General features: G+C 44.0%; 19 non-coding genes and 2 pseudogenes across 19 annotated transcripts in view; 9 read left to right on the plus strand and 12 right to left on the minus strand.

Annotated features, from left to right (window-relative positions):
- Positions 1 to 129, plus strand: part of LOC132897076 (U2 spliceosomal RNA) — a 191-nt gene extending 62 nt beyond the window's left edge. Inside the window, exon 1 of the small nuclear RNA XR_009656232.1 lies at positions 1 to 129. This exon is cut by the window's left edge and continues 62 nt beyond it. This is a non-coding gene — a small nuclear RNA (U2 spliceosomal RNA).
- Positions 130 to 3,007: 2,878 nt separating this feature from the next.
- On the minus strand, positions 3,008 to 3,180 carry LOC132898194 (U2 spliceosomal RNA; annotated as a pseudogene).
- A 188-nt stretch (positions 3,181 to 3,368) lies between these two features.
- LOC132896044 (U5 spliceosomal RNA) lies at positions 3,369 to 3,483 on the minus strand. The gene has a single exon (XR_009655916.1). It is a non-coding gene; the product is annotated as a U5 spliceosomal RNA (small nuclear RNA).
- A 375-nt stretch (positions 3,484 to 3,858) lies between these two features.
- trnad-guc (transfer RNA aspartic acid (anticodon GUC)) lies at positions 3,859 to 3,930 on the plus strand. Its single transcript has one exon. It is a non-coding gene; the product is annotated as a tRNA-Asp (tRNA).
- A 10,748-nt stretch (positions 3,931 to 14,678) lies between these two features.
- On the plus strand, positions 14,679 to 14,842 carry LOC132896701 (U1 spliceosomal RNA). Its single transcript, XR_009656140.1, has one exon. It is a non-coding gene; the product is annotated as a U1 spliceosomal RNA (small nuclear RNA).
- A 5,352-nt stretch (positions 14,843 to 20,194) lies between these two features.
- trnar-ucu (transfer RNA arginine (anticodon UCU)) lies at positions 20,195 to 20,264 on the minus strand. Its single transcript has one exon. It is a non-coding gene; the product is annotated as a tRNA-Arg (tRNA).
- Positions 20,265 to 25,510: 5,246 nt separating this feature from the next.
- On the minus strand, positions 25,511 to 25,582 carry trnag-ucc (transfer RNA glycine (anticodon UCC)). Its single transcript has one exon. It is a non-coding gene; the product is annotated as a tRNA-Gly (tRNA).
- An 87-nt stretch (positions 25,583 to 25,669) lies between these two features.
- On the plus strand, positions 25,670 to 25,742 carry trnav-aac (transfer RNA valine (anticodon AAC)). The gene has a single exon. It is a non-coding gene; the product is annotated as a tRNA-Val (tRNA).
- A 1,554-nt stretch (positions 25,743 to 27,296) lies between these two features.
- Positions 27,297 to 27,368, minus strand: trnag-ucc (transfer RNA glycine (anticodon UCC)). The gene has a single exon. It is a non-coding gene; the product is annotated as a tRNA-Gly (tRNA).
- An 87-nt stretch (positions 27,369 to 27,455) lies between these two features.
- trnav-aac (transfer RNA valine (anticodon AAC)) lies at positions 27,456 to 27,528 on the plus strand. Its single transcript has one exon. It is a non-coding gene; the product is annotated as a tRNA-Val (tRNA).
- A 1,554-nt stretch (positions 27,529 to 29,082) lies between these two features.
- On the minus strand, positions 29,083 to 29,154 carry trnag-ucc (transfer RNA glycine (anticodon UCC)). The gene has a single exon. It is a non-coding gene; the product is annotated as a tRNA-Gly (tRNA).
- Positions 29,155 to 29,241: 87 nt separating this feature from the next.
- trnav-aac (transfer RNA valine (anticodon AAC)) lies at positions 29,242 to 29,314 on the plus strand. The gene has a single exon. It is a non-coding gene; the product is annotated as a tRNA-Val (tRNA).
- A 1,550-nt stretch (positions 29,315 to 30,864) lies between these two features.
- Positions 30,865 to 30,936, minus strand: trnag-ucc (transfer RNA glycine (anticodon UCC)). The gene has a single exon. It is a non-coding gene; the product is annotated as a tRNA-Gly (tRNA).
- An 87-nt stretch (positions 30,937 to 31,023) lies between these two features.
- Positions 31,024 to 31,096, plus strand: trnav-aac (transfer RNA valine (anticodon AAC)). The gene has a single exon. It is a non-coding gene; the product is annotated as a tRNA-Val (tRNA).
- Positions 31,097 to 32,650: 1,554 nt separating this feature from the next.
- trnag-ucc (transfer RNA glycine (anticodon UCC)) lies at positions 32,651 to 32,722 on the minus strand. The gene has a single exon. It is a non-coding gene; the product is annotated as a tRNA-Gly (tRNA).
- Positions 32,723 to 32,809: 87 nt separating this feature from the next.
- On the plus strand, positions 32,810 to 32,882 carry trnav-aac (transfer RNA valine (anticodon AAC)). Its single transcript has one exon. It is a non-coding gene; the product is annotated as a tRNA-Val (tRNA).
- A 995-nt stretch (positions 32,883 to 33,877) lies between these two features.
- On the minus strand, positions 33,878 to 33,949 carry trnaq-uug (transfer RNA glutamine (anticodon UUG)). The gene has a single exon. It is a non-coding gene; the product is annotated as a tRNA-Gln (tRNA).
- Positions 33,950 to 35,071: 1,122 nt separating this feature from the next.
- Positions 35,072 to 35,224, minus strand: LOC132898624 (U2 spliceosomal RNA; annotated as a pseudogene).
- An 11,788-nt stretch (positions 35,225 to 47,012) lies between these two features.
- LOC132898561 (U2 spliceosomal RNA) lies at positions 47,013 to 47,194 on the minus strand. The gene has a single exon (XR_009656554.1). It is a non-coding gene; the product is annotated as a U2 spliceosomal RNA (small nuclear RNA).
- Positions 47,195 to 47,371: 177 nt separating this feature from the next.
- LOC132896320 (U5 spliceosomal RNA) lies at positions 47,372 to 47,485 on the minus strand. The gene has a single exon (XR_009655999.1). It is a non-coding gene; the product is annotated as a U5 spliceosomal RNA (small nuclear RNA).
- A 414-nt stretch (positions 47,486 to 47,899) lies between these two features.
- On the plus strand, positions 47,900 to 47,971 carry trnad-guc (transfer RNA aspartic acid (anticodon GUC)). Its single transcript has one exon. It is a non-coding gene; the product is annotated as a tRNA-Asp (tRNA).
- The last annotated feature ends 22,925 nt before the right edge of the window (positions 47,972 to 70,896 follow it).

Raw genomic sequence — 70,896 nt, forward strand, 5'->3', positions numbered from 1 at the left:
GATATGTTCTCTAAATGAGAATGTTATATTAAACAGATTTTTAGAACAGGGAGTTGGAATAAGAGCTTGCTCCTTCTGCTCCATGTATCAGCCTGGTATTGCAGTATCTCCAGGAATGGTGCCCTTGTTTAAAAACTAAAAAAAAAAATGAGCTTTTTTTTTTTTCTGGTAAATCAATTTAATTTTATGTTTTCTAAATAGTAATGAATAGGTGTTTAAAAATATACAGCTAGAATTGTGGTTTGTTTCTTTTATTCTATGTGTCCGTATGACATTATAGTAGCTCTAGAAATAGTTACTTTGTTTAAAAGGGAAAGATATATATATATTTTTTTGCTTGATCTGGGCCCTGTACTACGAAGCGGGTTTTCTGGCTTACCAGGATAACTTCGAGAGTAACTTGATCACGTGCAGCGTAACTTCCCGATTAACCCATACTACGAAAGTTGGCTATGTTCAAACCGAGGTATGCTGCCATGGCAACTACGCTGCATCTCAAACCTGCTCGTCTCAGGTTATGTTCTTGGTTAACCCGAGGTTTCCGATTAACCACACCCTTTTTAAACACCACCTCTCCACCGACATTTCCTCTAGAGACAATGCCAGCGTACCTGGATGACCCGTGCGATATCGGAGCGCAGATTAGAGATGGGATTTATGGCTCTTTGATGGGATCCGCATCTTTGTTATCCGTTCTTTGAAAAGAGCCGTTCAAAAGACTGGCTCATTTGGCTCTTTTTAAATATTTATTCAGTTTTAAGAAGACAGCGTCTAAAGAAGCCAGATCCCTCTGCTTAGACAGTGACATCAATATTTCTGGACATACCTTTTATATAAAGCAACCTAGACTTACATTATTGTAACCCCTAAACGCTCATAAATAACCATTAAAAAACAATGAGGGCTTCAATGAATGTCCATGCAGAACGGCTTTTCTGTAAAAAAAAAAAAAAAAAGAACCCACTCAAGAACATAGTTATCAAGAACGCAAGAATATTTTATAGAAAAACACTTGTTTTACAAAAATATTTAAGTCTGAGATATAAAATAGATACAACTACAATAAATATAACAAGAACATTTTAATAGAAAAAAACTTATATTAAAAATATTGAAATTGTAACAAAAATAGATACAACTAAACAGTCAGATAAATAGATAAAGCTATAACAAGAACACAAGATTATTTTAATAGGAAAAAACAATTAATGCAAAAAATATATTAGAAAAATAGATACAACTAGACAAACAGATAAATAAATAAAATACACAAAAATAGAACAAACAAAATGACGATAGAATAAGTTAAATGAACGTCCGTGCAAAGTAGTTTTTCCACAATATTATCATTAATATCACACAACTACATTATAAACTATATACAAAACAATTTGAACTATTAGGCAAACAGATAAAACTTGAATAAATAAAAGGCAAATGCTGTTTAGCCTACTTCTTGTCCTTGGGCAAAAGCTTTTTCATCTGAAACACAGTACAGAAAAAGAACGACACACACACACACACACACACTTACCATTATGAATGATGTTTTTATATTTCATTTTCACCTGTTGCCAGGTGCGTTTGGCACTGCTGTTGCCTCTGAAATGTTCACAGGACATACACCAACTTAGTCAAAGGGACTGAACAGTCAGTCATCCTAATTCATGTGACTCTGTGCACATATCAGCTTAAGTAGGCTACTCCATGAATTTACCATACCAAATTTTATTCAGGATTTTTCGGACATTAAACAAGCTATATATGACTGGGGCCACGTCGAAGGACCATTTTCTGTGACTTGTGATTGATCATGAAGCTTTCTCTCATCCTATACTTCTGGAACATGTAGAAGGGAGAATGTACTTGCGCATTTACCCGATCGGCAATTCGTTGCCAACATGCTTGCCGCTCCTTATTGGCAGCCGCTGTGTTAGATTTTGCTCTTAATGTTGTTTTGAACTCCTCGTAGCTTTGCATTATGACAGCAGATTCTTCCTCCGTGAAGTGCGGCGGCCGTGCCATTGTGAACAGTGGGGATTTGCGCTGATAACCTTCCCTTTAACGTGAACGCGCATTAACCCTGATTAGGTTAACACAGGTTCAACAAATCAACTTCATAACTGGCGTCGTAGTACCGTTTAACCCCAAACAAGATAACCAGGTTTTGTCAACCCCGGTTTAGCGGGGGAACCCTGGGTTACTTCTGGGTAGGTTAACCTCCGTTCGTAGTACAGGGCCCAGCAACACTAACGACTCCATGTCCTCCATGTTTATTGTTTACTATCCGGGTCGTGAGACTACCGCTTAAAAGGTCACTGATGTCACTGTTTGCGCCGCCTAACGACATCACGTGACGTCCACCCACTTTCGCTAACTCCACCCAATGTGTCCACCCACTTCCAGCCAGCACGGTTCAGCGCGGTTGTAGTCGAAATGCAACTCCAACAGCCCCACTCAGCTCGACTCAGCACCGCACGGCTCAGCCCAACTCAGCCGCGTTGGTAGTGGAAAAGCCCCATTTGTTTACATGTTTGAAATAAACTATCATCATCATCATCATCACTGCAACCGCACTTGCTAATTGACACGGTAGCCAAAAGTGCTTGCTGTTTTCGCGACCACGCCCCCAGAGTGAATATTCATGAGCGAATTGGGCGTGGTGTTTCGCCCAGTGGAAACCTACAGTAACCCTTTGTGTACCGCGCACGGGGCGGGATTTTTTCTCTTCAATCACAAATATTGGTAGGGACACGCCCATACCGCCCACACCCAATTCTACACCTATGTTGTTGAGCATGGAGAAAACCAGAAAATAGGGAAAAAGTTAGGGCAGGCAAAATATTTTTTTCTTTCTTTTTTTAAAATAAGGCAACTATTCCTAAATCTACTATAATACCATATGAGAGTATAGAATAAAAGAACCAAATTCCTATCTTTATTCTTTACTCTAAAAAAAAACCCATTCACCAGCTTCACTTAAAAAGAAAAAAAATTCCTAGAACAAAGAAATACTACCACATCAGATTGGTGTATGGAGCCGAAAGAGCAAACTCCTATCACAGCTCCTTGCTTTAAAAAAATCTGCTTGATATAACGCTCTCATTTAGAGAACAAATCAATGTTAAATTGATTAGAATAAATACTACACTTAATCCTGGTCAAAATGCGGAAAATGATAATTTACTATAACTAATGGCTTTAAATATACCACTTCCATATATTAAACTCCAGAAAGGTAAACACAGCTAGACTCCGCCCCCAACAGCTGGATCCTTTTGAAGAGAGACATCGCTTTGTGGGGCGTGTGGGAGATGCTTTAATACAAAAAGATCAATAGGTTTAACATTTGTTGACTAAAAACGTTCAGCTCTGCCAGAGCAAAGCCTGCAAAAATATACTGAACTTATTAATATTTCTCTCCACAGAACTCTTTAGTAAAAGGCGAAAAATTTATGCGTCAATGAAGAGAAACCTGAGCTGCACTTAACACTGGATCAGGTTAGTGACACTGGATTGGAGGTGCAGAAAGCTGGTATAGGGTAAGGTGGCCTGGGCCAATCTCTTACACCTTTACAGCTTTATTAGCCATTGCACACAGGCAGAGAAAATGTCTGACCAATGAGCTTTTTTGAATGAATGAAAGAAAGAAAGATAAGTAAGCGGGGTGGGGGGTGTTGAATTTTGAAAAGGAACAGTTGAGTGTTGTGTGATCTGTCCAATATCACGGATGTAGGCCTATAAATTAAATATGAAAACATCAGCTGGAGTTTGATTATTGACAGGAACGCTGTTGACCCCAGCAGTAAGTGCTTTCCATACCACATTTTTTATTGATAAATGAGGGCTATTGCGTCATCCTCGTTAGTATAGTGGACAGTATCTCCGCCTGTCACGCGGAAGACCGGGGTTCGATTCCCCGACGGGGAGACTTTAAAAATGTATCAACTTGTGCAGCAGGGGTATGGAGTGGTTCGCACTGTCGCCTCGCAGCAAGAAGGTTCTGGGTTTGAGCCCAGTGGCTGGTGGGGGCCTTTCTGTGTGGAGTTTGCGTGTTCTCCCTGTGTCAGCTCTGGTTAACCCCACGATTCAAAGACATGTAGTTCGGTTAACATGGGGTGGTGTTGGGCTGAAGTGCCCTTTAGCATATGTATATAAAGTGTGTGTATGAATAACCACATATTATGTCAATTAAATCTTATTAATAGTAACAGATCTAGATAAATCCAGTGACTATAGACCATACTTTAATATGCCTAAAGTCAATGTTAATGTCAATATTATGAATTGCCAATGGTAGACCCTCTGATGATGTTCTTCTAATAATATTCTATTTCTAAGTCTAATAAAAGTCAGACAAAAAAAAGTTTTCTGTGTTTTTAGCTTATAGGTAAATATCAGAAAATTAAGTTAGCTAATTTAATGGATGCCCACTAACCTATCTTTGCGCATGGAGCATTAGCAAACCTCCCGTGTGATAGTGAGAACTGGCAGCCTGGATTTTTCCATTGGCTTGCGCGCTTGACCCCCTATCCAATGTTGCTTTGGTTGGCCAAAGTTATGAGGTTGCTGTGGGGTACTAAGACTAGACTAAATAACAAAATTAAACAATTCAGACATCCCTAGTCTCCCGGACGATCTGGGAGTCTCCCCAGGAGCATGTAGACAGAGACTGGAAAGGCAGGAGAAACTTGATCTAAGTCTTATTTGGAAAGTTGTAAATTAAATTGTAATGACTGGCTATTGCTGATATGTGGTTTGATGTTGTGACATGTAAGTAAGGTGGGGTTTACACTAGACCGTATCAGCAGATCATCAGATTAACGTTTTTAAAACGATTAGTGTGCACACAGCAACGCCAATACACGATTCGCGTGCACACAGCAACACCAATACACGGATACGCTCGGCTCCGCAGGCATCCTGCGCTCCAAATCACTCTGCCCTGAACAGCGAGTGCCCTCTGGAGGGTGCGCACTCCGGCCCTGCGCAGCTCACAGAGCGCGGGAGTATAGCGCACGAGCAGTGATTCGGGACTGAGCCACTGTGTGTGTGATCTCAGTGCATGTCGGGCATGTGCGTCACTTACCACTTGCAAGTGGAAGGATGGCAAGCCTAAAGACAATCATAACTACATGTAACACATCTGAAAATTAGGTTAAGCCTAATTTATGTTAATGTATTGTATATTGTGTACTAGTATGTGTTATTAACAGGAGAGTTCAATATGTAATGTAATCTTTTAATGTACTGTATATTGGGGTTATGTGAATATCCTCTTGTCCGTGGTTTCACGGACATTAGTGATTTTTATTAATAGTAACACTGGGTGAAAGTTACGGACTTTGAGACCAGTGATCCACGGTTGTATTTTTTCCACTTGAGTCGGTTCAGCGGGACGGGGTGGAGTCACAGCTGTTTTCAATTACTGCTGTTGCTATGAGCTGTTGAGTCTCGCTAGCAGGGTTTTTTTTTTGGACTGGGGATTAAACACGGAAAAGGAGGACTACTTCGAGGTGCTCGAGGGAGGTTCGTGGTACAGAGTCTTCTCAGCTGCTGCGGATGGTAGTGGGTCGTATGGACGACGGTCAATGTTGGTATTTGAAGTCAACGTCCTAGAGTGACTACAGTTAGCTTGGGGAAGCTAACTCACAGCTGTTCGTGAGTAAACAGTGATTCTTTTCCCTTGGATGTTTAGAGCTCCAACGCGCGCCAACTTGGGTACCCATACGTTACTGTTTTAACTCCGGCTGGGTATTTTCTTTCTTTTCCCCTTTCTATCTTGAATGTGTGGTTTGTTCAGTGTTGCTGTTATTTAATATTATTAACGACTTTTGAAGAAGGTTAAGCACGGTAATGGGTTTATAATAAATGTTTATTATTTATTTTCTGATATAATCTGCTGTATGCCTGATCTTACTTTCTTATGTCGTGGTAATTAATGGTCTCCAATAGGTATAGTGTAAATATGTTAAATTGTCATTCTCTGAGGGTAATCAGAGTGGGGGCTCAGAGTATAGCTGTATAGAAGCACAGCAGTCAACTGTAAACATTTCCATAGTTTACCCCAGGCCTCTGTATAAGTGAGCATCATCCCTAGAGTGTAAAGAACTTGTAGTGTAATCTATTGCTGATGAGCCGGGTGCGTTACATGTGGGGGCTCGTCCGGGAGCTGAAGTTGATTGCTGTGTTTTTAATGGTTAATTTGAGAATATAATCTAGTGTGTATTTATTATTGGTAATACTGAATATTTTAATGGTGCTATTTTTGTGTATTATTACTAATTTTATTAATTATATTGTGTACTTATATACTGTGGATATACTGGTATTAACTTGTGTGTAGAACTATGGATGCTGAACAGGTTATTAGCTGGTGTAAAGACACAGGTGTTGATTTCAACAGAGCAAGAGTGATAGGTAATGTACCCGTAGATGTTACTGATGAGGTTGTGTACAGTACACTAGATAATGTAGCGGTCTTTGGTAGGTCCAAAATCAGAGGTCGTTGCCTAGCTTCTTGTGGGAGAAGCCAGTTAATTCTCCTTGAGATATCACAGGATGTTAATGTAGTTCAAATGCCTGAGCAGGTAGCTTTTAGTACTGAGGTGGCTCCCTGGGTGGTCAGTGTTGCTGGCGAAGCCCGGTCTGTGAAGGTTGTCCCAGAGGAACATTTTCAAGCCAAATTGAAAGCCTTCTTGGCTCATGAGGGAAAAACTGTTGCTGATATACAAGGCCTCTTAACTTCTTCCATACCAACTCCTGTCAGGCTAACTCCATCTTCTACCATGCTACCACCAGTACCAATAGACCTGAACATGCAGCTTGTCAATGCCATCAACTCTTTAGTAGATAGATGTCAGACAGCCCCTGTGGAAAGTGCAGTCTATCGTAAGCTTCGTGTATTCTCTGGCATAAAGCCAACACCTCCAGGAGAAGAGGAATATGATGCATGGGCAGAACAGATGATGCACCTGCTAGAGGAATGGAAGTGTCCGGACACCATGAAAAAACAGAAAATAGCAGAAAGTTTGAAAGGGCCTGCTGCGGACATTGTCCGATGTTTGAGAGTAAGTAACCCCAGTGCAACAGCTAATGACTATTTTACTGCACTTGAAACAGCATTCGGAACCACTGAGAGTGCCCTCGATCTCATGTTTAAGTTTCGTAACACCTTTCAGCTGCATGGTGAAAAACTCTCAGCATACGTCCTCAGAATTGACAAGCTGCTACACTCTGTTTTCCGCAAAGGAGGAATCCTGCTATCAGAGATGGACAGAACTCGCATTGAACAGATAGCCCGGGGCACATTGCCAAATGACCTGGTTGCCCTCCGTATCAAATTGACATACAAATTCAAGCCTCCACCCAGTTTCACTGAACTTTTGCGTGAAGTGAGAGAAGAGGAGGCTATGACACTGGACAGGCCGCCTGTTGGTCATGTTGCGGTCTCTGCCATGGTAGCTCCTGTTCAGTATAGTACCAGCCCTGCTGTGTTTTCTGACTACAATTCAGTGCCTGTAACTGTTCCTTCAGTTGAGAGGCTGAGTAAAGAGGTGCAAGATTTGAAAAATGAGATTACACGCCTGCTCTCATTGTCTGTTGCACTGCCCTCAGAAGCCACAGTGACTCCTTCACAGAGAGGTAGTCAAAGAGTAGAGGGAAGACCTGCAAATACACACAGAGCACGGCAGGACAGAGCTGATGTTTTCTGTTACAAGTGTGGGGAAGATGGTCATTTTCAACGTGAGTGTCAGAATGCCGAGAACCTCAGGAAAGTCAATCAACGCCTCATAAAGCTCAGATGGCCAAAGGGAAACTCCCCAGGGACCCAGTAAGGGAACGAACTGGTGTCCCGGTGATGATACGTTCCACAAAGTGTAAACCGCAACAAGGACAGAAAGCTGCACTCCCAGCAGGCCTCGTTGGCCCTAGCTCTGTTGTCTCAGTACGAATTGAGGACATATATGCAAAAGCTTTACTTGACAGTGGATCTCAAGTTACCCTCCTTTATCGCTCATTTTACAACAAGTACTTGAAGCACATGCCACTGACTCCAATTCATTGCTTGGAGTTATGGGGACTTAGTGTGGAAGAATATCCCTATGATGGCTACATATGCTTAAGGCTTGAGTTCAACAGTGACGTAGTGGGAGTGACTGAGACAGTTGAAACACTTGTGCTTGTGTGTCCAGACCCGGTAGTTAAAGGGGAGGCCTCAATAATAGTTGGAACAAACACATCAGTAGTGAGACGTCTGTTTAATACCTGCAAATCAATCGGAGGAGAGGATTTTTTAATGACTATGACCGTGCACCCGGAGATTAAAGAGGCATACAAGAGGTTCCAGAAAGTACCCGATGAAGCAGCAGACATGAAGATGGGCACTGTCTGGCTCGCTGAGGCGAAGCATAAGATTATACCCCCAGGGGCAATAGTGAACGTAAGCGGTATTCCAAAGTTCCCTCATCCTTTGAATACTCAAACTGTGCTGGTGGAGCAGGCTGAAGAATCAACTTTGCCTGATGAACTTATGGTTCTGCCCATCATCAAGAGTGCTGAGGAGATTCAGAATCGTCGCATTACAGTTGCTGTGAGAAATATGTCCACTCGGGAGGTCAGGCTCTCTAGAAGAATGTCTATTGCTCAGCTGTTCCCTGTGGATATTGTGGATAAAGGTCCCACACAGCCTAATGACAACCTTGGCCTGTATGAGCTGACACCCTCTACATTCAATTTTGCAGACTCACCAGTGCCAAAGGAATGGAAAGAGAGACTGTGCCAGAAGATGCTGCAAAGGAAAGAAGTTTTCTCTCAAGGAGAGTTTGATGTGGGTTGTGCAAAGACCACCGAGCACACCATACGAGTGACGGAGGGGAAGCCTTTCCGAGAGCGCTCCAGACGTTTGCCTCCAGGGGATGTGGCTGATGTGAGACAACATCTTGATCAACTGCTTAAAGCTGGCATTATTTCAGAGTCCCGAAGTCCATATGCCTCTCCCATTGTGGTGGTGCGGAAGAAAAATGGCACCATCCGTATGTGTGTGGACTACAGGACATTAAACAGACGGACTGTTCCTGACCAATACACTGTGCCAAGGATCGAAGATGCACTGGCTTGCCTGAGTGGAAGCCAGTGGTTCAGTGTGCTTGATCTGAGGAGTGGATACTACCAGATACCCCTAGGTGAAGCTGACAAAGAGAAGACCGCTTTCATCTGTCCCGCTGGATTTTTCCAGTTTGAGCGGATGCCGCAGGGAATCTCGGGTGCTCCGGCTACATTTCAGCGTGCAATGGAAAGAACAGTGGGAGATATGAACCTGTTGGAGGTGCTTGTGTACCTTGATGATCTCATTGTGTTTGGGAAGACGCTAGAAGAACATGAGCAACGGCTGTTGAAAGTTTTAGATAGGTTAAAAGAGGAGGGCCTCAAGTTGTCGTTGGATAAATGCCAGTTTTGCTGCACATCTGTGAACTACTTAGGGCACATTGTGTCGAGGGAGGGTGTCTCCACAGATCCTGCTAAAGTGGAGGCTGTGAAGTCTTGGCCGCGTCCGAATAATATATCTGCCCTCCGCTCTTTCCTGGGTTTTAGTGGGTATTACAGGCGTTTTGTGAAAGACTATTCACGAATCTGCTACCCACTTAACCAGCTGCTGAAGGGTTGCATGCCCACTAGTTCACACAGATCAAAGATCCGAGAAGACAAAAGTGCACCACTGGCCAAGATCCACCAAGAGCCAAAGCAATTGTTTTCTGCGTCAGAGGCATTTGGATCCAGATGGACCCCAGAATGTGACGCAGCCTTCGAGATGTTGAAGCAGAGCCTGTCCAAAGCACCTGTCCTAGCCTTTGCTGACCCACAGTATCCTTACACCCTGCATGTGGATGCCAGTAGAGAAGGCTTGGGAGGTGTGCTATATCAGGATCAAGGAGGTGGACTACGTCCAGTTGCCTTTGTGAGCAGGAGTCTGTCTGCATCTGAAAAGAACTACCCCACACACAAACTGGAGTTTTTGGCCCTCAAATGGGCTGTTACAGAGAAGTTGCATGACTATCTGTATGGAGTGAAGTTTGAGGTCCATACAGACAATAACCCACTCACATATGTCCTTACAACAGCCAAGTTAGATGCCGCTGGACACCGCTGGCTAGCAGCACTGGCAACCTATGACTTCAGCTTGAAGTACCGACCTGGAAAGCAGAATATGGATGCAGATGCTTTGTCACGCCGTCCCCACTCAGATCCTCTTGGTGTCTTTGGCCCGTTTGATGATGGGTGGGAGCAGATTCCACCAGCTGGTGTCAAAGCCATGTGCCAAGTGTCCCAGGTCTGCTGTTCGAAACATTTCCAGCCTCATAGAATCATTGACTTGCTCGGAGCTTCCAAACAAGCTGTACCTCGAGCCTTTTGCAATGTCTCAGCTGTGACCATGCACTATCTCCCCCGGTTGAGCTTAGTCGAGATTGCACAGTCCCAGCTTGCAGACCCATGCATTGGTGAAGTGCTGAAAGCTGTTTCCCAAAAAGATTGCTGCTGTGCTGACAGAACAAGGCATCCAGACATCTCGCTGTTGCTGAAAGAGTGGGATAAGTTACAGTTAAAGAACTCTGTTCTCTACCGAGTGTCAAAGCCACCTAATACACCACTTCGCCAGCAGTTATTACTCCCAGAAGAGTTTAGAGAGACTGTGTTACAGTCTCTTCATAATCATTCTGGTCACTTGGGATTTGAAAAGACTTATGGGCTTGTGCGAGAGAGATTCTACTGGCCCCGGATGAAAGCAGAGATTGATAAGTACTGTAAGAATTGTGCTAGATGCATTCAACGGAAGACCTTGCCTACCAGAGCTGCTGAACTTTACCATCTCAGTAGTAATGGACCGATGGATCTCATCTGCATTGACTTCCTGTCCCTTGAGCCAGACTCCAAGAACATTTGTAATGTGCTGGTTGTCACCGATCACTACACCCGGTATGCACAAGCTTTTCCCACAAAAGATCAGAAGTCATTTACGGTTGCTAAAGTGTTGTGGGAGAAGTACTTCGTTCATTATGGCCTACCAAACAGAGTGCATTCAGATCAAGGTAGAGACTTTGAGAGTCGTCTCATCCATGAACTACTGGGCATGCTGGGAGTGAGGAAGTCAAGAACAACCCCATACCACCCACAGGGAGATCCACAGCCTGAACGTTTTAATAGAACGCTGCTTAATATGCTTGGCACACTGTCACCTGAGGAAAAGGGAAAATGGAGCCAGCATATCAGTTATCTTGTCCATGCCTACAATTGCACAAAGAATGACAGCACTGGTTATAGTCCCTACTTTTTGATGTTTGGACGTGAAGCTCGGCTGCCAGTTGATGTGTGTTTTGGCGTGTCCAGTGACAGTTCATCTGAAAAGTCGTATGCAAGATATGTTGCAAACATGAGACGAGATCTTCAAGTTGCTTATCAGGCTGCTGAAAGCATGTGTGGGAAGAGGAATGAGGGGAATAAGCACAGATATGACCAGAGGGTCCGATATTGCCCACTTGCTCCGGGTGACAGAGTATTACTTAAAAACATTGGTTTACAGGGGAAACATAAGATAGCAGACCGGTGGTGTGCAGATCCCTTCATTGTGCATAGTCAACTGCCTGGCTTACCTGTGTACAAGTTAAGACCAGAGAATGGAGAAGGTCCTGACAAGGTTCTACATCGTAACCTGTTGTTACCCCTAGGAGAAGATGTACAACTAGGGCCACAAGACATTTCAGAGAGGAAGGAGCACAAGAGAAGGTCAAGCCGACGGATTAGAAGGAAACAAGCCCCAGTGCCTGAGGAAGTGAAGAGCATCTGTGGCAGTGGAGCATCTACCTCTGAGTCAGAAGGAGAGGAGCTGGGTGTATATGCCCCTCACTATCCATCGATGGTCCAGCAGATGGATGTAGATGATCCAGATGTGCCTCTTGGGTTGGTCTTTGAAAGGGATTGGCCTGTTGTACCCAATGGCTCTGACTCTCTGCTAAGGCAGTCCGGTTCACATTCTTCTGTCTTGACCTATGGGGCTGCCTCCCCAGATCTTCTTAGTTTAGAAATACACAAGCATTCTCCTGATCAGTCACCTGGTCATTCTTGTACAAATATGTCTCTGCCTTACCCTGACAATCCACCCAGTCTTTCTTGTCTCAGCCCACTTTCTGTTGAGGACAGGTCCACCGCTGACTCAAGTGAATCCTTACCTCTATCTGGTGTCGAAGATGATCAGAGACAGCATGAAATGTCCTCCTGTGACTTAAGGACGGAGAGCCATCCTGCACCTGAAGCCCCAAGACCCCAGAGGGTGAGAAGGGCACCGGCAAGACTGACATATGACTCCCTGGGGCAGCCCACCTTAGTAACCACACTATCCCTCTCTCCAATAGCTAATAGGTCAGACACCACCCCAAACATGGGTCCTTGATATGTTAGTAACCTGTTTACATGGATAGGTCCTAGCCTCAGGCACGAGAAAAGTTAAAATAGTACATATGACGAACTTTGGTGTGTGTGTGTGTGATATGGTAGTCGCATCTTCATTTTCCTTTGTCATGAGGACATGACCCTGTTTTAGTAGGGGGAGAGTGTAACACATCTGAAAATTAGGTTAAGCCTAATTTATGTTAATGTATTGTATATTGTGTACTAGTATGTGTTATTAACAGGAGAGTTCAATATGTAATGTAATCTTTTAATGTACTGTATATTGGGGTTATGTGAATATCCTCTTGTCCGTGGTTTCACGGACATTAGTGATTTTTATTAATAGTAACACTGGGTGAAAGTTACGGACTTTGAGACCAGTGATCCACGGTTGTATTTTTTCCACTTGAGTCGGTTCAGCGGGACGGGGTGGAGTCACAGCTGTTTTCAATTACTGCTGTTGCTATGAGCTGTTGAGTCTCGCTAGCAGGGTTTTTTTTTTGGACTGGGGATTAAACACGGAAAAGGAGGACTACTTCGAGGTGCTCGAGGGAGGTTCGTGGTACAGAGTCTTCTCAGCTGCTGCGGATGGTAGTGGGTCGTATGGACGACGGTCAATGTTGGTATTTGAAGTCAACGTCCTAGAGTGACTACAGTTAGCTTGGGGAAGCTAACTCACAGCTGTTCGTGAGTAAACAGTGATTCTTTTCCCTTGGATGTTTAGAGCTCCAACGCGCGCCAACTTGGGTACCCATACGTTACTGTTTTAACTCCGGCTGGGTATTTTCTTTCTTTTCCCCTTTCTATCTTGAATGTGTGGTTTGTTCAGTGTTGCTGTTATTTAATATTATTAACGACTTTTGAAGAAGGTTAAGCACGGTAATGGGTTTATAATAAATGTTTATTATTTATTTTCTGATATAATCTGCTGTATGCCTGATCTTACTTTCTTATGTCGTGGTAATTAATGGTCTCCAATAGGTATAGTGTAAATATGTTAAATTGTCATTCTCTGAGGGTAATCAGAGTGGGGGCTCAGAGTATAGCTGTATAGAAGCACAGCAGTCAACTGTAAACATTTCCATAGTTTACCCCAGGCCTCTGTATAAGTGAGCATCATCCCTAGAGTGTAAAGAACTTGTAGTGTAATCTATTGCTGATGAGCCGGGTGCGTTACATACACAATGGGCAGTATTTGCATCAGTATTTGCAGTATTTTCATACTTTTATACTATTTAATGAAAGGTGATACAAGGCGGAAGTCCGCGCCGTTTTTCAGCAGTCGCGTCACATGACCAACGCCAGCGAATCAGGAAGGTGGATGTCACAGTGACGTTGTCCAATGACGACGCCAGCTAGAGCTCAGCACAGCGTATCCGCGTATTCTCAATGTTTACACAGCACCGGACCAGACACGATCTAGATTGAATACGTGGACCCTGGCGGATTCCCGTTTCCCGGCGTTTCCAGGCGTTTTAATGTAAACGGACAGTGCATCCGCAAAGAAAACGAGACAGATACGGTCTAATGTAAACATGGCCTAAGTGTAGCAAACAATTGATTTGATTGATGTAGATTTATGGTGTGAGATGTAAAGAACTATTGTTAATATGTGAATTGATGGTGTGAGATGTAAACAAGTAATGCAAATAATACGGTAGATTGATGAGATGTAAATAACTATTGCTAATATGTGAATTGGTGGTGTATATTGTGAATAGGTTTTACAAATTACAGTGTAGATTGATGGTGAAACATAGGCTTAATAAGTTACCAATATGTGCATTGATGTGAGATATAAATAACTAGGCCATAAGCTGATAAAATATGTATTAAACTGATGGTGCGATAAATAAAAATGTTTTGAGAGATATTGACCACTGTGAGTGAAGAAGAGCTCCCCCTCCTTACAAAAGCCAATTTAACCACTGTCCGAACCAATGGATTTTTGACCAAAATGCTCTGAACGGATCAAACTTTGGTGCGCGAACCAGAACGGAACCCGTTCCCTGTTGGTGGAAAAGGGCTACGTGCCGGTCAGTGCAAAGTCTTGTCGGGTCCATATCTTGTCTGACCAGTAGAGGGAGCGCACATGAAATCACCACCAGTGTCTTGTGCTGAATTGGAAGAGGAGGGGCCAAAAATTATGCAAAACCCTGTTCAGACGCTTTGCCCACCCTCATGGAGCAGCCTACACCCTTGCAGGGTTACATCTCAGCCAGGCAAGAAAACTCATACTTACCTGGCAGGGGCAACACCATGATCAAGAAGGTGGTTTGCTCAAAGTGAGGCCCAGCTGTTGCGCTCAGGTTGTGCTGACCTTTGTGAATTCCTTAAATGCAGTAATCTCAACTGCATAATTTCTGGTAGTGGGGGACTGTGTTCGCGCTCTCCCCTTTTGGCTAATTCTGTGGGAGTCAAAGATAGAGCTGTTTGTTTTTCTTTTCTTTGTGTTCAGATGTTTTACATCAAGAGCTACTAACTGCTTTAAATCTTTGAAAAGCTAGAAGGATTATGCTCTTAAGGGTAACATGTGGAAAAAAATTCTCTAGTTGTTGCGTTCTGAGCAGTAGGAAATAGGTTTTGTTCAGGCTTCTTTTATTTTTCACATCCGGCTAGGGTTTATGAGTTTTGAGCAGAAAATGGTTGTTGAGGATGCACCGTGGATGGAGAGAATTTCACCGGGGTCATGCAGACCTTTGCGAATTCCTCAAATGCGGGAATATCAACTGCATCATTTCTGAAAGTGGGGGAATGCGTTCCTGCTCTCTCCTCTTTCCCATAACCCTGACAGAGTCAAAAATAGAGCTGGTGGCTATCTATCTATCTATCTATCTATCTATCTATCTATCTATCTCCTTCCTTCTTTCCCCTCCCCTGATGTTGTGCGCTGGAGTGCAAGTTGCACGATGTGTTTGAAGTCTTATGAAGACAAGTGGGACCAAAGCGCAGCATGTGGAGAAAATGTAGCTGGCTCTGCATGTTGCTGTTATTTTCGCTCTGCTCGCACGGCTTTCCGACCACCAGGGAACGTGTTCTTGAACGGGTTTAGGTCAGGCTTCTGGGAACCTTGGCACGAGCAAGGGTCTCGATCAGGGGCATCACTAGGAATTAAGCTTTACTGGGGCACTGCACCCCACCCGCACAATGCACCTTAACGTTCCTGGACAACCTATGCAAAGTGGATAATTCTTATGCTCTCGTGGATTAAGTTATGCAAGGAATAGGCCAACTAGACGGAAAACACATCCCAGTCCCCAAAAAAATTATTGTTGGCATTTGGGCTTTTAACGCATGCTGATGCTAAATGTGTCACCTCAACTCTCACGATTCACGAACTTAGCTGGTTAGTTATGACTGACTAGCACATAGCCTACAACCTTAATCTTACCTCTCTCACCCTCCTCCTCATCTGTCACTGTTTCCCTGCCCCTGTCTCTGCTTCGTGAGAAGAATTGTCTGATATCCATCTGGAAAAGTAATTTAATATCGTTTAATTCGATGTAGTTTAATGGGTTTGTTAGAATATGGTTTGCTTAGTTTTGTTGCAAAGACTTTGTGCTACCTTAACTCATCCAGAGCCCGTTCTCTGACTCATCCAAAGAGTAGACTCATCTCTCCAGTAGGCTAAATGGACTCATGGCACGCCGCACGCATGCTATGTTTACAGTGAGAATCTCCCAGACCAATCAGAAAATTAGTTAGAAAGAAGAGGCGATAGAAGTTTGAAACACACTCTGTCCTACAACTTACAGTAGATAAATGATCTGCCAAAGAAACTAGTTTGTTACAAAAATCTTTCAACATTTTCTTACTGGGGCACAGCTGATTTTTACTGGGGCACGTGCCCCAGTAAAAAAGGCCTAGTGATGCCCTTGGTCTCCATGAGTTTTCAACAGAAATTTGTCATCAAGAATGCGTCATCGACAGAAGGCATTGCACAGTGCACAACAGAAGTAAACAGTAGTCTGGAGATGGTGGATCGCATCGCTTGCCCGCAAGCTTTGTTCTGTTATTTCTTCCCTGGTGGTCAGAAAGCCGTGCGAGCAGAACGAAAACACCAGCAACATGCGGAGCCAGCTACATTTTCTCCACACGCTGCGCTTTGGTGCCTGAGCCTCCTTGTCTTCATAAGACTTGCAGACATAGCAGATATTTGTTTTCTTCCAAAATACGAGCACAGACCAACTAGTAATCATAAGAAGATGTAGAAACTTATCCTAAACTAAAAACACGCCCTCTGATGTCGTCACGGTTCGCACCAGGAAAAAAAACAAAAAACAAAACTTCTATCCGGAAGGGGACCGACTTTTCAGGTTCCGAACCCAGAGATTAAATTGGGCGGAGTTCTCCAGAGCTCAGCTCCGCCTCCTCGCCTCGGCAGTACAGCCAGCAGGAGCTGAGCTCCCTCTGCTTCAGTGTTTATTATAATATAATAATTTTATTCATTTTCATCTATTCTAAAAACACCATCAATATGAGAGTTCATCAATAATGATTTAGACAACAAAAAATAAGCTAAAGTGAATTACACCCATCAATTAAAAAAAAAAACATTTTCATTGGAATTATCATTGAATGCGCATGCGCTGTGAGAATGCGTGACATCACACAGCATCATCATATGTTTAATCTCATCTCATTATCTCTAGCCGCTTTATCCTGTTCTACAGGGTCACAGGTAAGCTGGAGCCTATCCCAGCTGACTACGGGCGAAAGGCGGGGTACACCCTGGACAAGTCGCCAGGTCATCACAGGGCTGACACATAGACACAGACAACCATTCACACTCACACCTACGGTCAATTTAGAGTCACCAGTTAACCTAACCTGCATGTCTTTGGACTGTGGGGGAAACCAGAGCACCTGGAGGAAACCCACGCAGACACAGGGAAAACATGCAAACTCTGCACAGAAAGGCCCTCGCCGGCCACGGGGCTCAAACCCGGACCTTCTTGCTGTGAGGCGACAGCGCTAACCACTACACCACTGTGCCGTCCGTACGTTTACTACAAAATACTTTATATTTTATGAGGATTTGTGTTGTACAAAGTTGTAACTATCTGCTAAACATGATGCCTTAGCAAATTAGACAGAGGTAAGTCATGGTTCTTTTGTTTATTTTGTCTTTAGTTGAGAAACTTTCTCAGGCAAAATATACTAGTGCAGCAGATGACATAAGTAACATTAGCTAACACTGACAGACAGGATGCTCGTCGAAAAATTCACGCATCCATTTGCTAAAGTTCAGATTTTTTTGTCTGTAGTTCTGTCATATTTTATCTTTATTTACTAAGTTGTAGCTGTTTTCTGTGTTTTTAGCTTTTAGGTAAATATCAGAAAATTGATTTAATTTAATGGATGCCTTAAATGGTCGACCTGAACTGCTGGCGACATGAATTTCTCTTGGCTGCATCGTTCTGAAAGTGCTTGTTTCATGAAAGGTGCATCAGAAAATACCTCGTTTTCTGTGTGTGATGTGCTCAAATACACTGTAAAGTTGGCAGATAAATAAAAAAATGCTTCTTTGCATCTGAATTCTGTTCCAAAAATTACTAAAAGCCTGTCCACCATTATTAGATCGCAGCAACTGACGGGTAGGCGGATTTCACTCAGCTGCATTGTTCTTAAAGTGCTAGTCTAATGAAAGTTACGTCAGAAAACCCCCAGTTTTCTGTGTGTGCTGTGCTCAATTACACTGTAAAGTTGGCGAATAAATAAAAAACTGTTTCGAAAAATGCTTTTTTGCATCTGAATCCTGTTCCAAAAATCACTAAAAGCTTGCCCGCCATTATTAGATCGCAGCGATTTACAGCTTGGCGGCGCTGCACGCTTGACGTTATTTGCACCAGTACCTTCTTTTGTTTCCACACGGACTCTATAATATTCTCCTCAGTGGCGTGAATTCTTGTTACCGATTATTTTGAAAAAGACACGAAAGCTCTTCAAATTCGTCCTCAGTCTTTGTTTTTTTGTTTGAGGATGATTTGGAGCCGATAGCCGAGCAAGCAGACTCAAAAGAGAACCCATCCTCATCTGGGTCACATGTTGTTGTGAAGTTGTTTACATACTGAAGGCAAGCAATATTGAAGATGTCAGATGTCTGCAGTTCGAAGAAAGCTACCACTAGAAAAGCTTTACTACCAGTGTGCTTGGATAATCTAATGCCGCTTTTCCACTACAAATGCGGCTGAGCCGTGCCATGCCGAGTCGAGCTGAGTCGAGCTGAGCGGGGCTGTTGGAGTTGCATTTCGACTACAACCGCGCTGAACCGTGCTGGCTGGAAGTGGGTGGACACATTGGGTGGAGTTAGCGAAAGTGGGTGGACGTCACGTGATGTCGTTAAGCAGCGCAAACAGTGACATCAGTGACAGTGGCGGAACAAGTCAGAGCCGGGCCGGGGGCGGGGCAAATGACCGGGCCCTTTATTAAAGCTTATCATAACATCATTTTAGGCTACAAAATGTCCGCAACTGCGGTGTTTACCAATTTCAACACTACCGGGTGCAACTATATGTTATTTAGTACATCAAGTCCTTCAAACGAACATGTAACTCAGAAACAAAAAGCATTAGGATACTGTACATGGCTCATAATAAAACATCAATAGCCTATACTGCGCACATTATTTGAAGGGCATACGAATGAGCGCTCAGAGGTTGCAACGGTGACAGGAAGAGTCAGAAATAAAAGGAGGGCGGTGCAAACCTCACTGAATGCACTGTGTTTACCAATTTCAACACTCCGGGGTGCAACTATGTTATTTTGTACATTAAGTCCTTCAAACGAACATGTAACTCAGAAACAAAAAAACATTAGGCGACATACTGTACATGACTCATAATAAAACATCAATAGCCTACTGCGCGCATTATTTGAAGGGCATACGACGAGCCTTGCGCGCCGCGAACTCGTCCACGATGCTCTGTATGTCACTGATTCAGTGAGCTTTTAAGCGGTAGTCTCACGACCCGGAGAGTAAACAATAAACATGGATGACATGGAGTCGTTAGTGTGGCTGGTCTTGGTGCTGTGGCTTGTTGTCACCGACAACGCCAACAGATACTGGCAAGAGCGTATAGATGAGGCGAGGCGCATAAGGCTTCAGAAATTCTCGTAATTCGTAATTCTTCTTCTTCCGGGTTTGCGGTGTTTACAGATCCCAGCGCGCTCGCGGGGCGTGTGTGGGCATGTGAGGACACGCCTCCTCACCAATCAGTGCACAGGGGAGTGTCTGCTCACGCCCCCAACCTCACTCAGCACGGCTTGGCTCGCTTCAGCCCCACTCCAAAACGGTGCGAGTTTTAGGGGCTAAGCAGGGCTGAAACGAGCTGAGTCGTGCTGGTTTTTGGTAGTCGAAACGCGAGCCGTGTCGGGCTGAAGTGAGCTGAAGCGAGCTGAAGTGAGCTGAAAAAGGGTAGTGGAAAAGGGCCATAAGTCAGAGAGAAGCAGAGGATAGATACAGACAGAAGTTAGCTTATTTATGGTTATGATGTGTGCAAAATTGCTCGAAATTATTGGCGTGATGATGTCCATTTTTGGCCTAGGTTTACCTACATGGATGTTGGAATGTACCTTCTCACTGCATTTTCTCTGTTTTAATAATTTTTTTTAAAAAAAACATCGTTTACTGAAAGAGAAGGGCAGGGAGGATTGAGAATCCATTAGCTGTGGTTTGTTTACACCCGATACTAAAACTGGTAGCGTCCAGCAAAAGTAAGACTCAGAGACAGTTTCACTAACTCTTTATAGGCTCCAGTGAGAATTGAACTCACGACCGCTGGTTTAGAAGACCAGTGCTCTCACCACTGAGCTATAACTCTTTCACACTCATTGAAGATTGGAGCAACAGCAGAACCTTGAAGCCCCTGCGCTGATCCCCAAAACAGCCCCCAGAAACTGCTGTAAAGTCACTCACAGCTTTAGTTCCTAGCTGCAGTTAGCTTCTGTTTACTATTTGCCTCGCAAAAAATGGACACGCATTTTAAATAATGCAGTGCGTCAGTCGTAGAGTGGGCTGTGGACTGTACATTCTGGCTACATTCTCATCTGAGTTAACAAAAACACTGGACAGGCCAAGACCTCAAGAGACAAACCATAAGCACCATGAGTGACCTCGCTGATCTCCAGGCTCTTCATGTGGGGCCATCCTCAGCAGCAGCCAGTGGTTTTCAGGTGATGAGAACTGCAACCCAAAAAAAAATTCAACCAGTATTTTTGGTTCTTTTTTGATCGGCTGCCCAAATGAATTTTGGCGCAGGATATAGAAATGGGTTCTGTCCGGCCGGCTGTCCGTCTGGTCACATTTTCATTTCCGGGCCATATCTTTAAAACTACTGAAGATATCTTCATGAAACTTTGTATACATATCAAGCAACATGTGAACTGCTGCCTTTTGCTATTTTGGATTTTTGAAAAAAGTATTTTTCAAAAATTTACATAAATATATTTTGATTTAGTTTCTCAGAGCAATGTTCGTTTCCGGAGCATATATCCAAAACTATTCATGATCCAGATTTGAAACTTGGTATGCATGTTAACAAGGTGATGTTATGGGTTCCTAATTTTTTTATTTTTTTTATTTTTTGACATATCAACGTTTAGGGTGGCACAGTGTTGTAGTGGTTATCACTGTCTCCTCACAGCAAGAAGGTCCTGGGTTTGAGCCCAGTGACTGACAGGGGCCTTTCTGTGTGGAGTTTGCATGATCTCCCTGTGTCTGTGTGGGTTTCCTCTGGGTGCTCTAGTTTCCCCCACAGTTCAAAGATGTGGTTAGGTATATAGGAGCCATGGGCTGAGGTGCCCCTCAGCAAGGCACCTTACCCCCAACTGCTCCCTGGGCGCTGTAGCATAGCTGCCACTGCTGTGGGTATGTGTGTGTGTGCTCATTGCTCACTTGTGTGTGTTCACTGCTTCAGATGGGTTAAATGCAGAGGAGAAATTTCACTGTGTGATTCAGTCGGTGCTTGAGTGTATGTGAAACAAATAAAGGCTTCTTCTTCTTCTTCAATCTACTTGGCTAGATAATGCATGTTCAGTACTGACACAGATACTAGTAAACAATCCTGTTGCCATAGCAGTGTGATTCTTGCCATCTAAAAAGATCTCTTTTCTCCATGAATAAAAACAAAAGCATGTCACATAAAATTATCAATGATCCGGTTTATTTTACACCCAAATGCTTGACACTTGGTATCTTTAGGGCTGTTAACAACAATTTAGAAGCAATGTGTCCAAGAGCTCCACTAGCCTCGGTAAATCATGTTTGGAGCACTGATCTCTACATAAAAATCTGGAAAGCTCAGAGGCTCATCAGAGTGAAACCATCTGACCGCCATCTTACCACTCACATTGTTGAGCAGAATGGTTATTTAGGCTACTGGAAGCTACACAAAACTGGTCAAGTTATTGATGTAGTTGGTGAGAAAAATTGCAAGAAAAATGCCTGCATGTGCAGCAGTGAACTGTACAAACTGCCAAGTCAAAGGTTGTGGACGGACATTTCACCTGTGAGTATTGATAGTGTGTGATCATTTTTATGTGTGTGTGCAGTGCCATTTGCGTGGAACCACCTACAGCATTTTATGATGGTTTGCAAGAGCAAAATAACAGAAAATCTGTCTTATCGTTTTGTCTGTTTTTGTTGAAAATCTGACAGTGATATCTGGGATGAACACTGTGACTGTGTCAGATTTTTGATGGAAATGTCCCAGACTAGATCAAAGCCAAAGTCTAGACATGTTTGATATTGAATGTGAGAACTCAAGCTCAACGGCTCAAACTCAAAAAGAAGAATGAACTGAGTAAATTAGCCTCAGTAGCCTAAATGAAAGAAGGACCATAGCCTTAGGCAGAAATGGCAATGAGGGATGCAAATAAAAAGAGATGTTGTTGTTCTAGTTTGGTCAGCAGTTATTTTCATTTACCTCAGGCTAAGCACAAATGACAATGTCGATCATCTACACACGTCACACCTACTTGCACAAATTGACAAAATGGGCATGATTGTCTGTTTTAACATGATTTTAGTTTAAATTGAGTCCAAGTATATTGATAAGTACTCTTAAATCAGGGTTGGTCATATTTCCCGGTCAATGGCTTATTTCCCGGATGGCGTCCAATATATGATTTCCTGTACAAAGAAAAACTGAAATAATCTCTGTAAAAATAATTATAGTAGTAAAAGAGCTGCTCAAAAAAAATGATCAGAGACTGAACTGGAAAAGAAAGAAAAAAAACAACAACAGTGAAGGGGAGTGCTATAAAGATATGTAAGGAATGTGGGTAAAGTTGAGAAAATAAGAAGTGGTAATGAAAGGAAAAAAGTCAGGAGATACTTTTCTTGGGGCAAATTTGATTGGACATGACAGTTTAACACAGAAGTCAAATGATCACACACTATCGATGTGAGTGGTAAGATGGCAGCCAGATGACTTCACTCATCTCAACAGCAGGGAATTGAGGTATTTCACCCACGTGACCAAGTCACGTGACGCAGCCATTTTGGACGGCACACTTAAGTCCTTCAGTGCAAGCCGGTATGAGATGGTGGAGACCTTTGCACATTTTAACAAGAAAGTAAGCTGTGATTCGTGTTAAATTGGATCTGTCTTTTATCACAAACACTGTACCCAGCCTTGGTATGGAGCCCTGTTTATTTATTTCTGTGTCCCGTTTCTTTCTAGCCTCTGTTATTGCGTTTTATGTCTGATGTCTGCTACATGCAACCCTAGACAAATTAACACTGCCTTGTTTCACTGCTCAGATGGGTTAACAAACACTGACCCATTTACTTTTTGCTATATATTTTATCAAAATTGCATTAACTGATAAACTAACCTGAAATGAAATGATCACTGCAAAGTCTGGAGTACTCTGTTGGCTCCCAATCCTGTCTCTTCGCAGCTGCAATCCATTTGGCCCTCTTGTCTGGGTCAGTAGGAAACCGGTAGTGATGTGTCGGTCGCGAACGATCAGGTTCAAAGAGCTGGCTCTTTGAAGTGAACGACGGGAGCCGGCTCTTCGGTGGGAGCCGAGTTGGGGAGCCGAATTAGTTTTTTGTCCTTAGGTGCTTCAGAGAGAGAGAGACTTTCACAAAAGTTGCTGTCCGATTGCATCTTTGTGTTGTCTATTACCATTCAAAGGAAAAAAAGTAGCATGGTGTACGCCTACTTTTTTTGTTTGGGGGGGGGTTGATGTCATTCACAGCTGCAAAAATACGAAAATTGGTGTAACGCTTAAAGCTGTGGAGCGCAGGGGAGAGGAGTCTGTGAGGCACCTGAGGAGGGGAAAATCAGCTGTGTATTTTATACTGGTAATATAACACAGTTTTGCATTATGTTTGTGAGAAAATAATTTATTAATTGGTAAGTAAGTTTTATTTCTATAGCTAGAACATTGTTACACTGCTATACTTTACAAAGCTTTACAATGGCTACAAAAACTAAAAAATAAAATGGAGAACATCCTATTGATAAAATATAAACAATAATGTAATTAATTAACTAGTTAATTGCAGCAATTAAATCAAAAATAAAATCTCAGGAGCCGTTTGGGAGCCGAAAGAGCCGGCTCCTTATAGTAAGAAGAGCCAAAAGAGCCGTGCCAACTACGGAAGTGTTTGCTTTTCACCAGCCAAGGTATGGACACATTTGCTGAACAAATCTTACACAGTGACTCTCCAGTTCTCTGTTTGTGGACAAATATACACCTGTCGCTTGTTGCCAACGAAAGGAAAACACGCAGGAGCCCGTGTTGCTCACCGCTTCATGGGTCGAACGTACGCAGGGGCAAACTGATGTCATTCAACCCTGCAAACAACTACTTACGTCGCTCGTGGAAAGCGGAAGGAACAGTCCTCAGTCATCTCCTTGGCCCATCCAAACAAGGCATTTGATTTCTTCCCGTGATGTTGTTGCAGCGCTTTTCAGTGCTGATCATCGTCACACTCGACCACCAGCTCATCTCTACGACGCCAAGGCCGTGCCCCTAAACTCATGACAGTCGCTTAAGCGTGATCTGTGTTCTTCTTGAGGCCCAGGCAAGAACTAACACACGCGTGGTTTCTGTGCTGTAGCGGCTGCCACGTTCGCTTAACACGAGAACGGTCCCCGATTCGAAACCGGGCGGAATCGGTGCTCGTTTTCTTGAACTTGGCGGCGAACAAATGTCGAGCTGCGATCTCTGCTCCGTCCGTGCCTTTTGGAACAGTCCCAAACCGAGACGCCGAAAAAGCTTCGCCTGTTTTCTGCTGTGCAGTGGTTTCCCCTTGCACCTAACAAGCGAATAGACGCTCCTGAGAAAGCTGGCAGAGCCATGCTTTGCCTTTTGAGCTCTGCTTTCGTTAACGTCCAGTTCCCGCCTTGCTAAGATCAGGTACTCTCGAAACAGCCAGAAAGACAGACCCTTAACGTGACCAGATTGCTTTCTGTGGATTAGTGGTTGTCATGTTCTCCTACGTGCAGACGACCATCGGGACAAAACCTCGTTTGAACGGTTTCCCTGCCTCTCTGGTTTTCCGTCAAGGTCCGTGACGGCTGCTTTAAAAACAAAATCGGGCATTATCTACCTGTCTGTTGACTGTGGAAGCACGGACATTGCAATTCGTCACGGGGAGGTGGTGTTCTCAAATACCACTTGGTTGCTCGTTTACGGAGTGAGGTCAGGTCAACAGGGCTGCACACGGCATCAGAACGCTGCAAATTGGCATTGACTCTGGAATGCTTCATCCTGTCTCAACGAGTATTTGCCGGCCAACATTCAGACAAGTTTGCTTATTAACTCTCAAACCGTGACTGTGCAGTTCTCCGTTTGTGGAAAACAGGCAAAGTAGCTTGCCGCCAACGAAAGACAAACACGCAGGTGCCCGTGTCCTTCAAACACGCCCAGGTTTGCACAAACCGACGCTGTTCGACTACATGCAACGCGAGCGGAAAGCAGAAGGATCAGCCCTCGGTCACCTCCTCGGCAAGGCAGTGACGAGCAACTGATCCGTTCCTGCTGTTTCCTCCCAAGTGCCTCGCCATGCTCTCTGCCTTTCATCAGAGCAACGAAGCGTTAAAGGGTGTGCGTCGGCCGGGAATCGAACCCGGGTCAACTGCTTGGAAGGCAGCTATGCTAGCCACTATACCACCAACGCTGCAGGCCTACCCTGGGGACACATGCCTCAGTGCCATTGCTTCTGTATTTGAGGCCCAGGCAACAGCTGATCGGCCCAAGAGCTGAGGTTTCTGTAGTGTAGTAGTTATCACGTTCGTCTAACACACGAAAGGTCCCCGGTTCGAAACCGGGCAGAAACAGCGCTGGGTTGTTTTGTTTGTTTATTTATTTATTTATTTTTTGAACTCGGCAGTGAGTGACTGCTGAGCTGTGATCTCTGCTCTGTCCGTGCCAACTACGGAAGCAAGTATTTGCTTTTGACCAGCCAAGGTATGGACACATTTGCTGAACAAATCTTAAACAGTGACTCTACAGTTCTCTGTTTGTGGACAAATATACACCTGTCGCTTGTTGCCAACGAATGGAAAACACGCAGGAGCCCGTGCTCTTTCTTCACCGCTTCATGGGTCGAACGTACGCAGGGGCAAACTGATGTCATTCAAGCCTGCAAACAAGTACTTACGTTGCTAGTGGAAAGACCAGTCCTCAGTCCCCTCCTTGGCCCCTCCAAACGAGGCATTTGATTTCTTCCCGTCATGTTGTTGCAGCGCTTTTCGATGCTGAACCTTGTCACGCTCGACCACCAGCTCATCTCTACGATGCCAAGGCCGTGCCCCTATTCTCGTGACAATTGTTTAAGTGTGACCCGCGTTCTTCTTGAGGCCCAGGCAAGAGCTAACACACGCGTGGTTTCCGTATTGTATTGGTTACCACGTTCGCTTAACACGAGAGCGGTGCGCGATCCGAAACCGGGAGGAAACGGTGCTGGTTTTCTTGAACTTGGCAGCGAACAAATGTCGAGCTGCCATCTCTGCTCCATCCGCGCCCTTTGGAACAATCCCAAACCGAGACGCTGAAAAAGCTTCGCCTGTTTTCTGCTGTGCAGTGGTTTCCCCTTGCACCTAACAAGCGAATAGACGCTCCTGAAAAAGCTGGCAGAGCCATGCTTTGCCTTTTGAGCTCTGCTTTCGTTAACGTCCAGTTCCCGCCTTGCTAAGATCAGGTACTCTCGAAACAGCCAGAAAGACAGACCCTTAACGTGACCGGATTGCTTTCTGTGGATTAGTGGTTGTCATGTTCTCCTACGTGCAGACGACCATCGGGACAAAACCTCGTTTGAACGGTTTCCCTGCCTCTCTGGTTTTCCGTCAAGGCCCGTGACGGCTGCTTTAAAAACAAAATCGGGCATTATCTACCTGTCTGTTGACTGTGGAAGCACGGACATTGCAATTCGTCACGGGGAGGTGGTGTTCTCAAATACCACTTGGTTGCTCGTTTACGGAGTGAGGTCAGGTCAACAGGGCTGCACACGGCATCAGAACGCTGCAAATTGGCATTGACTCTGGAATGCTTCATCCTGTCTCAACGAGTATTTGCCGGCCAACATTCAGACACGTTTGCTTATTAACTCTCAAACCGTGACTGTGCAGTTCTCCGTTTGTGGAAAACAGGCAAAGTAGCTTGCCGCCAACGAAAGACAAACACGCAGGTGCCCGTGTCCTTCAAACACGCCCAGGTTTGCGCAAACCGACGCTGTTCGACTACATGCAACGCGAGCGGAAAGCAGAAGGATCAGCCCTCGGTCACCTCCTCGGCAAGGCAGTGACGAGCAACTGATCCGTTCCTGCTGTTTCCTCCCAAGTGCCTCGCCATGCTCTCTGCCTTTCATCAGAGCAACAAAGCGTTAAAGGGTGTGCATCGGCCGGGAATCGAACCCGGGTCAACTGCTTGGAAGGCAGCTATGCTAGCCACTATACCACCAACGCTGCAGGCCTACCCTGGGGACACATGCCTCAGTGCCATTGCTTCTGTATTTGAGGCCCAGGCAACAGCTGATCGGCCCAAGAGCTGAGGTTTCTGTAGTGTAGTAGTTATCACGTTCGTCTAACACACGAAAGGTCCCCGGTTCGAAACCGGGCAGAAACAGCGCTGGGTTGTTTTGTTTGTTTATTTATTTATTTATTTTTTGAACTCGGCAGTGAGTGACTGCTGAGCTGTGATCTCTGCTCTGTCCGTGCCAACTACGGAAGCAAGTATTTGCTTTTGACCAGCCAAGGTATGGACACATTTGCTGAACAAATCTTAAACAGTGACTCTACAGTTCTCTGTTTGTGGACAAATATACACCTGTCGCTTGTTGCCAACGAATGGAAAACACGCAGGAGCCCGTGCTCTTTCTTCACCGCTTCATGGGTCGAACGTACGCAGGGGCAAACTGATGTCATTCAAGCCTGCAAACAAGTACTTACGTTGCTAGTGGAAAGACCAGTCCTCAGTCCCCTCCTTGGCCCCTCCAAACGAGGCATTTGATTTCTTCCCGTCATGTTGTTGCAGCGCTTTTCGATGCTGAACCTTGTCACGCTCGACCACCAGCTCATCTCTACGATGCCAAGGCCGTGCCCCTATTCTCGTGACAATTGTTTAAGTGTGACCCGCCTTTTTCTTGAGGCCCAGGCAAGAGCTAACACACGCGTGGTTTCCGTATTGTATTGGTTACCACGTTCGCTTAACACGAGAGCGGTGCGCGATCCGAAACCGGGCGGAAACGGTGCTGGTTTTCTTGAACTTGGCAGCGAACAAATGTCGAGCTGCCATCTCTGCTCCGTCCGCGCCCTTTGGAACAATCCCAAACCGAGACGCTGAAAAAGCTTCGCCTGTTTTCTGCTGTGCAGTGGTTTCCCCTTGCACCTAACAAGCGAATAGACGCTCCTGAGAAAGCTGGCAGAGCCATGCTTTGCCTTTTGAGCTCTGCTTTCGTTAACGTCCAGTTCCCGCCTTGCTAAGATCAGGTACTCTCGAAACAGCCAGAAAGACAGACCCTTAACGTGACCGGATTGCTTTCTGTGGATTAGTGGTTGTCATGTTCTCCTACGTGCAGACGACCATCGGGACAAAACCTCGTTTGAACGGTTTCCCTGCCTCTCTGGTTTTCCGTCAAGGCCCGTGACGGCTGCTTTAAAAACAAAATCGGGCATTATCTACCTGTCTGTTGACTGTGGAAGCACGGACATTGCAATTCGTCACGGGGAGGTGGTGTTCTCAAATACCACTTGGTTGCTCGTTTACGGAGTGAGGTCAGGTCAACAGGGCTGCACACGGCATCAGAACGCTGCAAATTGGCATTGACTCTGGAATGCTTCATCCTGTCTCAACGAGTATTTGCCGGCCAACATTCAGACACGTTTGCTTATTAACTCTCAAACCGTGACTGTGCAGTTCTCCGTTTGTGGAAAACAGGCAAAGTAGCTTGCCGCCAACGAAAGACAAACACGCAGGTGCCCGTGTCCTTCAAACACGCCCAGGTTTGCGCAAACCGACGCTGTTCGACTACATGCAACGCGAGCGGAAAGCAGAAGGATCAGCCCTCGGTCACCTCTTCGGCAAGGCAGTGACAAGCAACTGATTCGTTCCTGCTGTTTCCTCCCAAGTGCCTCGCCATGCTCTCTGCCTTTCATCAGAGCAACGAAGCATTAAAGGGTGTGCGTCGGCCGGGAATCGAACCCGGGGCAACTGCTTGGAAGGCAGCTATGCTAGCCACTATACCACCAACACTGCAGGCCTACCCTGGGGACACATGCCTCAGTGCCATTGCTTCTGTATTTGAGGCCCAGGCAACAGCTGATCGGCCTAAGAGCTGAGGTTTCTGTAGTGTAGTGGTTATCACGTTCGTCTAACACACGAAAGGTCCCCGGTTCGAAACCGGGCAGAAACAGCGCTGGGTTGTTTTGTTTATTTATTTATTTATTTTTTGAACTCGGCAGTGAGTGACTGCTGAGCTGTGATCTCTGCTCTGTCCGTGCCAACTACGGAAGCAAGTATTTGCTTTTGACCAGCCAAGGTATGGACACATTTGCTGAACAAATCTTAAACAGTGACTCTACAGTTCTCTGTTTGTGGACAAATATACACCTGTCGCTTGTTGCCAACGAATGGAAAACACGCAGGAGCCCGTGCTCTTTCTTCACCGCTTCATGGGTCGAACGTACGCAGGGGCAAACTGATGTCATTCAAGCCTGCAAACAAGTACTTACGTTGCTAGTGGAAAGACCAGTCCTCAGTCCCCTCCTTGGCCCCTCCAAACGAGGCATTTGATTTCTTCCCGTCATGTTGTTGCAGCGCTTTTCGATGCTGAACCTTGTCACGCTCGACCACCAGCTCATCTCTACGATGCCAAGGCCGTGCCCCTATTCTCGTGACAATTGTTTAAGTGTGACCCGCGTTCTTCTTGAGGCCCAGGCAAGAGCTAACACACGCGTGGTTTCCGTATTGTATTGGTTACCACGTTCGCTTAACACGATAGCGGTGCGCGATCCGAAACCGGGCGGAAACGGTGCTGGTTTTCTTGAACTTGGCAGCGAACAAATGTCGAGCTGCCATCTCTGCTCCGTCCGCGCCCTTTGGAACAATCCCAAACCGAGACGCTGAAAAAGCTTCGCCTGTTTTCTGCTGTGCAGTGGTTTCCCCTTGCACCTAACAAGCGAATAGACGCTCCTGAGAAAGCTGGCAGAGCCATGCTTTGCCTTTTGAGCTCTGCTTTCGTTAACGTCCAGTTCCCGCCTTGCTAAGATCAGGTACTCTCGAAACAGCCAGAAAGACAGACCCTTAACGTGACCGGATTGCTTTCTGTGGATTAGTGGTTGTCATGTTCTCCTACGTGCAGACGACCATCGGGACAAAACCTCGTTTGAACGGTTTCCCTGCCTCTCTGGTTTTCCGTCAAGGCCCGTGACGGCTGCTTTAAAAACAAAATCGGGCATTATCTACCTGTCTGTTGACTGTGGAAGCACGGACATTGCAATTCGTCACGGGGAGGTGGTGTTCTCAAATACCACTTGGTTGCTCGTTTACGGAGTGTGGTCAGGTCAACAGGGCTGCACACGGCATCAGAACGCTGCAAATTGGCATTGACTCTGGAATGCTTCATCCTGTCTCAACGAGTATTTGCCGGCCAACATTCAGACACGTTTGCTTATTAACTCTCAAACCGTGACTGTGCAGTTCTCCGTTTGTGGAAAACAGGCAAAGTAGCTTGCCGCCAACGAAAGACAAACACGCAGGTGCCCGTGTCCTTCAAACACGCCCAGGTTTGCGCAAACCGACGCTGTTCGACTACATGCAACGCGAGCGGAAAGCAGAAGGATCAGCCCTCGGTCACCTCCTCGGCAAGGCAGTGAGGAGCAACTGATCCGTTCCGGCTGTTTCCTCCCAAGTGCCTCGCCATGCTCTCTGCCTTTCATCAGAGCAACGAAGCGTTAAAGGGTGTGCGTCGGCCGGGAATCGAACCCGGGTCAACTGCTTGGAAGGCAGCTATGCTAGCCACTATACCACCAACGCTGCAGGCCTACCCTGGGGACACATGCCTCAGTGCCATTGCTTCTGTATTTGAGGCCCAGGCAACAGCTGATCGGCCCAAGAGCTGAGGTTTCTGTAGTGTAGTGGTTATCACGTTCGTCTAACACACGAAAGGTCCCCGGTTCGAAACCGGGCAGAAACAGCGTTGGGTTGTTTTGTTTGTTTATTTATTTATTTATTTTTTGAACTCGGCAGTGAGTGACTGCTGAGCTGTGATCTCTGCTCTGTCCGTGCCAACTACGGAAGCAAGTATTTGCTTTTGACCAGCCAAGGTATGGACACATTTGCTGAACAAATCTTAAACAGTGACTCTACAGTTCTCTGTTTGTGGACAAATATACACCTGTCGCTTGTTGCCAACGAATGGAAAACACGCAGGAGCCCGTGCTCTTTCTTCACCGCTTCATGGGTCGAACGTACGCAGGGGCAAACTGATGTCATTCAAGCCTGCAAACAAGTACTTACGTTGCTAGTGGAAAGACCAGTCCTCAGTCCCCTCCTTGGCCCCTCCAAACGAGGCATTTGATTTCTTCCCGTCATGTTGTTGCAGCGCTTTTCGATGCTGAACCTTGTCACGCTCGACCACCAGCTCATCTCTACGATGCCAAGGCCGTGCCCCTATTCTCGTGACAATTGTTTAAGTGTGACCCGCGTTCTTCTTGAGGCCCAGGCAAGAGCTAACACACGCGTGGTTTCCGTATTGTATTGGTTACCACGTTCGCTTAACACGATAGCGGTGCGCGATCCGAAACCGGGCGGAAACGGTGCTGGTTTTCTTGAACTTGGCAGCGAACAAATGTCGAGCTGCCATCTCTGCTCCGTCCGCGCCCTTTGGAACAATCCCAAACCGAGACGCTGAAAAAGCTTCGCCTGTTTTCTGCTGTGCAGTGGTTTCCCCTTGCACCTAACAAGCGAATAGACGCTCCTGAGAAAGCTGGCAGAGCCATGCTTTGCCTTTTGAGCTCTGCTTTCGTTAACGTCCAGTTCCCGCCTTGCTAAGATCAGGTACTCTCGAAACAGCCAGAAAGACAGACCCTTAACGTGACCGGATTGCTTTCTGTGGATTAGTGGTTGTCATGTTCTCCTACGTGCAGACGACCATCGGGACAAAACCTCGTTTGAACGGTTTCCCTGCCTCTCTGGTTTTCCGTCAAGGCCCGTGACGGCTGCTTTAAAAACAAAATCGGGCATTATCTACCTGTCTGTTGACTGTGGAAGCACGGACATTGCAATTCGTCACGGGGAGGTGGTGTTCTCAAATACCACTTGGTTGCTCGTTTACGGAGTGTGGTCAGGTCAACAGGGCTGCACACGGCATCAGAACGCTGCAAATTGGCATTGACTCTGGAATGCTTCATCCTGTCTCAACGAGTATTTGCCGGCCAACATTCAGACACGTTTGCTTATTAACTCTCAAACCGTGACTGTGCAGTTCTCCGTTTGTGGAAAACAGGCAAAGTAGCTTGCCGCCAACGAAAGACAAACACGCAGGTGCCCGTGTCCTTCAAACACGCCCAGGTTTGCGCAAACCGACGCTGTTCGACTACATGCAACGCGAGCGGAAAGCAGAAGGATCAGCCCTCGGTCACCTCCTCGGCAAGGCAGTGAGGAGCAACTGATCCGTTCCGGCTGTTTCCTCCCAAGTGCCTCGCCATGCTCTCTGCCTTTCATCAGAGCAACGAAGCGTTAAAGGGTGTGCGTCGGCCGGGAATCGAACCCGGGTCAACTGCTTGGAAGGCAGCTATGCTAGCCACTATACCACCAACGCTGCAGGCCTACCCTGGGGACACATGCCTCAGTGCCATTGCTTCTGTATTTGAGGCCCAGGCAACAGCTGATCGGCCCAAGAGCTGAGGTTTCTGTAGTGTAGTGGTTATCACGTTCGTCTAACACACGAAAGGTCCCCGGTTCGAAACCGGGCAGAAACAGCGCTGGGTTGTTTTGTTTATTTATTTATTTATTTTTTGAACTCGGCAGTGAGTGACTGCTGAGCTGTGATCTCTGCTCTGTCCGTGCCAACTACGGAAGCAAGTATTTGCTTTTGACCAGCCAAGGTATGGACACATTTGCTGAACAAATCTTAAACAGTGACTCCACAGTTCTCTGTTTTTGGACAAATATACACCTGTCGCTTGTTGCCAACGAATGGAAAACACGCAGGAGCCCGTGCTCTTTCTTCACCGCTTCATGGGTCGAACGTACGCAGGGGCAAACTGATGTCATTCAAACCTGCAAACAAGTACTTATCTTGCTAGTGGAAAGACCAGTCCTCAGTCCCCTCCTTTGCCCCTCCACACAAGGCATTATCTACATGTCTGTTGACTGTGGAAGCATGGACATTGCAGTTCGTCACGGGGAGGTGGTGTTCTCAAATACCACTTGGTTGCTCGTTTACAGAGTGAGGTCAGGTCAACCGGGCTGCACATGGCATCAGAACACTGCAAATTTGCATTGATGCTAAATGTCACTTGAACAGCCTTGAAGGACACACCCCTTAGGAGGCATGCTTTGGTTTTAGTTTTGTTGCCGAATAAATAAAAAAAATCATTAAAAACGTGCTCCAATTTGCAACACAGACAAAGCCTGAAATGCCCACTAACTTTTAAGCATTTTGCATATGATGTCAGTTCTTTGAACAAACAGTAACTTACCAGGAACGCATTCTTGTAATGGTGGACTCAAAGAGCCAAACTTTACCAAATAAACAGAACATGTTCCTGGTCTCGTATTAAAATACATTTTAGACAGTAAACTATTAAACATGTCTAGTTTTATCAGGTATAATTCCCAGGGGTAATATAATTTTCAGAAGACTGGCACTTTCACGGAAACAAAGGGTTTGGGACGTGACAGCTTGCTTGACCAAAAGGATCATATAGTTGAGAGAGTCTGTGCATTCAGAAGCCACAAACAAATGCTTCAAAGGTTCCACTGAGATTTGAACTCAGATCACTAGAGTCAAAGTCCAGGGTGCTAACCATTACACCATGGAACCAAGACATAACCAAAGGGTTGTTTTCACTGTCAAACCTTTGAATGATATAATGAAATTCCAGCAGCACATGAACACGATTGAAGGTTTTACCTGACATCGTCAACCTGTTGGAAAAAAAATTCTCGGAACCCTGACTGTTGGCTACATGGTTAATCATTCTTTGTTGTTTGTATTAATTTCTAGTTTTGCAATTTATCAATGTCAACATTCAGTTGACATTGTAACCACATGATAATCCAAGTCAAACGTCACATGTCGTTCCACAAACTAAAACTTAATATTTTTACATCTAAAAACATAAAATACCTACTGATATTGTAACATGTGGCAGATATTCACAACAAACTGAAAAAAAATACAAATTTATCTGAAAAGGCATGCTAATTGAAGCTTCCATTTTCACTCACATGCAGGCAAAACTCCCGACAAGCATTCACTAAATGCAAACCATGAGCATAAAACCCATGGGCCGTTAATAACCCACGATAGCAAATATCAGAAGTGGGATTAAAGTCCACACCTCCAGAAAAGACTGCAACCTAAACACAGCACCTTACACCACTCAAAATCTAGGTTATACTTTACCAGGTTAGTGACACTGTATTGGAGGTGCAGAAAGCTGGTATAGGGTAAGGTGGCCTGGGCCAATCTCTTACACCTTTACAGCTTTATTAGCCATTGCACACAGGCAGAGAAATGTCTGACCAACGAGCGTTTTTGATGGAAAGAAAGAAAGAGTTGGGGTGTTGTGTGATCTGTAGCCTCGGTCACAACCGGCCGTACGTGCTCCTACGGCCGGTCTACGTGCAAAAAACGCAAGAAACGCACGGAGGGCGCGCATGTGACGTGCTGATTTTCGAGCCGTAGACTGGCTGCAGAGGTTCTTTGTCATGTCAAACAAACTCTACGGGCGCTTACGTTTTTTTCAGGTTGCAAGACAAACTTACGGCCAACGCATGTCTTTCTCCATGAACAAAAAAAAAAAACGCAGCGATTTGGGAAACGCCAAAAAATCGTATGGCCGGTTGTAACCTAGGGGAGAGAATTACTGCAGACTAACGGTCCAGTAGCTTGTTGAACATGGATACTATAAAATACTATAAAAAAAATACTATAAAACCAGGTTGATGTGGAGCAGAAGAAGCAAACCCCAACTCCAGCTCCTTGGTCTAAAAGTCTATTTAATATAACATTTTCAGTTAAATAACATGTCAGATATTAAAGTGACAAAAACAAACACTATGCTTCATCTAAAACAAACAACAAAGAAACAACAATTTACTACTGTCAATGGCTTTAAATATACCACTTCCAAATATTAAAATCCAGAAAGGTAAACACAGCTAGACTCCACCCCCAACAGCTGGATCCTTTTGAACAGAGACATCGCTTTGGGCTTTGGGTGTGTGTGTGTGGTTTCCATGCAAAAAGTTCAATATTTCTAACATTTGACCACCAAAAATGTGCAGCTCTACCAGAGCAAAGCCTGCAAAAATAAGCTGAACTCATTAATATTCCTCTCCCCGGAAATCTGTAATATATAGATTGAGGCACTGCCTAAAAGCCCATCTGTTTCTGGGTTGTAGAATTTTCTTATATCATAGCCAGCCTCTCTTGTTTTATTTCTTTACCGTTATAGTTACTATACTGTTTCCTTATGTTGTACAAAACATACACAGAAAGAGAAGAGCTCTGGCCTGATGAGTAGAGTCAGGGCACTGATTTTATTTACAAATTCGATTTCACCATTGCTGAGACAAGAATACAAAAAAAATAACATATTGGAAAAATAATATCATATTGAAAACTAGGGGCGACATGGTGGTGTAGCGGTTAGCGCTGTTGCCTCACAGCAAGAAGGTCCGGGTTCGAGCCCCATGGGTGACGAGGGCCTTTCTGTGTGGAGTTTGCATGTTCTCCCCGTGTCCGCATGGGTTTCCTCCGGGTGCTCTGGTTTCCCCCACAGTTCAAAGACATGCAGGTTAGGTTAACTGGTGACTCTAAATTGACCGTAGGTATGAATGGGAGTGTGAATGGTTGCCTGTATCTATGTGTCAGCCCTGTGATGACCTGGCGACTTGTCCAGGGTGTACCCCGCCTTTCACCCGTAGTCAGCTGGGATAGGCTCCAGCTTGCCTGCGACCCTGTAGAACAGGATAAAGCGGCTAGAGATAATGAGATGAGAGATGAGATGAGATATTGAAAACTAAATATAATACAATGAATCCGCTGCCTGGTACGAAACCCCGGGATAAAACCCCAGTGGGATTAGAACCTCCCAGGAACAGACTCCTCGTCCGAATGCAGCGCATGGCGTTCCGGGGATTCGAGCTTTGACTTTGAAAAGATGATCGAGGTTTTGTTAAAAAAAAAGTGCAATTGAGGAAATATTTAAAACACTCAGCATCGGCATTATCAGCATACTAATATTAAGAAATTGTGTTATGAAACTAGAAAGACCATTAAAGAGTTTTCTAGAGTTATAGTTTGTTTGTAAAAGATGAAAATATTGTTTTAGAAGTGTGCACGTTTTGCACGAACCAGTGGAAACTCAGGCATGGTTCCAGAGAGCAATGAGCAGGCCAGGAAGGGCAGTTGGGGGGGGGACTTGCCATACAGGGAGTGCAGAATTATTAGGCAAGTTGTATTTTTGAGGATTAGTTTTATTATTGAAAAACAACTATGTTCTTGATGAACCCAAAAGACTCATAAATATCAAAGCTGAGTATTTTTGGAAGTTGGAGTAGGGCTTTCTTAGTTTTAGCTATCTTAGGAGGATATCTGTGTGTGCAGGTGACTATAACTGTGCATAATTATTAGGCAACTTAACAAAAAACAAACATATACCCATTTCACTCATTTATTTTCACCAGGGAAACCAATATAACAACTCAACATTCACTAATATACATTGCTGGCATTCAAAAACAAACAAAAAAACAAAAACAAATCAGTGACTAATATAGCCGCCTTTCTTTACAAGGACACTCAAAAGCCTGCCATCCATGGATTCAGTCAGTGTTTTGATCTGTTTGCGATCAACATTGCGTGCAGCAGCAACCACAGCCTCCCAGACACTGTTCAGAGATGTGTACTGTTTCCCCTCCTTGTAGATCTCACATTTGATGAGGGACCACAGGTTTTCTATGGGGTTCAGATCAGGTGAACAAGGAGGCCACGTCATTAATCTTTCTTCCTTTAGACCCTTTCTGGCCAGCCATGCTGTGGAGTACTTGGATGCATGTGATGGAGCATTGTCCTGCATGAAAATCATGTTTTTCTTGAAGGATGCTGACTTCTTCCTGTACCACTGCTTAAAGAAGGTGTCTTCCAAAAACTGACAACAGGACTGGGAGTTGAGCTTGACGCCATCCTCAACCCGAAAAGGTCCCACAAGCTCATCTTTGATGATACCAGCCCATACCAGTACCCCACCTCCACCTTGCTGGCGTCTGAGTCGGACTGGAGCTCTCTGCCCTTTGCTGATCCAGCCACGAGTCCATCCATCTGGCCCATCAAGACTCACTCTCATTTCATCTGTCCATAAGACCTTAGAAAAATCAGTCTTGTGATACTTCTTGGCCCAGTCTTGACGTTTCATCTTGTGTGTCTTGTTCAGTGGTGGTCGTTTTTCAGCCTTTGTTACCTTGGCCGTGTCCCCGAGTATTGCACACCTTGTGCTTTTTGACACTCCAGTGATGTTGCAGCTCTGAAATATGGCAAAACTGGTGGCAAGTGGCATCTTGGCAGCTTCACGCTTGACTTTCCTCAGTTCACGGGCAGTTAGTTTGCGCCTTTTTTTTTCAACGCGCTTCTTGCGACCCTGTTGACTATTTTGAATGAAGCGCTTGATTGTTCGATGGTCACGCTTCAAAAGTTGGGCAATTTTAAGAGTGCTCCATCCCTTTGCAATATATGTCACTATTTTTTACTTTTCTGAGTCCGTCAAATCCCTCTTCTGACCCATTTTGCCAAAGGAAAGGAAGTTGCCTACTTCTTCTTCTTCTTTGTTGTTTAATGGGCGGGTGGCGCACAACATTTTAGGTGCATTTTCACCCCCTACTGTCTACTGCTTCTGAGCCAGAGTTTCACTTTCCCCTTAATACTAATGAGTTACATGTGTGTGGTGTAGAGTGATGCTTATTCAGATTCTGTTCAATAAACCTGATTCTTTAAGAAAAATTAAGTGTTTTCTGTCTGATACCTGTGAGGATGTTCTTAAGACTAAGTTCCTTTCGCTGAATCCTGAGTTCATGAATTATGTGTCTCCTTTGCAATGCATACCTGCTACAGTGAATTAAGACATGCTCAACTGACTCCTGCTCATTGCACTGCGCGCAGAGGCCTGATGGGTGTTTTCCAATGAGATGGAGTGATTTATTTAACTGGGTGTGACCTATTCTAAGCCGGGTGATGATTCTCTCCTCCTTTGTGCCTCCCAACGCTACCTGTCCCCTTAAACCCACTGTTTCCTGCAAGGTAAACAAATGCCTCCCCTTAACTGCCCTTTCCCAGTATCCCTGCCACTCTTTAATGAAGTACTCTTTAATGATTGATTTACTTTCGGATCTACTTAAAGCTACATTCATTATAGGGCTGTCAGATACCACTGCCTGCTTAGCCAGCTGGTCAGCTTCTTCATTACCTCCTATACCCCTATGTGCTGGAACCCACATAAATGAGACCTTTGAGTTTCTTTTATGAAGCCTGTACAGGGTTTCAAAAATCTCAACTATTAAATCCTGTCTGCTAGTAGACCTGAAAGATTCAATTGCCTTCAGTGAGGAGCTTGAGTCAGAGCATATTATCACCTCCATCACTTGGACACTTTCCAGCCACTGGAGAGCTGCTAGAATTGCCAATAATTCCACTGTAAACACAGCCAGATTATTTGATGTCTTCTGTTGTACTGAGATATGCAGAGATGGGATAACAAATGCAAATCCTGTGCTACCCAATTTGGGATCTTTTGAACCATCGGTGTACACTGGTACACAAGAGCCATAAAATATTCTTAGTCTTTCATCCACGACCTGCTTTACATCTGCAGGTGGTTTGCTTGACCTTACTTTATCTAGGATACTGAAGTCCACTGAAATCGTTGGAAACAGCCATGGAGGGGTAACAGATAATGCCACACTGGGGGAGAACTGCTTCTGGGTGAAGAGCATCGTTTCTGCTATGCTACCGCTTCTCCATGCAAAACACTCTTGCTTTGCCCTCTCACTCTCCCAACACGGCTGCAGGGTACCAACTGTGGGGTGGAGAGAAACTGAGTGCCCTCTGAGGTTCACCCAACAGTGCATCATCAGTTGCCTCCGCCGCAACTCTAGGGGCATTTCTCCCACTTCCACCTGAAGTGCTGCTACTGGGGACGTCCTAAACGCCCCACAGCACAGTCTCAGGGCTTGCGCCTGGATCACCTCCAACTTCTTTAGGCTCGTTATTGCCACTGAATCATACGCCACACATCCATAGTCCAGTACAGATCTAATTAGCACTATATAAATCTTTTTCAGGGCCGACCTGCTGGCTCCCCAGTCCACCCCCAATAGACACCTCATCACATTTAGGATTCCCTTACATTTTGTAACCACATGCAATATATGAGTGTTCCATGTTAACCTAGAGTCCATCCACATACCTAAAAACTTAAACTCTTTAACTTGCTCTATTACTTGATCATACATTCTTAGTAGTATCTCAGTGTTCCTCTTCTTTGTGAAGAGCAAAACTTTAGTTTTTTCAATCGAGAACTTAAAGCCCCATGCGTATGACCACTTCTCCACTAAATGAATGGTCTCCTGCATTTTTGATACAATATACTTGATATTCCGCCCCCGCTTCCATAGTGCCCCATCATCCGCAAATAGTGAGCGACCAATACCATCATCAACCTGTCTGAAAACTTCATTTATCATTATAGAGAATAAAATTGGGCTAATCACACTCCCTTGGGGAGTCCCATTCTCCACTGGATATCGCCCTGACAAAGCTCCTCCTACTCTAACTTGGATAAATCTTTCAAATAAAAAATCCTTAATCCAGTTAAATGTGCGTCCTGATATGCCAATTTCACTTAACCTGATCATAAGGCCTTCCTTCCATACCATATGCCTTTTCTACGTCCAGGAACATGGCTACGACTGACTCCTTGTTTGCCTGGGCTTTTTGAACATCTGTCTCCAAACATATGACCGGGTCCATAGTCCCCCTCCCCTTCCTGAACCCACTTTGATACACTGACATCTTTCCCTTATGCTCCACATAATACACTAACCGCTCTGTAATCATTCTCTCCATTATCTTTCCCATGTGTGATGTAAGCGCAATGGGTCTATAATTACTTGGGTTGGAGGGGTCCCTACCTGGCTTCCTGATAGGGACAATAACAGCCTCCTTCCAATTTGTGGGCAAGATACCCATCTCCCACACCTTATTATAGAATTCAAGGATCTTCATCATGGCCCTTGGTCCCAGCTGTTTGAACATGCTATAGCAAATATTGTCTTTCCCAGGAGCCGAGTTACCAGACCTCCCTATCGCTCTCTTTAGCTCATCCAGGGTGAACAAGGCATCCATAGTACCCCCATTTCCCTCCCTCCATCTAAACACGTCAGGGTAAGCTGCTTTCGTTTCCCCATGTCCCCGTTTACCCAACTCTGTCAGATTGTCAGAGCTATGTATTTTAATCAGAGCCTTGGCTATCATCTCAGCCTTCTCTTCATCATTCACTGCTACTTCATCTTGTAATTTAAGTACAGGGTACTGCCTCTCTTTACGAATCCCCTTCATACTTTTAATTGCTCCCCAAACCTCCCCAACCGCTGTTGATCTGCCCATCCCATCACAAAATTTTCTCCAACTTTCCCTTTTTGCCTTTCTAACCACCCCTCGTGCGATAGCTCTTGCCTTTTTATATGCCATTAATTTATCAAAAGTTAAAGCATCTCTTAAAACACCCAGTGCTATATTCCTCTCTTTGATTGCCTTACTACATTCATCTGTCCACCATGGTACTGCCTTTCTATTCATTTTTCCACTACTTTTTGGGATACACTGCTCTGCTGCCTCAATTAAAATTGTTCTTATTTCATTATCAGTGGTTTCAATGTCCTCATTAACCTTTACTTTATCAATCTCCATTTCAATTATGTATTTAGAAACACTCCAATTTGCCTTACCAAGTAACCATCTATTCCCAATCCCCCCCCTGTGTTGCCATCCCCCTTAATACAATTCTGCATTCTACTGGAAAGTGGTCACTACCAACTGTTGTATCCTCCCTCACCTCCCATTCACAACGGCTTGCAATGTTCCTACTCACCATAGTTAGATCAAGGGCTGACGTGTTTCCAGTGTGTACATCTATCCTGGTTCCCCACCCATCATTAAGACAGACCAGGCCCCTCTCCTCCATCAACTGTTCCACCACACCCCCATTTAGCTCATTTCTATTGCTCCCCCATAAAGTGCTGTGTGCATTAAAATCACCACATAATACAATCTTACTACCCCCCATACCCGCTATGGCCAACAGCTTATTCAAATCCAGTGCTCTGCATGGGTTGCAATAATTAATAACACTTAGCTCACCTTCTCCTGTCCAGATTTCTATTGACACATACTCTTGGTTCTTTCCTATCCCAGCTTCCTTAAATGAGACATCCTCCCTTATAAATGAGGCACACCCACCTCCACCCCCCTCTGCTCGGTCACATCTAACACCCACATATCCTCTAATTCTGAAATCTAAATTTGGCCGCAACCATGTCTCCTGAACACACACCACCTCAGGTTTACTAGGCAAATCATCAATAAATTTCTTCAGTTCCTGCCCATTGGCCAGTAGACTCCTAGCATTCCATTGTAGGATAAGAACCATTACAAGGGCTATCAAGTACCTGACTTCTCCACTCTAGTCTGATAATACAGCTCCTTGCTTACATCCTCCCATGTCAAATCCTTCAGCCCTAGATTACACACTGCAGCTTTCACTATAATTTGTGTCCTCTCTGATTTGGACTTCACTTCCATTGTTGAGTTCAAGACCGCCACGATAAATGTCACTAATTTCTTCAAGTCAATTATGATCTCCTGATTTAGCCTATCCAGTTCCTTCCTAGGTCCTTGGCTGTTTCGGATAGCTTCCCCACACCCTCTGATTGGTCTTACCATTCTAGCTGCCGCCGCATATGTGATCTTCTGTTGAACTCTCACCTGTTGGATTTCCTTCTGCCTTTTTAATTCATCACAACCTCTAAATGCTACACTGTGATCCCCCCCACAGTTGCAACACAGAGGCTTCTCTCGCGCACACTCATGATCTTCCCCGCATCTAGCGCACCTGCGTTTCCCATTGCACACTTTTGCCACATGGCCAAACCTTTGGCATTTATAGCACCTTACTGGCCCAGCCACATATTCCCACACCTTATAGCTTAGAAACCCCAAGAACACATTCTGTGGCAATATTTCATCCTCAAATTCCATCAGGACGCCTTCACTGTCTCTTCTTTCTCCATCCCGAGTTACTTGTATACGCTTCACCCCTCTTATTCTCCCCCCTTGCAGGTTAGCTCTTATCTCCTCCATTGGCATTTCCACTGGGACTCCCCATATTACCCCTTTTTTAAATCGGCCCTTCACACCAACATAGCTAGCACTAACCACTTTTCGTTGCTCTATGGACTTCAAACCAAATGCACGTTCACTTTGTTCCCTATCTCTGCATATGATCAGCAAATTCCCGTCATTTAAGACCACTCCTCGAATAATGTCCCCCACCTCTTTCCTTAGTACCTTTGTCAGTGTGACAGGATTCATAGTTTTGAGTCCTCCCTGCTCCTCAAATCTTAAGATGACCTTAAACTCAGTGTTTGTTTCCTCTCTACCATGTGTGCTTGTGATTCTTACCTTCCCTACACTACTCTCTGCCCCGAACCCTCCACTGCCTCGTACCTGTTCCACCTGGCTTCCTGCCTGTCTGAATTCCATTGCCTCTTCATTGCCACTTGTCTCGCCTCCCCCCCACTCTGGCTCATCCGCAAGACAGATTAGCTTATCAACCGCAGCAGCGGCGTTTTTCTTTCCTTTTTTCTCCATTGAGCTATCTGTAGCTCCATCCGCATTACTTTTCCTCTTCCCCATCGTTAGGCCAGTTTGGTGTCGCTGAATCATATGCCTCGGAAAATAAACTTTCAAAAGCCTCTCTCCACATGCAAGACCTCTATAGACACCAGGAAGTTGCCTAATAATTTTGCACACCTGATATAGGGTGTTGATGTCATTAGACCACACCCCTTTTCATTACAGAGATGCACATCACCTGGTATGCTTAATTGGTAGGAGGCTTTCAAGCCTATGCAGCTTGGAGTAGGCCAACATGCATAGAGAGGGTAATGTGGTCAACATACTCATTTGCCTAATAATTCTGCACTCCCTGTAGTTAGTTGGACAAACCCTCAAACACAGCAGGGGAATTAGCACAAGTGGTAGAGTGCTTGCTTAGCATGTAAGCGGTAGTGAGCTTGAGGCCCACATTCTCCAAAACAGTAACTGCCATCTTGCTTGCTTTTAACAGAGAAAAACTTTCTTGTCATCTTGCAAACCATCTGAATCATCTGCACTTTCAGCCAAGTCAAGATCAAATTTCTTTTGCCACATTCAAAGCAGCACATCTGTGAAAACAGTCAGTATTTGGATTAAACCCACAACCTTGGCACTGTTTGCAACAATGACCAAAATCAACTAGCTGCATACTACTTTTCTGCTGATATGCTCCTCTGATGAGCTCCGAATGTTAGCTAACACAGATTCCTTTCAGTTTGCTTGTCTTTATTTCCTGAATTGCTGACTGACCTCAGTATCTCCAACTCACATTTTTCAACAGGGTTGTCATATTCCCACCATCCACTATGAAATTCTAACTCTTGCTTGTGTGCAAAGTCAGCTTAGACAGCTTTTACAAAGTGAAAATATGATGCTTACCTGCTTGTATTAGCAAGAAGGTCCGGGTTCGAGCCCCGTGGCCGGCGAGGGCCTTTCTGTGCGGAGTTTGCATGTTCTCCCCGTGTCTGCGTGGGTTTCCTCTGGGTGCTCCACAGTCCAAAGACATGCAGGTTAGGTTAACTGGCGACTCTAAATTGACCGTAGGTGTGAATGTGAGTGTGAATGGTTGTCTGTGTCTATGTGTCAGCCCTGTGATGACCTGGCGACTTGTCCAGGGTGTACCCCGCCTTTCGCCCGTAGTCAGCTGGGATAGGCTCCAGCTTGCCTGCGACCCTGTAGAAGGATAAAGCGGCTAGAGATAATGAGATGAGACCTGCTTGTATTCTTAAACCTGCTGATGAAAAGCTTGCATCTGTCCTGAAAAGGCACTTTTCACCACCTTCTACCCAACTGCTGTCAATGAACAATGAAGCAACAAATGCTTCCTGAGGCATGCCCCAAAAGTGTGAGAAGCATGCCAGGGACTCCATGTCAGGAGATTGGGTTGTTTTAGTGGCAAAACCCTTGAAGCTCACCAACTGATATTCAAGCAAATGGGAGTCAGAATACACTCCCCCAGAATAATATCCACTTCTGGGCAATCGCTCACTTGAAAATAAACAAACAACCAATGGAAACTCAGGCATGGTTCCAGAAAGCAACGAGCAGGTCAGGAAGGGCAGTTTGGGAAACTCCCGGTATTTAGTTGGACAAACCCTAACTCTCTGCTGGGGATTTAGCTCAAGTGGTAGACCGCTTGCTTCGCATGTAAGAGGTAGTCGGCTTGATGCCCACTTTCTCCAAAGCAGCAACTGCCACCTTGCTTGCATTTTAGAGAGAAAAAACTTTCTTGTCATCTTGCAAACCATCTGAATCATCTGCACTTTCAGCCAAGTCAAGATCAAATTTCTTTCTCCAAATTCAAAGCAGCACATCTGTGAAAACAGCCACTATTTGGATTAAACCCACAATCGTGGCATTGTTTGCAACAATGACCAAATCAACTCATTGCACACTATTTTTCTGCTGATATGCTCCTCTGATGAGCTGTGAAGGTTAGCTATCACAGATTCCTTTCAGTTTGCTTGTCTTTATTTCTTGAATTGCTGAGTGACCTCAGTATCTCCAACTCACATTTTTCAGCCAGCTTGATATTATTCGGGCATTACGAGCCCAATTGTAGTAAAGGAAATTGGGAGGTGCCTGACCCCCACTGTCTTTTGACATCTGTAAGGTCTTCATCCTTCTCCGAGGTTTCTTTCCATGCCATATAAATTTTGACTGAGATCTTTCAACATCTAAAATGACTTTCCTATTCATCTTAAGTGGCAACATTTGCATAGGGTATAATATCCTGGGAAATATATTCATTGTAATCAAACTTATTCTACCCATCCAAGACATCGGAAGATCAAACCACCTGTTAAGGTTATCTTTAACAGATGTTACAATTGCTTTCAATTTTCGTTTATACAGCTCTTTAATGTCTGCTGAAACTCTGATGCCCAGATATGTAAAACCTGAGGTTGACCACCTGAAAAGGAAACTGACAGGAGTTACCCAGTCCCCCAAGTCACCCAACGGTAAGGCCTCCAACTTGTTATAGCTAATTTTATACCCTGAAATCAGGTCAAATTGATTTATGATTGATTTTAAAGTAGGGATGAAATTCTCAGGGTTATTAATGAACAGTAATATGTTGTCAGCATAAAGCAAGATTCTGTATTCAACCTCTCCTAACTTGCACAGTTTTGGGTTGCCACAATCGCTCAGATCGTGAGAAACATCTGTACTTCTACTGATTACCTAAAATAATTGAAAATCAGGGGGAGGAAACCAGAAAATTGTCAGAGGAGCGTCATCGTCTCTGGCTTGCCAAACTAAACCAAGATCTGAGCAACAAAAATCCACACAACATAAGAGCGTTGAGGTATGAGGTATGAGGTTTTTTTTTTAAAGTTTTGATCAATGCCTGAAAATTAAACATGACACCATATTTCTACTGTCTAGCTGTGATGGTGCTTCTGTATGTTCTCTTGAGAGGAAGCTAAAGTTAAAAATCACAATCAGCCATCTGCTGTCAGCTGAGGTAGGCCCACAGGGGATGTGATTCATGACCTACAGTATATCACTGTACATGTAATGTACACAGTACACACCTTTGCTTTCACCAGATATTTGTCACCAAATTTCCATGCTTTTCATTCCCTGACCCAGCCACAGCACATCTGGTAATAAGCTTCTAGTCCCTTGAAACACTTCAGATCCTCAGCAGTGTGGGGACTTAGCAAAAAAAAAATAAGTAGTTGATGATGTGTGGGTATGTCACAGCCAGCAGCAATGTGCTGTCTTCACTCAGCTCCTCTCCCATTTCATATGGTTCCAGACTATTGATTAACTGCAATTTTGCCATATAGCAGGCTCTTACACTGGGCTCTAGGCCTTCTACATACTTTCCAGCAGCTTCTGTCTTCTTATTGCAAATTTTTTTAGTCAATACTATTTCAAAAATCAAGTTTTTTTCTTTTCTGCATGAAATACAAGCATTGTTTGTTTATGGAAATCAATATCTCTAATACTACACACATCTAGAACTTTCATGGTTTGGTGGCATCGGTGAGAACACTGTATTGGAGGTCCAGAAAGCTGGTATAGGGTAAGGTGGCCTGGGGCCATCTCTTGCACCTTTGCAGCTTTGTTAGCCATTGCAAACAGGCAGAGAAATGTCTGGCCAACAAGCGTTCTTGATAGATAGATAGATAGATAGATAAGTAAATAAATTTAAAAAAGAAGGGGTAGGGGGTGTTGTGTGATCTGTTTAATGAAAAAGTAGAGAAAAGAATTACTGCAGACTAACAGTCCAGTTGCTTGTTGAGCATGGAGAAAAGTTAAACCAAGCAAAGAAAGAATTTTTTTTAAGATAACTATTTCTAGAACTACTCCAACACCATGAAGATGCATAGAATAGTAAAAGCCAGCCCTAACACTAATTTTTCACTGTAAAATATCCATCTACTCTTATAAAGAAAACATACCAAACATTGAAATCATCTATTAAAGAAAAAAAAAAGTACCTTTTTTGAACAAAAACTCCATTCTTGGAGACAGTTCAATACTATAGAACAAGCCCCTATTTTAGCTCTGTTATAAAAAAATTACTTAATATAACTTTCTTATTTACAGAACATATCAGATATTAAACTGATAAAAACAGATACCCTACTTGATCTTAGCCAAAAAGCGATAGCTTGCTGTAGTCAATAGCTTTAAATAAACCACTTCCAAATATTAAACTCCAGAAAGGTAAACACAGCTAGACTCCGCCCCCAACAGCTGGATCCTTTTGAAGAGAGATGTCACCGTGTGTGTGTGTGTGTGTGGTTTCCATGCAAAAGGTTCGATATTTCTAACATTTGACAATGAAACATGTCCAGCTCTACCAGAGCAAAGCCTGCAAAAATAAGCTGAGCTCATTAACATCCCTCTCCCCGGAAATGTTTAGTAAAAGGTGAAAGATTTGCGGTCAGTGAAGAGAAACCTGAGCTGCACTGAACACTGGATCAGGTTAGTGACACTGGATTGGAGGCTGGGAGACTCTCAGCCAAGGGCGCAGGTTTGGTATTAGAGTAACAATATTTTGCTCCGTTGTGTTCCACCAAAAGAGATCCATCATCTCTCCAAAGTCCAGACTTTTAAAATTTGAAGTTCAGAATTGTACTAACTCATGAATAATAATAATAATAATAATCAATTCATTTGATTAATTGCAAATCTTGCATGTGATGATTAACTCATTCTACCAATTTGCAAATGTGTTTTAAGCGAATAACGCATTGACTGTCGGGAGGGTGTATGTTCCTTTCCCTCATAAACGGAAGTGAACCCTGTCATACGGTGATTTCTACACTTTGATCTGCGCTGGTTTCTATGTTAGGTTGATAAATGAGGGTTATTGCGTCATCCTCGTTAGTATAGTGGACAGTATCTCCGCCTGTCACGCGGAAGACCAGGGTTCGATTCCCCGACGGGGAGACTTTAACAATTTATTAACTTGTGCAGCAGGGGGATGGAGTGGTTCGCACTGTCGCCTCACAGCAAGAAGGTTCTGGGTTTGAGCCCAGCGGCTGGCGGGGGCCTTTCTGTGTGGAGTTTGCGTGTTCTCCCTGTGTCAGCTCTGGTTAACCCCACAGTTCAAAGACATGTAGTTAAGTTAAGGCTGGTCTCAGGCTGAAGTGCCCTTGAGCGAGGTACTGAAAGGAGATGTGCAGAACCATGGCCTCACTTCTTGTCTTTAAATGCCTTGAGACCTCAAGAATGGTATAGGAATAGTTTTAAGTGGTAATATATAGATTGAGGCACTGCCAAAAAGCCCATCTGTTTCTGGGTTGTAGAATTTTCTTATATCATAGCCAGCCTCTCTTGTTTTATTTCTTTACCGTTATAGTTACTATACTGTTTCCTTATGTTGTACAAAACAGACAGAAAGAGAATAGCTCTGGCCTGATGAGTAGAGTCAGGGCACTGATTTTATTTACAAATTCGATTTCACCATTGCTGAGACAAGAATACAAAAAAAAAAAACATATTGGAAAAATATCATTTTGAAAACTAAATATAATACAATGAATCTGCTGCCCGGTACAAAACCCTGGGATAAAACCGCAGTGGGATTAGAACCTCCCGGGAACGGACTCCTCGTCCGAATGCAGCACATGGAGCTCCGAGGATTCGAGCTTTGACTTTGAAAAGATGATCGAGGTTTTGTCAAAAAAAAGTGCAGTTGAGGAAATATTTAAAACACTCATCATCGGCATTATCAACATACTAATATTAAGAAATTGTGTTATGAAACTAGAAAGACCATTAAAGAGTTTTCTCGAGTTATTGTTTGTTTGTAAAAGATGAACATATTTTTTTTAGAAGTGTGCACGTTTTGCACGAAGGTCTCAGGTCCTTATTACACGGTTATCAAAATGAATAATGCACATAATATAGTATGTTGAGACAGAATGAACTCCAGTGATCGGCCATCTGGCTGTATTTTTTAGACAATTTCTGCAGGCTGGAATCTTTGGGCTTCTTTTCATCCAAAAGAGTAAGTAACTGGTTGCTGGTGAGCTGAAAGAAAATCAGATATGTAAATAAGCATACACTTCTTTAAATGATAAAATTATGCTTGTCAGTTAAAGGTAAGCAGTACAATGAAATTCATCATGGCAAGAAATCAGAAAACAACTCGATGGGTTTCTCACGACTCAGTTGTTGGGTTTCCTGTGGTGGCACAGAACCAAAACCATCAGAAAACATTCATTCATTATCTCTAGCCGCTTTATTCTTCTACAGGGTCGCAGGCAAGCTGGAGCCTATCCCAGCTGACGACGGGCGAAAGGCGGGGTACACCCTGGACAAGTCGCCAGGTCATCACAGGGCTGACACATAGACACAGACAACCATTCACACTCACGGTCAATTTAGAGTCACCAGTCAACCTAACCTGCATGTCTTTGGACTGTGGGGGAAACCAGAGCACCCGGAGGAAACCCACACGGACACGGGGAGAACATGCAAACTCCGCACAGAAAGGCCCTCGCCGGCCTCGGGGCTCGAACCCAGGACCTTCTTGCTGTGAGGCGACAGCGCTAACCACTACACCACCGTGCCGCCCCCATCAGAAAACAACTTGATGAATTTCTTTATATATCCACACTCTATGCATATGGGGCTCCGCTAGCACTGGCCACTAGGCGGTGTGTATGACTGGTAATTACTAACATTGGCCACTAGCCGGAGTGTATGACTGGTAATTACTAACATTGGCCACTAGGCGGTGTGTATGACTGGTAATTACTAACACTGGCCACTAGGCGGTGTGTATGACTGCTAATTACTAACACTGGCCACTAGGCGGTGTGCATGACTGGTAATTACTAACACTGGCCACTAGGCGGTGTGCATGACTGGTAACTACTAACACTGGCCACTAGGTGGTGTGTATGACTGGTAATTACTAACACTGGCCACTAGGTGGTGTGTATGACTGGTAATTACTAAAACTGTCCACTAGGCGGTGTGCATGATTGGTAATTACTAACACTGGCCACTAGGCGGAGTGTATGACTGGTAATTACTAACACTGGCCACCAGTGGCGGCTGGTAGTCTTTCAAACAGGGGAGGCTGGTCGGTTACGATATTTCCAGATTTTAAAAGAAAAAACACATCAATTTTGCCCATACTCTTGCCTCTGATCTGGCTGATTGTTGGCAGGGTCACAAACTGTGAAATAACAGGTTCTTTTGGCCCATTAGCCTACTGTCCAATATGCATGATGATGGTGTTGGGGGGTATATTTTCACATTTTTAAAATTGTGGCATGTTGTTTAAAAATTGATCATTATTGAAAGCAGCTCTTTGTCAGGAACCTCAGCAGTAACAGCAGAGTGTTCTGGAATAGGCACAAGCACTGACCTTGGGGAGCCAAACATAGAGCTGGGTGCCACACGTTTCATTCAATGACACTTTCCCTATATTTTACTTATTTTGACTGAGAAATGTTTTATTGACAATTTTGATAACCCTTCACTTTTAATCCAGGTCTGTAGTGTGAAATGTTCTCGGCTGTGTTTTTGTTTAAAAATGTTTTCCAAATTGTAGCTGTGTTTAATTCATATCCAGAAAAAATATATATTCCAATATAATATACTCAGCATAAACATTTTAAATAGATTCTATATTTTTGGTCCATCCATGACATATTACTAAAGTAGCCTATTTACTGTTGTTGATGTGGGTCACTTGCTGTTAGCCAATTCACTTTCTCGTACCAGGAGAGCTGAAAGGAATGAGTATTATTCCCTACCTTTTTCACCAAGTCAATTTGAGGCGTTGGTCTACCCTGCTCTTTAATTTTAATTTTTTCCTCGAAAGGAAGACTGGCAAATGGCTTCGCCAAAATTAAATTAGCAATGCTTGGCATCCGTGCACAGCTTTCTTGCTAGCTGACTAGCCCCCTCAAGTTCAGTTCAGTCACTCAAACGAAATTTCTGGAACTAAGATAGCAAACTTGACAACACTATATTTACACTTTATTTACAATGAAAATATATACAAACTAAAAAAGCTGGTAGAAACCATATGTAATGAATGAAATCGAAATGTAAGCTGCTACACCACAGCACTTGCGAATCCGCATGGGACTGAACTGAAATTCACCGCTGCCTGTCTATAGTTGAAACGAGCTGTCAATCAAAGAAAATATCCGGCCGCTTTCACCAATCACCAGTCTCCTCACGGAAACTGCCATGTCCCTCCCACTGTGAGGCTCGGAGTCCGTGAGTGGGCATTTTCACAGTATTTGTCCAATAACCGTCTTGCATTTTGAGATTGACAAGCGCATAGTTCCCAAATGCCATTGAAGTCCACTGAGGCTGGGCTGCATCGCGCTGTCACGAGGGGGAAAAAAAACTCACGCACACATTAGGCGAACTGGGGAAAGTTATAACGGAATGATTTCACACTGTAGTTGGGTTGAGCACATATATTTATATGATTCTGGATCTGAAATAGCACTGGTATAAGGTCGGCTATAACATAAGCCTAGCGCAATTCATCCTACGCGATGTTCGTCATTTTTAGAGGAGGCTGAGCCTCCCTCGTTGTCTTAGAGCCGTGCTGGCCATTAGGCGGTGTGTATGACTGCTAATTACTAATACTGGCCACTAGGCGGAGTGTATGACTGGTAATTACTAACACTGGCCACTAGGCGGTGTGTATGATTGGTAATTACTAACACTGGCCACTTGGTGGAGTGTCTCATCTCATCTCATCTCATTATCTCTAGCCGCTTTATCCTTCTACAGGGTCGCAGGCAAGCTGGAGCCTATCCCAGCTGACTACGGGCGAAAGGCGGGGTACACCCTGGACAAGTCGCCAGGTCATCACAGGGCTGACACATAGACACAGACAACCATTCACACTCACATTCACACCTACGGTCAATTTAGAGTCACCAGTTAACCTAACCTGCATGTCTTTGGACTGTGGGGGAAACCGGAGCACCCGGAGGAAACCCACGCGGACACGGGGAGAACATGCAAACTCCACACAGAAAGGCCCTCGCCGGACCCGGGGTTCGAACCCAGGACCTTCTTGCTGTGCGGCGACAGCGCTAACCACTACACCACCGTGCCGCCCTTGGTGGAGTGTATGATTGGTAATTACTAACACTGGCCACTTGGTGGAGTGTATGACTGGTAATTACTAACACTGGCCACTTGGCGGAGTGTATGACTGCTAATTACTAACACTGGCCACTAGGTGGTGTGTATGATCTATTCAGATGCCATACTTGAGGTCTCAAGGCATTGAAAAGCTAAAGGTTAGGCCATGGTTCTGTGTACCTCCTTTCAGTACTTTGCTCAAGGACACTTCAGCCCAAGTAAACTTCATGCCTTTAAACTGAGCCACCCACATTAATAAATTTTTAAAGCCTCCCCATCAGGGAATTAAACCCCAGTCTTCCACGTAACAGGTGGAGATACTGTCCACTATACTAACAAGGATGATACAATAGTTCTCATTTATCAATCTAATGTAGAAACCAGTGCAGGTCAAACTGTAGAAATCACCATATGACAGGGTTCATGTGTGATTCATGAACCGTTTGTATCTTGCCAATCACAGTGTAAGAATGATTGGGCATTGATAAATGTGGTGGGTGAAAACCATTGTCATTTAAATATCACAATCTTAAATATCATCGGTTTAGAGGCCTTGCTCCTTGACTTTACGGCATGGAGAGGTGTAATATGGTCAAGAAGAGAAACTTATCTGCTCTCAGAATAGAAGCTTTAAAATCACAAATCCAATGGAATAAATTATTTCTATTTGGCAGCCTGAACAGTAGCATCACAGGAAGGCAGAAAAAATGTGGTATGGAAATCACTTACTGCTGGGGTCAACAGCATTCCTGTCAATAATCAAACTCCAGCTGATGTTTTCATATTTAATTTATAGGCCTACATCTGTGATATGTATAGCCAAGATACTGTATATAATAGTAGCCTAGTATAGTAGCTTCCATCGTAAATCTTTACATGTAGGAGAAGAAAAAAAATGGTCAGGTCTCAAACAAGTCACGAAAAATTAAATGGTTGGAAAGTTTAGTTATTTTCTCATTTTAATGTTACAGGTTAATCAAAATCAGGCACCACTGGTGTTCAGCCTTTGGCTAGACAAACCGGCCTGAAGCCACCCCACAGAGCCAGGAAATGGTGAGCTGTGTGAGAGAGAAGGTGATGAAAGTGACTGAATAGCTACTTATCACTCTCCAATAAAATAAAATAAAAATTAATAAATAAAAAATCCCAGCAGTGCAAAAATACCCTCTCATACCTTATGGATGTGCAGAGGTCTTCTCACAGCCAGATGTGTCATTGCCAAGATCTGATTACTGGCAAGATTCTTCTTTAAATAGTTTAGATGCTTATTCATTCATCTTTCACATATTTGTATCTGAAGAATCAAACTTACATTGTCTTGCAAAAGTATTCATCTCCCTTTGTATTTGTCCTGTTTTGTCGCATTACAAGCTGGAATTAAAATGAATTTTTTTTTGGGGGGGGGGGGGGGGGGGGGTTAGAACCATTTGATTTACACAACATGCCTCCCACTTTAAAGGTGAAAATTGTTGTTTTATTGTGACACTAACAAGAATTAAGATGAAAAAACAGATATCTGGAGTAAAGGCACATGTAGAGGCACCACTAAAACACATAATTAAAATATTCATTTATAGAGTATATTGTTCTCTCCCTCCATCCATTTTCTATACTGCATTTCCATTGTAGGTCATGAGTGAGCTGGAGCCAATCCGAGCTGACCATGATCGAGAAGCCGGGTACACCCTGGACTTGATTTTTTTGGCCATCATGGGAAATGCCATGTGTGGCGCAAACCCAACACCCTGAGAACACCATTCCTACAGTGAAGCGTGGTGGCGGCAGCATCATGCTGTGGGGATATTTTTTCATCTGCAGGGACAGGAAAGCTGGTCAGGACTAAAGGAAAGATGGATGGCACTAAATACAGGACAGTTCTGGAGGAAAACCTGTTTTAGTCAGCCAGAGGTTGGCAGAAGAGAGGGAGGACAGAGCTGAGTGATGAGTAGGCAAAAGGGAATATCAAAAATATTTCAATTTAAAATAAACACTCAAAATTATCCTTTCATAGTACATCATGTTATTATTGCAAAAACAAAGCATATAAAACAGGTAAACGTGACAAAACAGATCAAAAGCTTACCTGCATCCCTCCACAATTGGATGGAAGGCTGCCGTTATTTCCTGCATTACTCTGTTGGAGTCCCAGTCACAGCCAAATCCCAAGGCAAAGTTTATGTGTCCATTTTCAAAAAGCCAAGCTTTCTTGACACACGTGCAGATGTATGGTCTGGCAGAAGAATTACCTCTTTGGTGAAAGACTGAGCCACAGGATGTAAACAGTTTAATTGTGCCTGAAACCTGAGAAACATTAAAGAAAATCAAAGTATATTCACTTACATTAAATATTCATGCATGTACTGTATAGTCACTTATCTTTTCTGTTTACAAACAGCCACCTGCGAAAGCTGTGAATTTATTTTTTGAACTATTTACTTACTTTTGTGGTTAATAGTCAACATTTGTCTTACCATGGTACACTATTACTGTGTTACAATACTTCATGATTTACTGCAATGTTATTAAAAAACAAACAAAAAAATGTGTGATTAATACAGCACTCTCCAAGATGCAGATCCATATTAGCGTGAAGACCTAAACAGACGAAGGTGTTTGCTGATTTGAATAGCAGATTTGAACAAGTGACCCTTCATTTAAGGCATGAACTTTGTCTCCTTTTCTCACTCTCTCCTTTTCTCTGTAACACACACACAAACGATGCAGCCAGTGTGTGTGTGTGAGAGAGAGAGAGAGAGAGAGAGAGCGAGAGAAAGAGAGAGAAAATATTTTTAAATTTATTTAAAAAATTTTTAGTCTTTCTGCTCTGTATAATCTGTATGATTGGTAAACATTTATTCATGTGTTAAGGTTTTTCCCTTTGGTGAACACAAGATGGCGCAGTCAGTGATCACACAACCCTGCTGACATCCTCCAGAAATGTTGTCCAACCCTGCTTACATCCTCCACTGCTGAATGTTTGCTAGTAGTGGCAAACTTCTCATTATTGCCAGAATGCTGCTGGAAGTTTGTCTCTAGTGGTGAAGTTTGGCAAACTTGTGACAACATTTTTGGCAAACTAATTTGTTTCCTGCAAATCTGCCACAAACATTTTGCTTTTGTAGCTGCGCTGGTTACTCTGAGTCGCTACGCTCATTTACAGAGATACTATTCTGATAAAACAACACAACTGTCCACTTAAGAGTAAACTGTAATAAGAATACATATTCATCGAATGGCATTCTTGTTTTTGGACAAAGCAAAGTACCTGTAGTTCTCTTCTGCTCTCTTGATGCTATCTTGAGTAAAGAAACGTTTTATTTTTCATATCTAACACCCTATAAAGCTTTCCTGGGCCTTGTATTTCTTTTAAAGGAGATTGGCATAGATAGGTTGGGGAGGTTATATCTAACTTTACAAGAAATATTATCACCCACACACATTCACAGGTTATATCATTGTGACAGCGTTTATGCTGGGACAAATGAGGAAATGGAGACAGGTGCTATAATCCAAGGTGCACTTTTAGTTCTAATGGTCAATTTTCAGGGCCACTACTTCAACTCACTCTCTTTCTCATTCCTGGCCATCTGAAAGACACACAGAGACATGCGTTAATAGACCGCCAGTAATTAGACAAAGTTGGATCTCGTCCCATGTTGCCTGCTGGTTCAATCTGACTCCTCTCCGTTCACAGCCGACACTCGACCACACCCTCACTGCCACAGTCATCTTTATTACTACTGATTTTTGCACTGCTCTTTTTAAATGTATGTAGTTCAGTTTCTGTTTCCTTTATTTTCATCAACACCTATAATGTCTCAGGAAACTGAGGCATGTGCCAACTGACTATTAAATATCACGATTAAAGTGCTGATACATTTTACTGAAAATATATAATTTGTCACTGACATATCTCTCCTTTAGGACCACAAACATTCTAAGCTGCATTATTATATTGCAGTATTCAAAATCTCAAATGACATCCCATCTCACAAGATTATAATCATATTTATGTCTTCCAAGTCTCTCTCTCTCTGTCTGTCTCTCTCGCACACACATAAATACCATTTTCTCCAATGCATCCAGGCTCAGTTTACTGCAGCAGCTCATTTGTGATGTCTGGACAACACAAATTTATGTTCACATTAATATTGTGTGGAAAAAAAAAATTCTTCCTATATGTGACTAATCTGCTAAAGGCTGGCTATGGTTCAGTTGGCTGGCTGGTTCGACGGTGTAACTTCCATCTTCATCAGAGGGTCACCTCTGATGAAGACGGAAGTTACACCGTCGAAACATGTCAGGTAAAGGTAAAAAAGCTTTTACATGTCTGAAACAAAAGAAAAACTAATTATTTTGACAAAGCTCCAATGTTTGACAAAAACACAAAGTGTCACTCTAATGTTTTGAATTGTACTCCATGACAGCTTTTTTAGCAGTCTGCACCAATACCTCACGAGGCTGCATGTCACAGCAAGTGTCTGTGTTGATCTTGCCGGAGTGCCCATTCAGAATCGTTTCATACTGAAAGTCGCTCAGGTGGAAATACGCTTTTCAAACAAAATGTTAAGGTTGGCGGGATTCTCGCAATGCGGTGTGCGCATGATCAAAAGTGGAACGAAGTCTCGCTACCACAAGATAACGCGCGATTTCATAAGACTCTTTACTGGCTGTGTGTGCTTTCTGTAGTGTACAGTACGTTTGTAAATGTTATGCGCTCTTTTATCATCGTGGGAATTGATTATAGCTCTAAATAAATATTGAAGTTTTTTTTAAAGAATCCATATAACTTTATTTGTACGCCCGTATACTACATTTATTGAATCAAATCCCTATAAAATACGGACATTCCGTATAGGTTGACATGTATGGCATTCCATCGCAACCATTTAGCTCAAATTGTTCATGGAACAACATTCTGCAGAAAGTAAAAAGTTTGCCTAGAGGGGTGTGGCTTATTTTGTCTTGCCGTGGCTACGCCGTACTGCAGTCATGAAATCTGTACACACTGCCGTCATTGCTGTAAGGCCATACATTGCTAAATGTTGCTGGCACCATTGGTTTTACCGGCGTCTTCCATTGCTATCATCAGGACTACTGTGGCTTCATTTGCATATATTTACTTCACCCAAATTTATGTGACAGATCATCCCCACAAATCTGCCAGAATGACCGCAGTAGGCCTGGCCACGGTTTTCATGGATCAACCGGCTATGTGTGACCTTAGCATAAGAGTCTTTGTCTATGTTCAGATTGTCAGTCCAAATCTGATTTTTGTGCGTATCAGCTTTTGCAAATCTCTTTTGGTCTGACTGCTATGATCACTTTTTTTTTTTTAACATGGATGACTTTTGACACCATATAAAGTTCACATTTAGGTTACATGTACAGGAAACAATACAAGTTTGTGGTGCACAAAATAAAGCAGGGAAGGCAACCTTCCTACGTCTGTGATGCTGTGTCATTATTTGTATAAAACCTGTGCCATGGCTCCACATTACCATGTGGTAAATAAGCAAGCCCATTTCATGACCCTCCATTTTACATCATTTATATCAACTACTTTTAGAAGCAATGCTATTACTATAGCAACCAAAATAAATAAAACTGAAAATGAGGATCGTCACACAGACAGACAGATCGGCTCTGATCACCTGCAATATATACTGTGGACAGTCAATCAGGAAGATTGGATTCAGATCTGATATGAAAAAAAGAAAGGATTTAGACTCACAGTCTGAACGTAGCATTTATGGCTAGGCTATGTTTGGATTTTTCTGCTGTTTTAGTTTGATGATGTTATTGTTCCATCTGATCCTCTAGCAAACAATTCATAGGCTTCTTGAAGATTTGGGGAGGGGGGGGGGTCTCTGTATTTTGGTTGATTATAATATGCTATTTTTTTCATTGATGTCATCACCAAAACATTATCATTACCAGAAACACCACGTCATTACTGCTGTGATACTTTATTTACAGCAAAAGCAGATTTAAAACTGTTTTATCTTCAATGCTGCACTGTTACATGCAAAACTTAATGAAATAATCACCCACCTATCCAAAGGGGAAAAAAAAATCTGAACAGAATTTTCCACACATTAAACAAAAGTGTATATTCTTATACAGAAAAATAATGATTTTATGGTGAAAAGATGAAAATTGTCATGTTGTGGAATGTTAAAAACTCAAAGAAACTCAATAAACCAGTAAATAAATAATTATTTTTTAATGGTTAACAATGTCTACAGCATAGGAGATAAGCAGATCATTTGTACTCACCGTGTTAAAGACTGTGGTTTTGATTTTGCTACGCCACCTGGCAAATAGTTATAAAATTTATTTATTATATATATGCTCAGTTGACATAATTTACTTGACATAATTAAAAGAAAATTATGACTAGTTACCTTTTATCAGAATTTAAGAGGGGAAAAAGAGAATAGAAGAATCACCCATGCTCCACTGCAAATATTTTAATTGCAAAGTAATGTGTGATAAATAAATTATCTACTTGCACATGCAGTTGATTGACTAGCAGCTACCTAAGTACAGCGCATTAACCAACAACCCAGCTGTATTTAATGATAACCTATAGCTATCCTTACCTTACTCGGCTCCCTACATGCTTGCTAATAGTAATCATGGTGATCATTTTGGTGATCTTGTTGTAGTCAAGATCACCAAAACTGTGACCAAGTCATGACCAAGACCAAAGTGTATCGAGACCAAGACTTTGAAGGGTTGAAAACAAGTCAAAACCAAGGCAGGATGAGACCGAGTCAAGGCCAGGACCAGACCAATGTGTGTGAAGGGTGCGGGAAGGGGTCATGGCCATTAACAGGAAAAAAAAAATTCAAATTCGCAATGAGTCACATTATTGTCATTTGAAACAGGAAATTTTACACCCAATCACAGTAACGATGTTCACAGATAAATCAGACAGTTCATAGGCAATGTAGTGAAATCCCTACAGTTGTGGTCTTGACCAGACTTGAAATAAAATCCTGAGTCCTCAGTGTCTGAGACTGAGACAAGACCAAGTAAAAATGTGGTCAATTCGGAGATGAGACCGAGGCCTTCAAAAAATGGTCTTCAGACCAGTCTCAAGTACCACAACACTACTAACAGCTTATTTGAAGAGTTTTAAGAGCATACATCACATCCAGCTAAAGCATTATGTATTTACCCCCCAAATATTTAGAAGTTCAAAGAAAACCTGTTCATCAAACTCGTGTTTCACAGTCAGGGTTGCCAGATTGGATTAGGTTAATCTTTTATTTATTTATTTATTTATTTATTTATTTTTAAATGTGTTATTGTCTCATCCATTGAGGTTGAAATTGGTTTTGATGTTGGGAAGGCATGCAATTGAAGCAAAGTAAAAAATAAAATAAAAACATCAATAAATCCCCTCAACAGTGAAACTAAAGTAATGAGCCTGATTTGAAAATGGAATAGAGATTAGATATTTGTTTTTAAATGTAGGGAGTAAATCTAAAGTTGTCGGAAAAATAAATACTCAAGTAACAGATACCTGAAAACTCTACTTAAGTACAGTAATGAAGGATTTGTACTTCGTTACTTCCCACCTCTGCAGTTCACTGACACTGATACTGTGAAGTGATGATCTGTACAGAGTTATGCCACAACAGCTGCACTTCCTGGGTGTGGCCTTCGAAACACATTTTCCCTCATGTGTGAAGTTCAATACATACAGCACTATTATACAGAATCCTCACAGAGCTGTGTTCAGAAATGGCTCAACTATACAACTTACTGTACACAGTGAGATACATCCCACTGATTCTCACTGTAGCAACAGGTAATTAACCTTCATAAGTTAATTAATTTTATTAATTTTTATATAATAATTTAAGCATGAGTTGATGTAGTTGATGTTTTGGGTACATTTACAAAAATAGTTCAAATATGTATTTTTATATTCATATTTATTTTTATATTCTTGTTTGCTTCAGGCAGTGTTGCAGATAATATTGGGCCAGTGGACAAAGATACCAACATTGTGGGGAAAGAAACAGACACTGTTACTCTGAAATGTTCATATCAGTCAAACAGCAATGACATTTTGCTTCACTGGTACAAACAATATCCTAACAGCGCACCACAGTTTTTACTGTTTAAAGGCGCAAAGTCATGGAGTTCTTCTGACTACAACCCCAGTGGCGCTCGATTCAAGGCAGAAACATCCTCAGACTCGACTGAACTTACTATTAAAGATCTACAGATCTCAGATTCTGCACTCTATCACTGCGCTCTTCAAGCAGCACAGTAATACAGAGTCAGTGAGAGGCTGTACAAAAACCTAACATTTGTAAAAACCACAGAAGGTGAAAGATACTTCCTTAACCAACTTCTTGTCAGTTAACCACAGACGTAAACAAAAGCGATAAAGCAACTGAAATAAATGGAAAATAAATGTAAGAAGTTATGAACTACAATACATTAATCAGAGTAACTTTTTAAATCTACATTTTTCATGCTCAAGAATGTATTTTAATGACACTACCAGAACCATGAAGGTCTGGTGTTACTGGTGGAAACGATGTGTAAATAAATTGATTGACTTTTTCTGGTCAGTTTTCCCCATGATTAACTTCATTCATTCATTCATTCATTCATTCATGTGTTTATTATGCATGTACAGTACATATAAATGTTACTTTGTGGTATGTGAGCTCAGGTAATGGACCTTGAGGAACACCCTGAACACGTGAATTTGTCCCCTCAGATTTTTTAAACTGAGAACTCAATAAAAAAAAACACACATTTGTAAGTCAGACTTACTCCCCTATGTAATGACTGAGAACTTGATATAGAATTTAGAGTTAATGAAACTTTGCTCAAGCACAATTTAATTGGATGTAACCTACACATTGATAAAGTACAGGGAACTTTAAACACTAGTTCCTATAACAAACTGCTATCCCCCCCCCCCCCCCCCCCACACACACACACACACACACAGACACACACACACAAAGTTTTGTGAACTTTCAATTAATAATTTGAGTTTCTGTCCAAAAGTTTCTGTCCAAAAGAGCATGAGTAAAAAAATAAAAATAACTGGTTGTCACAGGAAAGGAGTAAAAATATATGAATTCATTATCTTTTAGTACTGTAGTGTATTTTATTGTTGATGTTTTTTCCGTATATTTTTAAGATGTTAAATAAACAGACTGAATAAATAAAATTCTCATTTGCAATATGAGATGAAGCAGAGTTGTCATGAATATGAATAAATATGAGTGGGTGGAGCAACATGTCGAGACATCAGAGAAAATCTCAAACATACAACACAGGCATCTATTTCTAAAGCTAGAGGTCTGAACTAAACACTCAGAATAACGATGTTACTCCTCTTAGTTTTCTTCAGTATCACTGATATTGGTAAGTCTTATACATTACACATGAAAGAATTATTTTTATCATTAAGAAGCACAATTTCTGTATGAATAGCTTCATTTATGATGAACATTTCACAATATTATTGTAATGTTTTTCTAACAGAGGCTGCTGACAACAGCATTAAATCAGACCAAACTAATGTATTTTCAACTGAAGGCAGCAACACCACGCTGTCCTGCACATACACTGGATATACTGGATCAGAGATCAGTCTCCACTGGTATCGACAAAAGCCTGGATCAAGACCTGAGTTTCTGCTGCTGATTCTTGAAAGCAGTGGAAGTGTCATACACACTCAACCCCCTCATCAACGTGTTAGGGTTTTGCTGGGATTCGAACCTGGTTCGTTGGTGTGATGATCCAGCAAACCCCCACTAGGCCACCAGGGGGATGACTCAAATGCAGAGGCGTGAGGCGGAAGTAGAAAAAGTATCAAAAGGTTTATTTATACTATGTACACTATATACAATCCAGGGCAAAACAAACAAAAAAAAAACAAAAACAAAGAGTTTGATCCAAAAGTTCAAAAAGAAAAAGGCAAAAATGCAAAAGCTCAGAAGATCCACAAAACACAGTAACTACTAAATCCAAAAGGTACAAAACAAAAGCCAAAAAAAACAGAAAAGCAAAGTACAAAACAAAGAACACGGTACAGAGGAAACTGGAGATAAACATAACAGCACAAAGACTCCGTGACAAGAGGACTGAACTCAGGGGTATAAATACACAAACTAATTAAGGACACAGGTGAAGATAATTAGGACTAACAAAAACACAAAACACAGGAACAGTGGCGGCCTCTAGAGGCCAAAATAAACATGACACGAAAAGGAAATAACAGCGGCCTCTAGAGGCCAAAACAGTCCTAGTCCTAACAGGACCCCCTCCTCTAGGAGCGTCTCCTGACGTTCCCAGGGCGATCCGGATGGGCCGAATGGAAGTCCCGACACAGTTCTTTATCTAGGACATCCCGAGCAGGAATCCAGCAGCGCTCCTCAGGACCATAGCCCTCCCAGTCCACCAGATATTGCAAGCCGCCGCGGACCCGGCGGGAGTCAAGCAGGCGATGCACAGTGAACACAGTCTGCCCCTGGAAGATGCGGGGGGGTGGGGGGTTCCTGGGGGCAGGGGCATACGTAGACGTCAGTACGGGCCGCAACAGGGAAACATGGAAAGTGGGGTTGATCCTCAGAGTCCGGGGCAACTGGAGCCGGTAGGAGACAGGGTTCACCCTGCGCACCACCTTGAAGGGGCCAATGTAGCGGGGAGCAAGCTTGCGGTTCTCCACTCGCAGCGGAAGGTCCTTAGTGGACAGCCAAACCTGCTGCCCAGGGCGGAAAGTGTGTGCAGGTCTTCTATGGCGGTTGGCCTGAGTCTGGTTGGTTCTGGAGGTCTGTATGAGGGTCTTCCTGACCTTGCTCCAGGTCTTGCGACACCGTCTCACATATTGGTTGACCGAGGGCACCCCCACGTCCTCCTCCTGGTCCGGGAACAGAGGTGGCTGGAACCCGAATTGGCACTGGAATGGCGACAGCTTGGTGGCCGATGACTGCAGGGTGTTGTGGGCGTACTCTGCCCATGGCAGCCAGGTGCTCCACGATGTCGGGTTATCCATAGCCAGGCCTCGCAGGGTGGTTTCCAGGTCCTGGTTGAGCCTCTCCGTCTGACCATTGGACTGTGGGTGAAACCCAGAGGAGAGGCTGGCAGTGGCTCCGATGACCTTGCAGAACCCGTGCCACACTCGGGAGGAGAACTGGGGCCCTCGGTCTGAGATGATGTCCTGTGGAAGACCAAAGACTCGGAAGACATGATTAAACAAAAGTTTCGCTGTTTCAAGAGCAGAGGGGAGTTTGCACAGTGGTATGAAGCGGCAGGCCTTGGAGAATCTGTCAACTATGACCAAAATGACTGTGTTACCTTGTGACTCAGGGAGACCCGTGATGAAGTCGACTGCCACGTGGGACCAGGGACGCCGGGGAATGGTCAGAGGATGCAGGAGACCCTGGGGACACTGTCGTGGGTTCTTGGTTCTGGTGCAAACCTCACAGGACAGGACAAATGACCTTACTTCCTGCTCCATGTTAGGCCACCAGAAGTGTCTTTTCAGGAAGTCCAGGGTCCTTCGAGCTCCCGGGTGGGCGGTGAGAGGGGAAGAGTGACCCCACTGGAGAACCTTGGCCCGGGCTTGATGTGGGACGTACAAGAGGCCCGGTGGCCCCGTCCCAGGACCGGGGTTCTGGCGTTGGGCTCGTCGGACAGCCTCCTCAATACCACAGCGGACAGGGGCCACAATCCGGGACACAGGGATAATAGGCCCGACTTCATTCTCCCTGTTAGTGGCAGAGAACAGCCTGGACAGTGCGTCAGGTTTGGTGTTCTTGGAGCCGGGGCGGTACGAGAGGGTGAAGTCAAACCGACTGAAAAACAGGGCCCACCTAGCCTGTCGAGGGTTAAGTCTCTTGGCTTGCTGGAGGTACTCCAGGTTCTTGTGGTCAGTCCAAACCAGGAATGGATGTTGCGCTCCCTCCAGCCAGTGCCTCCACTCCTCAAGGGCCAGTTTGACCGCTAGCAGTTCTCGATCCCCCACATCGTACCGGGACTCCGCAGGACTCAGGCGGTGGGAGAAGTAAGCGCAGGGGTGCAGCTTTCCTTCCGAACGTTGAGAGAGCACCGCGCCGACACCACTGTCCGAGGCGTCCACCTCCACGATGAATGGTTGGGAGGTGTCCGGGAGGACCAGAATGGGTGCCATGCAGAAGCGGTCCTTGAGGTCTCTGAACGCCTTTTCCGCCTGAGGAGACCAGACATAAGATCCACCTGTCCCTTTGGTGAGGTCTGACATGGGTGCTGCCACAGAACTGAAGTTCCTGATGAACTTGCGGTAGAAGTTAGCGAATCCTAAGAACCGCTGAACCTCCTTAACGGACTTGGGAGTAGGCTAATCCCGGACGGCCAGGGTCTTGGCAGGGTCCATTTGGAGTTGGCCTGTCCGTACAATAAATCCCAGAAAGGAGACCTCGGGAACATGAAATTCGCATTTCTGGGCCTTGGCGAACAGATTGTTCTGTAGCAGCCTCTGGAGAACCTGGCGGACATGGTGGCGGTGCTCCTGCATGGTCTTGGAGAAGATAAGGATGTCATCGAGGTAGACAAAGACGTACAGGTTAATCATGTCCCTTAAGACGTCGTTGATTAGGGCCTGAAAAACAGCTGGTGCGTTGGTGAGTCCGAAGGGCATCACCTGGTATTCGTAGTGCCCAGACGGGGTGTTAAAGGCAGTCTTCCACTCGTCTCCCTGTCGGATACGGATGAGGTGGTATGCGTTCCGTAGGTCCAACTTGGAGAAGATGGTGGTGCCTTGGAGCAGGTCGAAAGCAGTGGACATCAGCGGAAGGGGATATCGGTTGTGCACAGTGATCTTGTTCAGGCCCCTGTAGTCAATACATGGTCGGAGCCCCCCATCCTTCTTGCCGACAAAGAAGAAGCCGGCACCAGCAGGTGAGGTGGAGGGTCGAATGAACCCAGAGACCAGGGCGTCTTTGAGGTATTCCTCCATGGCCTTGCGTTCTGGCTGAGAGAGGGAAAACAGTCTGCCACGAGGAGGGGTAGTCCCAGGGAGCAAGTCGATGGCACAGTCGTAGGCCCGGTGCGGAGGAAGAACGGCGGCCCTGCTCTTGCTGAATACCTCCTTGAGATCCCAGTACTCTGTGGGAACTTGAGATAACTCAGTGAGATCAGGGGGCTCGGCAGGAGACACAGGAGAGCTAGAGAGTAGACAAGAGGCATGGCATGCAGGGCCCCATTCCACAACCTGGCTTGTTACCCAGTCTATGCGAGGGTTGTGGCGAGTAAGCCAAGGAAGGCCTAGAATAACTGGGAACTCAGGTGAAGGAATCAGGTGCAGGGATATTTCTTCCTTGTGACCTTGAGACTGGAGGAAGACTGGAGAAGTAACTTGGGTGACTCTTCCATCACCTAACGCTTGGCCATCGAGGGCAGACACAGACAGTGGGACTTCAAGAGGTGCAGTCGGAATATTGATGCTTTGGGCGAAGTGAATATCCATAAAGTTCCCAGCCGCCCCTGAGTCTATCAAAGCTTGACAAGAGTGGACAGACTCACCCCAGGAGATGGAGACCGGGATGTAGATTCCTTGGCCAGGGAGTCCGGGAGAGAGGGTAGGCCCCGTCACAACCCTCCCTCGGCTGGACGGGGTGGTCCTTTTCCCAAGAGTTCGGGACATGATGCTCGGAAGTGACCAGGCTTGCCACAGTAGATGCAGCACTTGTCCCTCCTTCTGCGCTCCCTCTCAGATGCGGAGAGGCGAGTACGACCCACTTGCATGGGTTCTGGACAGTCACTGAAGGAGGTAGACGGTCTCCAGGTAGAGGTAGGGAGGCTGGGGGGGCTCAAGGCTTGGTGGCGTTCTCTCATCCTGTTGTCCAGACGAATAGCATGTGAGATGAGGTTTTCAAGGTCACTTGGGCATCCAATAGAGGCCAGACCGTCCTTGATGGGGTCAGACAGACCATGGTGGAAGGCTGACACCAGGGCAGTCTCGTTCCATCCACTTACTGCTGCGAGCGTTCGGAACGAGATGGCGTAATCTGCGACGCTTCCTCCTTGCCGGATGGACATGAGCTTTCGGGCTGCGTCAGTACTGATGTCCGCCTGATCAAAGACCCGAAGCATCTCTTCAGAGAACAGCTGGAAATCAAGGCACTCAGGTCCCTGTCTTTGCCAGATAGCAGTAGCCCAGGCTCGCGCCTTACCAGCTAATAAGGTGATCACAAAGGCAATCTTGCGGCGATCCGTAGTGTAGGTGGTAGGCTGAAGCTCAAAGGTGAGTTGACACTGGGTAAGGAACTCTCAGCACTCACTGTGCTTGCCGTCGTACCTCTGTGGTGCAGGAAGGCTGGGTTCGCAAGGTGAAGAAGGCAGCATGGCAGGAGGCACAGGAGCAGGAGCTGGATCAGGAGATGCAGGCAGAGATGTCAGCTGTGCCAGGGTTTTCCCGATTTGCTGAAGCAGTTCCTCGTGGCGAGCAAGGGCCTCACGTTGGCTGGTGAGCGTACGTCCATGAGCGTCCATGGTTGCTCCGAAGCGTGTCAAAGCTGCCGTAATTCCCTGAAGGTTGGCTGGGTAGACAGTTGAAGCAGCCTCTGCTGAGTCGGTCATGACGGAATCTTTCTGTTAGGGTTTTGCTGGGATTCGAACCTGGTTCGTTGGTGTGATGATCCAGCAAACCCCCACTAGGCCACCAGGGGGATGACTCAAATGCAGAGGCGTGAGGCGGAAGTAGAAAAAGTATCAAAAGGTTTATTTATACTATGTACACTATATACAATCCAGGGCAAAACAAACAAAAAAAAAACAAAAACAAAGAGTTTGATCCAAAAGTTCAAAAAGAAAAAGGCAAAAATGCAAAAGCTCAGAAGATCCACAAAACACAGTAACTACTAAATCCAAAAGGTACAAAACAAAAGCCAAAAAAACCAGAAAAGCAAAGTACAAAACAAAGAACACGGTACAGAGGAAACTGGAGATAAACATAACAGCACAAAGACTCCGTGACAAGAGGACTGAACTCAGGGGTATAAATACACAAACTAATTAAGGACACAGGTGAAGATAATTAGGACTAACAAAAACACAAAACACAGGAACAGTGGCGGCCTCTAGAGGCCAAAATAAACATGACACGAAAAGGAAATAACAGCGGCCTCTAGAGGCCAAAACAGTCCTAGTCCTAACACAACGATTGTTCACCAAACTTGATAAAGTGAGTAAGAAAGTGGATCTGCTCATCTCCTCTGCTGCAGTGACAGACTCTGCACTGTACTACTGCGCTCTGAGGCCCACAGTGACAGGAAACCCAACTACACTGTACAAAAAGCACTACACATGACTGGAGCAGAGCCGTGCTTTTCTCACAAGATGGAGCTCTTTACATGTTTACCCTCACTTCTTCATGATGTCAGTTTAACCATCATTTTTGCTCTGACGTTGCAGTAATACGTTATTTTAAGGAAGACAATATTGGAGGTAAACTAATGTCTTATTATTCGTAGAATAAAGCCCAAACGTCACAATTATTTAGTCTTTATTCATAAAACCCTGTATTGCTTTATAATTATAACTACAATATGTTTCCTATATTCTGAAACAGGCCTTAAATTATCACTAGAGCTAAAAAGCACGAAACAAGTTTTCAATAAGTTCATATACATCCCACTTTCTAAAGTCAAGATCCTGCAGAGTCCAAATTTTACAATGATATTTGTGTGTTAGCTTTTTTTTTTTAATCCACAGTGATTTTAGACAGTGAGGTGTGTTTTAGTGAAATGAAGTCATTATTTAGAATTTCTTATTTCTATTAGCCTGGTGGATACACAGTACAAATATAGTCAGGAACAGCTATTACATATTACATCACCCCATGCCTGGTATTTACTTGAAGAAGAAGAAGAGAAGCCTTTGTCACATGTACACTCAAGCACAGTGAAACTCGTCCTCTGCGTTTAACCCATCTGAAGCAGTGAACAGACACATGTGCACACACACAAGTGAGCAATGAGCACACACACATACCCAGAGCAGTGGGCAATTATCCTACAGCACCCGGGGAGCAGTTGGGGGTTAGGTGCTTTGCTCAAGGGCACTTCAGCCCAAGACCACCCCATGTTAACCTAACCATGTGTCTTTGAACTGTGGGGGAAATCAGAGCACCTGGAGGAAACCCATGCAGACATGGGGAGAACATGCAAACTCCCCACTGAAAGGCCCCCATCGGCTACTGGGCTCGAACCCAGAACCTTCTTGCTGTGAGGCAACTTGCTTAAAAATGAGAAAATTGTCATGCTTGTCTGTAATCTACTTTCAGTGCTTCCTCTTTTTATAATAAACTGTTTATTTGTGAATTATTCTTAAATGATTCAAGATGTCTCAAGAGTTATAAAAATATTTCTCTGAACAAAGACTAAACAATGGGAGAAAATCTTTCAGCAACATTGGTGACACTGCTATGTGATGCTGTGGGTGGAGCTTCATGAACCTTTATAATTTTAACAGATCAGAGTGCAGGAAGAATATTTTCATTCAGCTAAGATAATTCATCATGTTGACTGTTATATTCCTATGTGTTTGGCTTTCACTAGGTGAGTTGAGATGTTTTATTATCTCAAAAATACTGAAATAGGACTGAATTATTCTGTGTGGTATTAAAAAGAGAAAAATATGAGTATTACAAATATAACTGATTTCAACAGCAATATACTTTCTTCCCAATGACAGGTGACTCCATGGCAGATACAATACAGCCACTTGTCACTCACACTGTTAAAAATGAAGGTGATGAAGTTTCTCTGTCCTGCAGCTACAAAGGCTTCAGTGGTTCTGTATATAGTCTGCACTGGTACAGGCAAGATCCAAAATCTCAACCTGAGTTTCTTTTTTATATTATTGTTCAAAGTGGATCTCTAAGTCCCAACACCTCTCCACGAATATCTGCTAAACTTAATAAAGATAAGAAACAAGTGGATCTGCTCATCTCCTCTGCTGCTGTATCAGACTCTGCACTATACTACTGTGCTCTGCAGCCCACAGTGACAGGAAATCCAACTGCACTATACAAAAACTTTCACACAGTTTTGTTATATTGAAAGCAAACTCTTCCCTCCTGTCTGCATTACATTCAGCAGAATCATAGAGAGCATGCTGGGGAGCTGTACCACTGTCTGGTATGGCAACTGCATCCTGTCTCAGTTTAGGTAAAAGGATAGGATTCAATTTTATTCAAGGGCTTGAAAAAATATGATCAAATCATTTTGGATGTTTGAAAAAAAAATTAATGAAAAACAATTCATATAACAGATGAATTGCCTATATAATAGCTCCCATAAAACAATGTTACCCTTATTTATGATAATTATTTACAGGTAAGCAAATTTAAATAGCATCCATCCATTATCTGTAGCTACTTATCCTGTTCTACAGGGTCTCAGGCAAGCTGGAGCCTATCCCAGCCGACTATGGGCAAGAAGCAGGGTACACCCTGAACAAGTTATCGCAGGGCTGACACAGAGACAAACAACCATTCACACGTACAGTCAATTTAGAGCCACCAATTAACCTAACCTGCATGTCTTTGGGGGAAACCACAGCACCCAAAGGAAACCCACACAGACAACATGCAAATTCCACACAGAAAGGCCCTTGCTGGCCACTGGACTCAAACCCAGGACCTTCTTGTTGTAAGGTGCCAGTACTAACCACTACACCACCATACTGCCCGACTTAAAATATCAAATGAAGTATAATTAAACATCAAAATTAAGTTGCTCAACTTAATGCCTATTTCTTTGGCGCATATTTTTCATAGGCTGGGAGTTGGCCTAGTGGTTAGTGTGTCTACCTTTCAACTTGGAGATTGTGGGTTCTAGTCACTATTGGGTCATACTAAAAATTTTACCTATTCCATCTGGCAAGGCATGCTGTAATACACATGTGAGTAGGGAGTCAAACTCTTGTGGTTACCAGAGGACCAAACCTGAGCTCACTGTTTCTGGAAGTTGACGTTATAAAGTATCATGTTTCTCAAATTGGGGTGGCACAGTGGTGTAGTGGTTAGTGCTATCGCCTCACAGCAAGAAAGTCCAGGTTTGAGCCCTGTGGCCGGCAAGGGCCTTTCTGTGGGGAGTTTGCATGTTCTCCCTATGGCCGCATGGGTTTCCTCCTGGTGCTCTGGTTTCCCCCAAAGACATGCAGGTTAGGTTAACTGGTAACTCTAAATTGAGTGTGAATGGTTGTCTGTGTCTATGTGCCAGCCCTGTGATGACCTGGCGACTTGTCCAGGGTGTATCCTGCCTTTTGCCCGTAGTCAGCTGGGATGGGCTCCAGCTTGCCTGCGACCCTGTAGAACAGAATAAAGCGGCTAGAGATAATGAGATGAGATGAGAGATCAATCTATCAAAAAGATAATGGGTCGGTGGCTGAAGGGCAAAGTGCAAAGACATGATGATTCTTTGTTTGAGAAAACAAAGCAGTGCAACTGGATCAATGTGGCCCCCAATATGAGATTTAAAACTGTCCAGTTTAGAGCCAGACATTGCTTCACTGATGTATCAGAATAAGCAGCACCATTCTTCCCATTAAAAGAAGGACAACAATGAGTGAGTTGACTATACTATTTGTAAAACTGTCATTTCATTAGTGTGTAATTTGTAATATACTGTTGAAGTGGGCTCATTGTTTTTGTTCAGGATATTTAAGGGGTTAGGTGGTCCACAAACTTTTTTTTTTAATGGATAAAGTGG

This window comes from Neoarius graeffei, chromosome 1 (genome assembly GCF_027579695.1).
Source record: "Neoarius graeffei isolate fNeoGra1 chromosome 1, fNeoGra1.pri, whole genome shotgun sequence".
Lineage (NCBI taxonomy): Eukaryota > Metazoa > Chordata > Actinopteri > Siluriformes > Ariidae > Neoarius > Neoarius graeffei.